The sequence below is a fragment of the Phyllobates terribilis genome, unplaced genomic scaffold (assembly GCF_046119375.1).
Source record: "Phyllobates terribilis strain yellow unplaced genomic scaffold, ASM4611937v1 Scaffold_4__5_contigs__length_816908805, whole genome shotgun sequence".
NCBI classification, from domain to species: domain Eukaryota; kingdom Metazoa; phylum Chordata; class Amphibia; order Anura; family Dendrobatidae; genus Phyllobates; species Phyllobates terribilis.
The window spans coordinates 677,772,672-677,844,025 of NW_027362764.1; the positions used below are offsets into that span (position 1 = coordinate 677,772,672).

A 71,354-nucleotide genomic window follows, 5' to 3' on the forward strand; every position below is an offset into this window, starting at 1 on the left:
CGCAGACGCGGTAGACAGAGCTGAGCAAAGCGAAAACCGCAGACGCGGCGGACAGAGCTGAGCAAAGCGAAAACCGCAGACGCGGCGGACAGAGCTGAGCAAACCGAAAACCGCAGACGCGGCGGACAGAGCTGAGAAAAGCGAAAACCGCAGACGCGGCGGACAGAGCTGAGCAAAGCGAAAACCACAGACGCGGCGGACAGAGCTGGGCAAAGCGAAAAGCGCAGACGCGGCGGACAGAGCTGAGCAAAGCGAAAACCGCAGACGCGGCGGACAGAGCTGAGCAAAGCGAAAACTGCAGACGCGGCAGACAGAGCTGAGCAAAGCGAAAACCGCAGACGCGGCGGACAGAGCTGAGCAATGCGAAAACCGCAGACGCGGGGCGGACAGAGCAGAGCAAAGCGAAAACCGCAGACGCGGCGGACAGAGCAGAGCAAAGCGAAAACCGCAGACGCGGCGGACAGAGCTGAGCAAAGCGAAAACCGCAGACGCGGCGGACAGAGCTGAGCAAAGCGAAAACCGCAGACGCGGTGGGAACAGGGCTCTGTTCACACGGAACAGACTAGAAGGGAAAGGCAGAACCAGATACCCACAGGGTACTTGCAGAGAAGTAGCGAGTGGACCACAAACTCACAAACGGAAGTACAGTGACAACGAGCAGGAGTTAGGTACGAGTTCAGACTCTGCAGAAAAAGGAATGGAACGGACATAGAGAAAAAACAGATAAAAGATAGGAGAGAGTTCAAACTGGAACTGAGTGTACGGAAGAGACCGACACTGCAGCGGGATACAGGAGCGGGTCTGGGAATACGGCCCCCAGAGAGGCAGGACGAACATGCAAGGAGCGTGTTCAGACTGGCCTGGAAATACAGCCTCCGGGAATGCGGAACGAACAGGCAAGGAACGAGTACAGACTGCAGGTTAAGGTACACAGATAGGACACAGTACAGACACGGGAACTGATACCACAAGGCAGGAGACATAGACAGGACTCAGTTCAGACACGGGAACTGATACCGCAAGGCAGGAGACAAAGACAGGACTCAGTTCAGACACGGGAACTGATACCGCAAGGCAGGAGACATAGACAGGACTCAGTTCAGACACGGGAACTGATACCGCAAGGCAGGAGACAAAGAACGGGACCTGGCACCTTCAGAGTGCAAGCACACACTGAATGAAACACTATGCTCAGGCAGGGGTTGATTGCCGCAGCTGGGTTATATACCAGTTGACAGACATCAATAGGCTGAGGACGCACAAGGGGTGTGACCCACAGCAGGTACAAAAAGCAGGAAGTGATCGGGCGCCGCCCTTAAGCAGCAGAAACAGACACAAACAGACAGCATGGAGGGAAGCCAGAGAGACATTCTGGACAGGAGATCAAGTGCGCGCTCTTGCACAGTGGGAGATGTACCACTATGCAAGGACGCCGCCAGGTATGTTACAGCCTCCCTCTTTCCATTTAATAAACATTTCTTTATTTCTTTTTAGCATGTGTTTAAGTTCTGTGTTCATCCATCCTGGTTTCCTTAAATGCTTCCCATTCTTCCTACTTTTCGGGATTGTTAACGATTGTGCTTTGAGAATCTCATTTTTAAAAATTTCCCATCCTTCCTGGACATTTTTGTCCTTAAGGACATCCAGCCATTGGATCCTTCCTATTATCTTTCTGAGTCTCTTAAAATCTGCCTTTCTAAAATCTAACCTTGAAGTTTGAGTCTTCACATGTCTTCCTCCTCTAGTTATCCAAAATTCTATAATAGCATGATCGCTGCCTCCTAGGGTCCCAGCCACCTTTACCTCCTCAACCATTTCCTCCCTGTTTATAAGGATTAGATCCAAAGTAGCAGATCCCCTTGTTTTCTCCCCTACCTTTTGGAAGATAAAGTTGTCAGCAAGAGAGGATAAGGATAACCTTCCTTGCACTGAGGTTAGCTCTTTGTCAGCCGTCTGGATTGGTTACACAAGCTTCTTTGCAGAGAAACATGTTACTTCTGCTGGCCCTCGCTAGGCGGCCGGCATCCAAAACCTTCCCTGGGCACCTGCTGAAAGCCTTGGCCCTTCACGGCCCCGGGTGCTTTTAACGCCATCATTTCCACACGGCGAGCTGCTTAGTCAATAAGCACTCCTAGCCGTGGCAAGGAGCTCGGTGTCAGGCCTGCGTGAAGGCGGCGGGGTAGCGTACTTAGCTGCCAACTGGCTCAGAGGCCTTGGGGCTTCCATCATCTAAGTTACTTAAGGTCGGTGTCCGGCAAGGCGCCGTTCCATGCTAGCCGAGCTGGGCAGTAGGGCAAAACATCATCAAAATGGTCTACAGCACCCGGTGTTCCCAGGAGGTCTCCCATCCAAGTACTGTCTGAGCCCAGCCCTGCTTTGCTTCCAAGATCAGACGAGATCGGGCGTATCCAAGGTGGTATGGCCAGTAGACGCTGCTCGATCCATCGCCCGGCCAGCCTTTCTCAGGATCGCTTGGTGGCGAGTGTAACGGGTCTGGGAGGCGGAACCTCTGAGCCACTATACAAGGGGGCAGTCCTTGTAAGGGAGCGGGTGGTGACCAGGGAAGACGGGCAGGAGGTCACAGCAGGTGACCGGGACAGTCTCTGAGTGAACGGGCTGGAGGTCACGCCAAGTGACCGGGGCAGTCTCTGGGTGAACGGGCAGATGGTCACGGTAAGTGACCGGGGCAGTCTCTGGGTGAACGGGCAGATGGTCACGGCAAGTGACCGGGGCAGTCTCTGGGTGAACGGGCAGATGGTCACGGCAAGTGACCGGGGCAGTCTCTGGGTAAAGGGTTGGTACGACCTGTGGCGGCTGATGGTAGACGTGAGCTCCCAGGTGAGCAGGCGAGAGTCTCTGGATAAACGGGTGGTCACAGCATGTGACGGCGGAGCTCCCAGGAAGACCAACAGACAGGCGGCAGATGAGCGCTCCCAGGTGAGCGGGCAGAAGTCTCTGGACAGGCGGGTGGTCACAGCACGTGACGGCAGAGCCTCCAGGTAGGCTAGCAGACTGGCAACAGATGAGCACTCCCAGGTGAGCGGGCAGGAGTCACTGGACAGGCAGGTGGTCACAGCACATGACGGCAGAGCTTCCATGTAGGCTAGCAGGCAGGTAGCAGATGTGCGCTCCCAGGTGAGCGGGCAAGCTGGTCCATAGACAGACTGAAGAGTTGGAAGGCAGACCGTCGGACCTCAAGCAAGCAGGCAGGTAGTTGATGTGCGCTCCCAGGTGAGCGGGCAAGCTGGTCCTTAGACAGACTGACAGGAGTAGTAAGGCAGACCGTCGGACCTCAGACTAGCAGGCAGGTAGCAGATAATGAGGCAGGAATCTGGCAGGTAACTGGCAGGTAACTGGCAGGTAACTGGCAACGGGACCTGAGGGCTGAAGCAGAGTAATAAACAGTGCAAAAACATTGCTCGGGCACCTCCATTTTGGAGGAGGTGCCTTATATATGGTGAAGTCCTCCGGCCATTGGCCGGGGACTCCTTAGGACGGCGCGCGCGGCCCCTTTAAGAGGGAGGGAGAGCGCGCGCGCGCGCCCTAAGCACAGTGGACGGGAAGGAGCGCGCGCTGCCAGCAGAGCGGGAGGAGGACGCCGGGCACGGAGCAGGGAGGTGAGGGAAACAGCGTCCCTGCCTAGCAGAGGGCAGGGACGCCGGCGCTACAGCGAGCAATCTGGCCGTGACGGGGCGGGCTCCGAAGGGTCCATGCAAAGGCTGTGCCGTCCCTACAGGTGTGGTTTGTTTAGCAATGATTCTCCCGCCACATCAGGTGTCTTCAAAAATGGCTCGGCGCAGGGTCTCCTGCAGGCTAAACCCTTCATCGCGGTAATGTGACAGAAAGAGCAAGCTGGACCCGTAACTTGGGGGCGGAGCGAGACGTCCAGGGGTGAATGAAGGAAGAGGGTGAGATGGTTGCCAGTGACTTTGAGCTGATCTTCAGGGTGGAGGGTCGTGTTGCTTGTAAAGGTCTTCTGCTTGGGGTTACCGGTGGTTGCCTCCAGCCACGCGGGAGACGCTGGTCCTTGTGAAAAGGAGCCTAGTATTAAAAGTAAAGAAGCAACAATGCTGGAGGCCCATGGTGATCAGAAGGATGCTGGTATTTTGCAGAGATGAAATAGCGCAAGAGAGAAAGCAAATGAAAAAAAGAAAAGAGAATGAATGTGTGCACTTGTGAAAGGGAATGGAAAAAAGGCATAGAAGAGAGTGCCCCCTGCTGGTGGAAGGAAGGAAAAAGCAAAAGCCTACAGCACCTGGTATTCCCAGGTGGTCTCCCATCCAAGTACTAACCAGGCCCAGTTCTGCTTAGCTTCTGAGATCAGATGAGATCGGGCACTTTCAGGGTGGTGTGGCCGTACCCTAAGACAGGCCTCTCACTTGCTGCTTTTCTACTTTGACGTCTGGCTGCTGGATGCCCTTTCCAGTGTTCAGCAAGACCAGATCCTTTTGTGCTTTCCCTTCTCTTCAATTTTTTTGCTGGCTTCCTTAAAAGGTCTTGTAGACAGAACGCCCCACTCAGAGTCGCTGAGCTCACTGATCGGCTGCAGCGCTGTCGACGGAACGTCAGCTTCACGGCCAATGCCACAGGCCGGAAGCAGAGGCGAGACTCACCGGTAGACCCGGGTAGGGTGAGTAGAGCGCGGTTAGTTGCTTTCTAATAGCCTGCAGCCGGGGATTAACTTTTAATGAAAGGGAACAATCCCTTTGACTGTCTGCAGCGCGCCACACCTAGGAAGCGCACTCTCACACACAAGCCAGCATGCACACGTGCTCGCACGTGACAACACCCCCTATCTGCCCCTACAACCTCTCCATCACCATGCGTCAGACTCTCCTGCCTGTTTTATGATTTCAGGGCCCTAGCAGGAATCACCCCCCCCTCCCCAATTCCTTCCGCACCTTCCTTTCCTTCCTTGCTCTGAGGTTAGCTCTTTGTCAGCCGTCTGGCTTGGTTACACAAGCTTCTTTGCAGAGAAACATGTTACTTCTGCTGGCCCTCGCTAGGCGGCCGGCATCCAAAACCTTCCCTGGGCACCTGCTGAAAGCCTGGCCCCTTCACGGCCCCGGGTGCTTTTAACGCCATCATTTCCACACGGCGAGCTGCGGAGTCAATAAGCACTCCTTGCCATGGCAAGGAGCTCGGTGTCAGGCCTGCGTGAAGGCGGCGGGGTAGCGTACTTAGCTGCTAACTGGCTCAGAGGCCTTTGGGCTTCAATCATCTAAGTTACTTAAGGTCGGTGTCCGGCAAGGCGCCGTTCCATGCTAGCCGAGCTGGGCAGTAGGGCAAAACATCATCAAAATGGTCTAAGGCACCCGGTGTTACCATGAGGTATCCCATCCAAGTACTGTCCGAGCCCAGCCCTGCTTTGCTACCGAGATCTGATGAGATCAGGCATATCCAAGGTGGTATGGCCAGAAGATGCTGCTCGATCCATCGACCGGCCAGCCTTTCTCAATATCGCTTGGTGGCGAGCAATCTGGCCGTGATGGGGCGGGCTCCGAAGGGTCCATGCAAAGGCTGTGCCGTCCCTACAGGTGTGGTTTGTTTAGCAGTGATTCACCCGCCGCATCAGGTGTCTTCAAAAATGGCTCGGCGCAGGGTCTCCTGCAGGCTAAACCCTTCATCGCGGTAATGTGACAGAAAGAGCAAGCTGGACCTGTAACTTGGGGGCGGAGAGAGAAGTCCAGGGGTGAATGAAGGAAGAGGGTGAGATGGTTGCCAGTGACATTGAGCTGCTCTTCAGGGGGGAGGGTCGTGTTGCCTGCAAAGGTCTTCTGCTTGGGGTTACCGGTGGTTGCCTCCAGCCACGCGGTAGACGCTGGTCCTGGTGTAAAGGAGCCTAGTATTAAAAGTAAAGAAACAACAATGCTGGAGGCCCACAGTGATCAGAAAGATGCTGGTATTTTGCAGAGATGAAATAGCGCAAGAGAGAAACCAAATGAAAAAAAGAAAAGAGAATGAATGTGTGCACTTGTGAAAGGGAATGGAAAAAAGGCATAGAAGAGAGTGCCCCCTGCTGGTGGAGGGAAGGAAGAAGCAAAAGCCTACAGCACCTGGTATTCCCAGGCAGTCTCCCATCAAAGCACTAACCAGGCCCAACCCTGCTTAGCTTCCAAGATCAGATGAGATCGGGCGTGTTCAGGGTGATGTGGCCATAGGCAGAGACAAGCTTCTCACTTGCTGCTTTTCTACTTTGACGTGTGGCTGCCGGCTGCCCTTTCCAGTGCTCAGCAAGATCAGGTCCATTTGTGCTTTCCCTTCTCTTCAATTTTTTTGCTGGCTTCCTTAAAAGGTCGTGTAGACACAACGCCCCACTCAGAACCGCTGCGCTCACTGATCGGCTGCAGCGCTGTCGACGGAACGTCAGCTTCACAGCCAATGCCACAGGCCAGGAGCAGAGGCGAAACTCACCGGTAGACCCGGGTAGGGTGAGTAGAGCGCAGTTAGTTGCTTTCTAATAGGCTGCAGCCGGGGATTAACTTTTAATGAAAGGGAACAATCCCTTTGACTGTCTGCAGCGCGCCACACCTAGGAAGCGCACTCTCACACACAAGCCAGCATGCACACGTGTTCGCACGTGACAACACCCCCTATCTGCCCCTACAACCTCTCCGTCACCATGCGTCAGACTCTCCTGCCTGTTTTATGATTTCAGGGCCCTAGCAGGAATCACCCCCCCCTCCCCAATTCCTTCCGCACCTTCCTTGCACTGAGGTTAGCTCTTTGTCAGCCGTCTGGCTTGGTTACACAAGCTTCTTTGCAGAGAAACATGTCACTTCTGCTGGCCCTCGCTAGATGGCCGGCATCCAAAACCTTCCCTGGGCACTAGAGATGAGCGTTGTTCTAATCGAACTGTTCGCCAATCTCAAATTCAAGCTGTTTTGGGCGGTGTTCGAGCCGTTCGGCGAACACGAACAATTTGAGAAAAATTCGGCTGTTCGAGGTTATGTTCGATAACTGTTCGTGCACAAAAATCATAACTGGATTTTTTCTCAGTAATGATGAAAATTAATGTTAATACACAGTTTGAGTGTACAGCGGGGTGGGGGGAGGGGCAGGGGATGGATCTCTGCAGGAACAATGAAGATCTCCATTTTTTTTTTCTCTTTCCCGCATTTACAGTGGGGAGTTGCAATCTGTCAGCCTATCAGCAGCGCACACACGGAGCGAAGTGCTTTTTTTCACACAAGCAAGGGCATGTGTCATTGGCAGTGTATGTCACATGTCCTTGCCCTATAAGACCAAGCCATTTTCCCCGTCGCCACCATTTTCTCACTGCTGCAGCTGCGTGTTAGACGGCACCGCTGTTGCTGTGTGCGCTATACCTTGTTAATTTCAAGCCAATTTTCGCACAAATCTACAGATAGCTTGGGAGTAGGGAATAGTTGTGATTGCAGTCCTTTTAAGGACTAGGTTACATCATTTCCTACGACTTTTATCAGGCAGGTCTGTGCTCTTAAATAGATAGATTGTGGGAGTAAAGACTAATTGTAATTGGAGTCCTTTTCAGGACTAGGTTACATCAGTTCCTATCAGTTTTTGCCAGGCAGGTCTGTGCCAGTGCTGTGCAAGTTTTTTTCACAGCATTTGGCTGAATCTAGCAAAGCTAATCCTTTTTGGCCTATTGCAGAGTGTGTTAGTCAGTGGAGTAGCCTATCTGTGTTGCAAGATATACCACCTGTGTATAGAATACCAATTTTTTTACTGCACCTAGTGAAGTAAAATCTTTTGGGCATAGCATCATTCTATTAGTCCATCTATACTGACCTCCATCAGGTTGCAAATTGAATATAATTTTTTCTGCATCTAGCTCTGAAAAAATATTGGGCTTCTAGCTGTGTGTGGGACTTGTTGTATTAGTCCATCTATACTGACCTCCATCAGGTTGCAAACTGCATATATTTTTTTCTTCATCTACCTCTGAAAAAATATTGGGCTTCTAGCTGTGTGTGGGACTTGTTCTATTAATCCATCTATACAGACCTCCATCAGGTTGCAAACTGAATATATTTTTTTCTCCATCTACCTCTGAAAAAATATTGGGCTTCTAGCTGTGTGTGGGACTTGTTGTATTAGTCCATCTATACTGACCTCCATCAGGTTGCAAACTGAATATATTTTTTTCTGCATCTACCTCTGAAAAAATATTGGGCTTCTAGCTGTGTGTGGGACTTGTTGTATTAGTCCATCTATACAGACCTCCATCAGGTTGCAAACTGAATATATTTTTTTCTGTATCTACCTCTGAAAAAATATTGGGCTTCTAGCTGTGTGTGGGACTTGTTGTATTAGTCCATCTATACTGACCTCCATCAGGTTGCAAACTGAATATATTTTTTTCTGCATCTACCCCTGAAAAAATATTGGGCTTCTAGCTGTGTGTGGGACTTGTTCTATTAATCCATCTATACAGAACTCCATCAGGTTGCAAACTGAATATATTTTTTTCTGCATCTACCTCTGAAAAAATATTGGGCTTCTAGCTGTGTGTGGGACTTGTTGTATTAGTCCATCTATACTGACCTCCATCAGGTTGCAAACTGAATATATTTTTTTCTGCATCTACCTCTGAAAAAATATTGGGCTTCTAGCTGTGTGTGGGACTTGTTCTTTTAATCCATCTATACAGACCTCCATCAGGTTGCAAACTGAATATATTTTTTTCTGCATCTACCTCTGAAAAAATATTGGGCTTCTTGCTGTGTGTGGGACTTGTTGTATTAGTCCATCTATACTGACCTCCATCAGGTTGCAAACTGAATATATTTTTTTCTGCATCTACCTCTGAAAAAATATTGGGCTTCTAGCTGTGTGTGGGACTTTCTCTATTAGTCCATCTATACTGACCTCCATCAGGTTGCAAATTAAAAATAATTTTCATCTGCATCTAGCTCTGAAAAAATATTTGGCCTTCTAGCAGTGTGTGGGACTTTCTCTATTACTCCATCTATACTGACCTCCATCAGGTTGCAAATTGAATATAATTTTTTTCTGCATCTAACCCAGCCAATAGTTTTGGCCTAATACCACAGTTTGGCCACTCAGCTCTGCTCGGTTCCCATCCATTGTTTTTTTGTGCAAACAACTCCAGAGTTGTTAATTAGTTAACCACCAAAATGAGTGGAAAAAGGCCTGCTGCTGGTGGAAAGGGGAATAGGCGTGTTGGAAAGGGGAAAAAAGGCTGTGTCCGTGGGGTAGGTGTTAAAGCAACAGTAACATCTGCAGAAGAAAGACCATCTTCCAGCCAAACTAAAATGTCTACTTCTTTTAGCGGACAATGTGATAAGATCCCTTTCTTACGGCCACGCCAATCGCTACAAATTCCAGATGAGGCACAAAAACAGCAGGTGCTTCAACGGATATCAAGTGCTCCTTTAAGTGGGCTCTCCTCCACATCAACTTCAACATCACAAATACTCCAGTCCTCAAAGGTGTCACCCCAAACGCACTTGCTTCCTCACAGCTCCCAAATCTCCAGCTGCCCGTCTGAGTATGAGGTAGAACAGATGGTTGAGTCTGCAGAGCTGTTTACTCATACTATAGCCTGGGAATCAGAGGTCGACTCCAGCGCTTCTGTGAATCCAGACGAGGAAATGATCTACACTGATGCCCAGAATCTTTATGAGTCGGATCCAGGACCAGACGCAGAAGGTTCTGACCATAATGTAGACCCTCATTCCCAAACTGTAACTCCTGTTGGTGGAGACAATGAGGAAGACGATGATAAGACTCAAATACCTGATTGGAGCGACAACTTTAGTTTTTTGTCAGGGCAGGAACAGGTTGGCTCTGAGGACGACGGGTGTGATAACGCACAGGGTGACGATGATGAGGTTGGAGATCCCACTTACTGTCAACCCACAGTCAGCCAAGAGATGAGGTCAGCAGAGGAGGTGGAGGAAGATGCTAGTGACGACGAGGTCAGGTTGCTCCTTCCTGGACAGAGATGTAGTACTGGAAGCACGTCAACAACTGCATCCTCAAACACAACTCTGCCTCTCACCACAAGTCGTGGTGGCTCTTCAGGTCGCATGGGTGCTAAGCCTTGCATAGCCTGGGCATTTTTTCAGATCGATAAAGATGACCCAACTCGTGTTATCTGTAACATTTGTCAGCAAAAGCTAAGTAGAGGCCAAAAAATACATAGTTTGAGTACTTCATGCATGAACCGGCACATGGACATGAAGCATAAGTTGCAGTGGGAAGCTCAGTGTGCTACAATGCGGCCTAGCCGGCCGGGCCAACCACCGTCTGCCATATCTTGTGCATTCGCGGCCTCTTCATCCTCTGTGACTGGGGGGACAGCAGTCACACCTGTTTTGGGGCGCAGACCTGCCACCTCTTTACCCGCAACAGCCAGCGTGATTGGCAGGTCATCATTTTCTTTGGAGGTGGTAACACCAGCTGGTGTTGAGCGCTGTCCGACATCGATAGCACCACCTTTGGATCAAGGCAACAACCTAACATGTCCGCCTGCATCTTCCTCACAGACCGGCAGTTTGCCGGGGACACCCTTATCAACCCCGTCTAAGCACAATAGCCAGCCCTCGGTCCCTCAGATGTGGACAAGTAAAAGACCATTTCCTCCTAGCCATGAGAAAGCTAAGAGGTTGAATTTCACCATCTGCAAGTTCTTGGCTACAGAAATGCTGCCTTTCCGCCTGGTGGACACAGAGGATTTTCGAGACCTTATGTCCGTCGCAGTGCCCCAGTACCAGATGCCCAGTCGGCACTACTTCTCAAAGAAAGGTGTGCCTGCGCTCCACCAGCATGTCGCACACAACATCACCGCTTCTTTGAGAAACTCTGTGTGTGACAGGGTGCATTTCACCACAGACACTTGGACGAGTAGGCATGGACAGGGGCGTTACATGTCGCTGACTGGGCACTGGGTAACTATGGTGACAGCAGGACAAGGGGCTGCTGTCCAAGTCTTGCCGTCCCCACGAGTTGTGCGTCAATCCTCTTTATGTCAAAGTTCCTCCACTGCTTCTGCCTCCTCAACCTCCTCTCTGTCTTCCACCTGCACCCAAAGCCTGTCTGGTCATGCCACAAGCTTTCTAACTGCGCAGAAGGGATCCTGCACACCTCCTTACTATGCTGGCAGTAGGGCTCAACGTCATCAGGCGGTTTTTACATTGAAATGTCTGGGAAATGTGAGTCACACAGCTGAGGAGTTGTGGTCAGCTCTGGAGAACCAATTTCATGAATGGTTGTCTCCACTGGACCTGAAACCAGGGAAGGTCGTGTGCGACAATGCTGCAAACCTGGGTGCGACCCTTCGCCGGGGCAATGTCACACACGTGCCTTGTATGGCTCACGTGTTGAACCTGGTTGTCCAGCAATTTTTAGCCCACTATCCCAGACTAGATGGCCTTCTGCAGAGGGCACGGTCGCTGTGTGCTCACTTTCGCCGTTCGCATCCCGCAGCTCAGCGACTTACATCTCTACAGAAGTCGTTGGGCCTGCCACTTCACCGGCTAAAATGCGATGTGCCTACCCGGTGGAATTCAACTCTGCACATGTTGCAGCGACTGTGGCAGCACCGACAAGCCCTGGTGCAATACGTTCTGACGTATAGCCTGGGCCAACGAGATCCAGAGGTGGGGCAAATCACGCTGGAGGAGTGGTCTCAGATCAGGGACCTATGCACCCTTCTGCACAGTTTTGAAATGGCAACGAAGATGTTTAGTGCTGACGATGCCATTATCAGCATGACTATTCCGGTGATTTACATGCTGGAGCACATGTTAAACAGAATTCGGAGTCAGGTGGTGGCACAAGAGGAGGTGGAGGAAGTAGAGGAGGAGGAGTTGTATGCGGAAGGGCTAACATCTGCAAGGTCCAGACGGTCGGCAGCACCAAGGCGGCAGGCATGTGAGGGTGGGGGAGATGGTTTTACCAGGGCGCATGGTAGCAGCCAAACTAGTGAGGAAGGTGCAGGAGCCCAGGAAGAAGTGGAGGACGAACTGATGGAAGACTCATCAGATGAGGGAGACCTTGATCACATTTCTGTTGTGCGAGGTTGGGGGGAGAGGACAGAGGAAGGAAGCATGATTGTTACCTCGCCACCAACACAACAGGGACTTGGTGCTCCTGGATGCGCAACACACATGAGTGCCTTCTTGCTGCACTACCTGCAACATGACCCTCGAATTGTGAGAATTAGAAATAATCCTGACTACTGGGTTGCCACACTGTTAGATCCCCGGTACAAAAGTAAATTTGCAGAAATTATTCCTGCCATAGAAAGGGATGCACGCATGCAGGAGTATCAGCAGAGACTGTTGCAGAATCTTACATGTGCTTTTCCACAAAATACCAGTGGTGCACGTAGTGAATCTCACAGTTCCAACTTGCCAACCGTGGGACCGTCAAGTGTTCAGCACTCAAACCGTAACAGAACCACAGTATCTGCTGGTAACATCAATTTTGCGGAATCATTTCACCACTTTTTTAGCCCATCCTTTGCAAGGCCACAGGAGACAAGAAGTCTGACACATAGTCAATGCCTAGAGACGATGGTACAGGAGTATCTCCAAGTAAACATTGAAGCCACGACTGTGTCACTGGACCCTTGCTCTTTTTGGGCTTCCAATCTGGATAAATGGCCGGCGCTAGCCACTTTCGCCTTGGAGATCTTGTCATGCCCCGCAGCCAGCGTTCTGTCTGAACGTGTGTTCAGCGCTGCTGGTGGTGTGCTGACAGATAAGCGCACGCGGCTCTCCACTGATAATGTAGACAGACTCACGTTCATAAAGATGAACAAATCATGGATCCGAAACGACTTTTCTACCCCTTTGTCATCCTGGGGAGAGTAAAAGCTTGATGATTGGTTAAAATCACCCTACCAACCGTTTTAAGCTTTCAAATTACTAATCATGTTTATCTGTATCTTGGGCTTTGTAGCAGTGTGCAGCACTGATTCTATTAGGCCATCTATAATAAGCTCCACCAGATTTAAAATTACTAATCATGTATATCTGTATCTTGACTGGAAAATAATTTGGGCTTTGTAGCAGTGTGCAGCACTGATCCTATTAGGCCATCTATACTAAAGCTTCACCAGATTTAAAATTAATAATAATTTTTAGCTGCATCTAGCCCGGAAAATAATTTTGGGGCTCCGAGATGCGCAAGACACATAAGTGCCTTCTTGCTGCACTACCTGCAGCATGACCCTCATATTGTCAGAATTCGAAGTAATCATGACTACTGGGTTGCCACACTCTTAGATCCCCCAAACTTTTCGATCAACCTTTTCATTTTAATAAAGACCAAAAAAATGGTCATTTTTGAAATTATAAGCATTAGCAGGTTGTTAGAAACTGAAATCAAACAGTTTTCAACTCAAAACTTTATTCTAGGTGATGTTACATTTTCACATAGGACCCCTTGTTCGAAAGGAGCTTCTGAACTCTCTCGTCCATTGAATTTGTCAGGTTTTGGATGTTTTCTGCTTCAATTGTTTTGCATGAGGACAGAATACCCTCCCAGAGCTGTTGCTTAGATGTGAACTGCCTCCCGCCATCATAGACACTCCTTTTAATGATGCTCCAAAGGTTCTGAATGGGGTAGAGGTCAGGGGAGCATGGGGGTCACACCATAAGTTTGTCCCCTTTTATGCCCATATCAGCCAGAGATGCAGATGTTTTATGTGCAGCATGAGATGGTGCATTATCATGCAGAAAAATGATCTTGCTGTGAAATACACGGTTCTTCTTCTTGAACCATGGCAGGAAGTGCTGTTTGAGAAAATCCACATACATTATGGAGTTCATCTTTAGCGCCTTCAGGGATCCTAAAGGGGCCGACAATCTCTCTCCCCATGATTCCAGCCCAAAACATTACTCCACCTCCTCCATGTTGGCGCTGTAGCCGTGTTTGCGTGGGGTGTCCATCAACCAGCCATCCTCCACTCCATCCATCTGGACCATTGAGCGCTGCACGGCACTCATCCGTAAACAAAACAGTTTTGAAATCAGTCTTCATGTAATGTTTGGCCCACTGGAGCCGTATCTGCTTGTGTGAAGTGGATAGAGGAGGTCGACAGGATGGCGTATGCACAGCTGCAAACCTCTGAAGGACCCTGCATCTTGTTGTTCGGGGGACGTTGGAGGCACAAGCAGCTTCAAAAACTTGTCTGCTGCTATGACAAGGCTTTTTTGCCGCTGCTCTTTCAACCTGACGTAATTGCCTGTAGGAAAGAGTCCTCAATTTGCCCTTATCAGCACGCACACGTGTGTACTGTGAATCAGCTACATACTTCTTGATTGCCAAGACACTTCATCCTGATCATCGCACAATGTTGATTGTAGTCATGCCTTGACCTAAACACTCCACAATTTGTTGCTTCTCAGCAGCCGACACATCCTTCTTCTTTCCCATTTTGGCAGAAAATGTAGGCTGCTTAATAATGTGAGACAGCCTTCTTAAGTAGTCTTGCCTTTCATTGGACACACCTGCCAAACTAATTAGCACAGGTGTCTGCAATTGCTTACAGTGATATAAAGAGCCCTGACACACATCACCATCAATGAGTTTAACTGACAAACAAACAAATTCTTCCCTTATCACTCCTAAACACTTTTTGCATAATAATTTGGAACACAGTGTACATGTGCTTTTCCACAAAACACCAGTGGTTCACGTAGTGAATCTTACAGTTCTAACTTGCCAACCGTGGTCTGTATGGAGTTGTTCAATAAAGGGCCCAAAATTAAGATAACATAGATGGGAGAGGTCTCTATGAATAGGAATTCCTAAGTATTTGATACCCTGTGAGGGCCAGGCAAAGGGAAAGTTGGACTGGATGGAATCCTATATGGATTTGGGGAGGGAGACATCGAGGGCCTCAGACTTCGCTGCATTGATTTTAAAATTTGACCATGTAACAAAGTGATCTATTTCAGCCATAACAGCATGGATGGATATATGTGATTGAGTGATATATACTAGGACATCATCAGCAAATAGAGAGCACTTGTACTCGGTGCCTCCCACCTCAATCCACCTAATATTGGGGTTATGGCGAATTGATGAGAGCAGGTGCTTCGTCACTAGGATGTATAAGAGAGGGGACAGAGAACATCCCTGCCTTGTCCCATTGGTGATTGTGAAAGGTGATGAAAATATTCTGACGCGCCCCCTGGGCCTTGGGACACCTGGAGCCGGACCCTTTTTGGTGGATGCTGGTGGTTGTAGTCTCCGTGGCGGCAACCCGGTTCCGTGGCTCAGGGCGGTCAAACCAGTGGCGGAACTATTTATGTGGTTTTGATGTTTAAATGTCCGACTACGCCACCCGTGGATTGCGGTCAGAGTGAACCGCCGCTCCAGGGCAGACCGCTGAGGCTGGTGTTGTGGGTGCAGCAGAGCGTAGCATAACTCCCCACGGGAGGAGTATAGCCTCAGGGCAGTGTATGCGGAGGATGGGGGTGATGGTGCAGGGCAGCAGCAGTAATGACACGGAGTCAGTGATGCAGTCCAGGGCCTTTACTCACAGTTCTTATTATCCAGACCACGTCTGCAGGTAACGGCTGCCCACGTCGTACTGTGCTCACCAGGTGAGGGGCTCAGACAACTCCCAGATAACTTTGGAGTGCTTCACAGGACCCCCTTTGTGTGTCCTTTGTCTGGCCTTTCTTACCAACCCTTCTGTCCGGCTGCCTCGGGCCTCCTCTTGGTAAACTTGGCGCCAGTTTCCCTGACCCTATGTGGTGCCTTCCTAGCGGGTGTAGCGAGGGGCTGCGCCACATAAAATGTCACAGCCTCCTGTTTCTAGCTGAGGGTCGTTTCCTGCCTCCACTAGTTTCGGGGACCGGTCTCCCCCTTTGGCCTGACCCCTCCACGCAGGAGGATTCGGGCGTGCGGTGACGACTCGCCCGTCCGCACCCCTGAGATCCCTTCATTCCTCGTTCATGGAGCCTTCTCCGCTCCTCTTCCTTCCTTCTCCCACTTCCAGGCCTGGGCCTCTGTTACTAGGCCCGCCTCCGGAGCAGAGCTCATGCAGAGCCCCTGCTCCCTGCCACTTCTGCTCAGACTTCTCTGCACTGAACTAAGATGGTGCCCACCTTTTATACTCCCTTCTCAATGCACCCAGGAACTGCTTCCTCCCTGCTCCTGCACTACAGGGTTCCCCTTCCTCAGTGTTCCCTCCCCCCACTCCAGCCAGGGACAGGGACTGTCGTGCCCATCTCAGGGGCATATTGGTCGCCCTGCCCCACGGCAATGTGGTGTAATGCATGCAGGTGTCGGGTCCTGATCCACACTACATCCTTACCTGAGAGTGAGATATCACACCTCTGGGTGAGGTGCAATACCTCTGTAGCAACCGAGCCCTCAGGGTGCTACAGTTCCATTTATCTTCAGCCTAGGTGACGTATTGCGATACAGGGCCGTGATTTTGGCTATAAAAGGGTCCCCTAGACCCCTACCCCAAGCTTTTTAAGAGAATCATATATGGTGTGCCAGGAGACTCTATGGAATGCTTTCTCAGCATCCAACGAGAGTATCTAATTACACATTTTTAACTGCATCTAGCCCAGGAAATACTTTGTGCCTAGTAGCAGGGTCTGCTAGTCAGCGGATTATCCCGGCTGTTAAGCAAGCTACACCACCTGTAGTTTGGACACTTCATTTTTTCAAAGGAAATGCTTCGGGACCACGGGATACTCAGTGAAGAGCATCAGGAGGCACCCCAAGGCATAGGGGCTCGGACTGGCAGTAGGATGCCTTGCGGTGGACAGCCGAGCTCGATCCTTATAAAAGCTTTTTAACTGCAGCAGCTTTAGTGGACGCTACTGGAGCTGGAATTACGCGGCTGCTGGCATGAGACTTGCCCTCCAATAGATCCTTGTAAATGGATTTAAAGTGTATTCATTCAAATTAGAGAGACAATTTAAATTAAAAAGCTTAGAGCTGCCTCCACCACAGGGGGGCTCGCTCGACCCACCAGCGGACAGGCACCAGTATTGGGAGAGGGGGGCTGGCCATCAGGGTTCACCGCGGCTCTGGCACAATCCCGGCGACATGGAGGTGGCACGGGCAGGAGCGGACTGAACGTGTCGGCTTCTCACTTTTTGGATTTTAGAAGGGCATGACATGCCTATATCTGTGTCTCCCCCTCCTTTTACTCCTCCACCTCTTTTCTTTTCGCATGACTATATGTACTTGTCACTTTTCCATGTGTTAGTTGTGTCTTCTGAGCAGTTTGTCAGATTTGGACACCTTTGAAGGTGTTTTCTATGTGTTTCTATGTGTTTTTGTTTGCCTGCCATTGGTTTTAACGGTGTTCGAAGGTGTTCGACGAACCGAACCGAACTCGAACACTACGGGGGTGGCTCAACAATACTGGGCACCTGCTGAAAGCCTGGCCCCTTCACGGCCCCGGGTGCTTTTAACGCCATCATTTCCACACGGCGAGCTGCGGAGTCAATAAGCACTCCTAGCCGTGGCAAGGAGCTCGGTGTCAGGCCTGCATGAAGGCGGCGGGGTAGCGTATTTAGCTGCCAACTGGCTCAGAGGCCTTGGGGCTTCCATCATCTAAGTTACTTAAGGTCGGTGTCCGGCAAGGCGCCGTTCCATGCTAGCCGAGCTGGGCAGTAGGGCAAAACGTCATCAAAATGGTCTACAGCACCCGGTGTTCCCAGGAGGTCTCCCATCCAAGTACTGTCCGAGCCCAGCTCTGCTTTGCTTCCGAGATCAGATGAGATCAGGCGTATCCAAGGTGGTATGGCCAGTAGACGCTGTTCGATCCATCGCCCGGCCAGACTTTCTCAGGATCGCTTGGTGGCGAGCAATCTGGCCGTGACGGGGCGGGCTCCGAAGGGTCCATGCAAAGGCTGTGCCGTCCCTACAGGTGTGGTTTGTTTAGCAGTGATTCACCCGCCGCATCAGTTGTCTTCAAATATGTCTCGGCGCAGGGTCTCCTGCAGGCTAAACCCTTCATCGCGGTAATGTGACAGAAAGAGCAAGCTGGACCCGTAACTTGGGGACGGAGCGAGACGTCCAGGGGTGAATGAAGGAAGAGGGTGAGATGGTTGCCAGTGACTTTGAGCTGCTCTTCAGGGGGGAGGGTCGTGTTGCCTGCAAAGGTCTTCTGCTTGGGGTTACCGGTGGTTGCCTCCAGCCACCCGTGAGACGCTGGTCCTGGTGAAAAGGAGCCTAGTATTAAAAGTAAATAAGCAACATTGCTGGAGGCCCACGGTGATCAGAAGGATGCTGGCATTTTGCAGAGATGAAATAGCGCAAGAGAGAAAGCAAATGAAAAAAAGAAAAGAGAATGAATGTGTGCACTTCTGAAAGGGAATGGAAAAAAGGCATAGAAGAGAGTGCCCCCTGCTGGTGGAAGGAAGGAAAAAGCAAAAGCCTACAGCACCTGGCATTCCCAGGTGGTCTCTGTTAAATGGTTAATTATGGAAATTCATTTGAAATGTTAATCGATAATGATTTTTCTGAGTTCTATGCCTCAGCGATCGTGTCTAGTTGACATGCGCTATTTGTGTGTGTATTTTTGGTTCAATACCATATGTAGAACAGGTGTCCATACGACTGGCTATAAAAGCCCATGGTACAGAAAGGGGGGGCTCTCTTGCTCTGCCCACTCCACAAGACACAGGATCTTCATGCTGAGAAGCAGATGACATGTAGGCCTGGACACATGCTGGACAAAGACATGATTTACCAGCCAGGATCCAAGGAAAGATGGGTGAATCTCAACAATTAAGCTAATTATGGACAAATGGACAATTACTTTATAACTAATTATTGTATATACCTGCTGCAATCTGATTCTTTTTAATGGACAATCCAAGAATAAATAGATACATTTTTTTATAAGAATATCGTGATATTGATACTTTGAGAAGTCCTCAGTAGAAAAAAATAATACAGGAAGAGTATTATTTTACAATGGTGAGCCAGCCAGTCCTGTTTTTTTGTTTTTTAAATTAAGTAAGTGAATTTCTTCCGTGAACAAGGGGGAAGTCCTGACGAGCTGAACAGCTGTTGTTCACGTGTCAGTAAATTCACTAGTTTGTCACGAGAAGCAGAAAGGACCTACAGACTGAGGAAAGACAGGAAGCAGAGGTACTAACAAGGAACAGAATCACACAGGAAAAGAATCAGACAAACTGAAGACAGGACGTGCTGATAAAGAGAAGCCAAGGAATCTTAAGGTAAGCAAAATATGGATATAATTTCTTCTTTTGCTAAACAAAGTAATATTAATTTCAAAGTTAATGTAGGAGATGACATAGAAGTTTTGTGGCTCAGTTTATACAAAGAATGTGAATTGCAGAATTTACAGTTAACTTCTAAATTGGTAAATAGAGACAAACAGAAATTGAGAAATATTCTACATTTGGTAGATTTTTTTCATAGTCTTGTGTTAGAGATTTCTAAGCAGGAAAATAATATAGAAGTGTCAGACGGTGATACTGATTCTGACTGTAATGTGGAAAATGAACAAGAAGTAAGACACGTGTCTGTAACTGAAGGTGACCTTGGGTCTGACCAAGAGATGGACATACAGAAACCTGACATGGGAGGAGACATGACTGACATACAAGAAACCGATATACTAGGTGATGTGGGAGGAGACGTGAGTGACGTAGGAGGAACGGACGTACAAGAGCCACTAAAAATATCAGAGAATTCTGGAATTACCCAGGCTCAACTCTAAATTAAAATGAGGAAAAATTTGCTGAAATTATACAAAATCATGCCAAAATATGATGTCAAAATCCATGCCTGTAGAAATTCAGAGACATTTGAGAGCTTCTCTGATAAGTTTGATTTATCCAATGAGGAGAGGAATCAATTATTTAAAATATGGATTCCTGTGACATTGTCCAGACGTTTACATTTAATGCCCTGTAAAAATGACTCTCCTAATGGATGGGAAAATGATTCGGACAGATTAAGATATTTGATTTATTGTGTCACAAAGGATTTTCCCAACATAGAAGATCTGCAGAAACTAAGGATTGGTAGGAAGGAATGTGCATATACATTCATGTCCATATTTGAACGGTTGTACAAAGCTCTCATCAAAAATGGAAAAGTACAAAATATGATAACAACTTTTGTACAAAAATTCAAATTCCTAAATTCAGTTTCCCAAGTTATGGCATCACAAAAAAATTCATTATTTGAATGTGCGCAGATGCTGGATTTTGTTAGAAAACATGAGAATCGTGAAAAGAAAATAAATCAAGCTAAATTTATAAAACCAGGAAAGGTAAAATCTTACCAAAAGCCAATATCAAACTCTCCTAGACTGAGTCATCCCCATAGTGAGCTCTATCAAATACGCAGAAGATTTCATATATGTTATAAGCCATATCAGCCAGTGCAAAGATCCATCTCTCCACAAAATGAGTTAATTCTCAGTCAGAACTGTGATTCTCTAAAAAGGAAAATGGCTGAAACTGATGGACAGAGACAGGTGAGACGACCAACTCACAGTGACGTCATGGAATATGGACAGAAGAACAGGCAGTTCTCTGAGGTTTTGAAGGATAGAAAAATGTCTTTCCTAAATAGGGCGTTCCTGGAGATATTTGAGAGAGACAGAAGATTTGGTTTAGGGAGTGGCTAAGGAAAAACTGTAATTACAATGTTGTATCAAAATGTAATACAATGTCTCAATATTTATTTATAATCTTATACAGTAAAATTGTAGTTACATAGTTTCTAATAGTTCATATATATATATATATATATATATATATATATATATATATATATATACACTTGTCTAAGTAGAGATTGCGTATAATTGTATTTATATATACGGTTATAAAATATATATATATTAATTAATAAATTAGAACTTCATATATATAAATTTAAGTAGCAATATTTTGAATTACATTAGAACCAACCAATATATGTATAAGATATTTAAATAATTCTGTTTCTGTATGAATTTGATATTTAATTTTATTTTCTTATATTTCCTTAGAGTTTTCATTCCAAAGCAGGATTTGATCAAAGAACTCTAAAATGGATTTATTTCTTTATTCACACAGGAAGTGAAAAAATTGCATGATTTTATGTGTATAACATTTTAAAATAATAACAATATATCTAGTTGAACTATAATATATATGTAATACTTATTAATTCTTTTGTGTTGCTAATATTTTCTGTGTATGAAGTGTTCGTGCAAATTAAAGTAGCTTTACAGCATGACGTGTGACAGCTGCGGCCTTTGAACTTTGAGCTAATAGTATAAGATCCCATTCATTCTATTTTCAACTGATGTAACTTAAGACCGGGCAGCCAGTGAAAAAAGAATCTAAGACAAGAGTTTTTTCAAGTGTCTGAAATTCCAGTGACTTACTCTCATATTATATAATATGTACTTGGGGAATATTCAAAGAAATATAAAGATATTCAATTGATATGGCAATTCGCATTAATAAATTGGGATACAACAATTTTGGGTTAAATATATATATATATATATCTAAAACTTCATATGTGGAATGTTTGAGTTGAACAGATCTGTGAATGTCAGAGTGAAGGTGACAGATGAGTAAATCAGCAGCTGCTAAGTGTGATTGATGTGACAGAGGCCTCTTATGTTTGTATGTTTGAAAAAATAAAAATGTTTCTTTATGTGAAGGTACAAAAATATATTTAATTCTGAGGAAATTATAATACATAATTAGGTATTATCTACATATATATATTTCTATATTTCTTTAATAATTATTATTTCTTGATTTAACTAATAGTGGATAAGGGCAACCACACATCAAAATGGTTTACAAAGCAAATTTATATTTAGAATAATTTTCCACATGATAATATTCTTGAATAACTATAATATTATTTTTAATGGTTACCTAAATAGGTACACACCTCTCTTTAGTCAAATCTATGCTACTCATCGATATGAAATTTATAATTTGGTTCAGATATATACATAAATTTTATAAAATAATATTTTTGGTATTAAGGGGGAAAATGTGTTTTTGATCCTGATTACGTAATCACTTTTGATCAATACTTATTTTCCACACATTTTAATAAAGAAGAAATAATAATAAGGTACTATGGTATAATTAAGAAGGATATTACATGCAAAGTTGCATAATTTAATATTTTTTGGTGGTACAAGGTTATGACAAATATGAAATCATCCAGATAATGGAGATATAAGGGTATTTTTTGTGGAGAATATAATTACTCTGCATTTGTCATTAAAATTTAAAGGCCTTATTTTTATTTTTATTCTTATTTTTACTCTTAATTTTATTTTTCATTTTTAAAATTTTATTCTTACCTTATACTTCTTATTTTTCTATTTTTTCATTTTTTAATTCTCATTTGATTTTATTTGAGTTCAATATCTCAATTGAGAAAACACATTAATATTTAATAAAGTAATGTCTAATACAAGAGTATTGCTTCATTAAATATATATTGCTAAGGAAAAAAATGTTTACATTTTCTGAGTAAACACAACAATTCATTCATTCATTTATTCATTCATTCATTCATTCATACATTCATATATTTATTCATTTTGGTTCAGGAGTATACATTCTTTGATATTATTGGTTTAATAAAGATATAAAAACTTGTTTTTTCAAAATACACTGACACCTATGGGTTGGAAAAGGTAATTACACCTATGACATAAAAATGTTCTATCATATGGAGAACTTGATTGATAATGAATTATTATCTATTATTGTTTATTATTCCAAACATAATTTATTTTAATATTTTGATAATAATTAGATGGATATTACTGATTGCTATGGTATGCTGTGATATTATAGGTTAGGAAAAACTGCCAGATTTGGTATCAGATTAGGGAATGAAGACTTCAATCAAGACATGGCAATTATGAATTCTATCTTACTAAAGACTTTTAATTTTTATAAATCAAAGAGATTCTCAAAAGTTACAAGAAGAAGCAACTGATATCCGGACGTCTCAGAAGGTAACAGGTGTGAATGCTGAGTGTTATAATAGACTGTGTCCATTACATACAATGCAATTCACACCACTGATCACCAGGACGGCAGAGGACGATGATCCTATATGTACTGTGTTGTGTTCAAGTTTCATCACGTTCCAGTGGTTTCTTATCACCTGCAATGCTTCAATGAAAGCTGGTGAACAGGTAATACCTGGCATATGTGTCCTGTATATAAAGGACTGAGTACTGGTTATGGTGCTATATAAAGCAGGAAAGTGTCAAGTTAACCCTTGCTTTACTGACCAAAGACGTCACATCTGTTCCAAAAGTGACACGAGACCAGTGCGGACACACGGAAGATTCTAAAGACGATCCAACGTAAGTCCAGGTGACACTGCACAGATATTAAAGCTACATTTCATCCATGGACTTTGTTTTCTTATCAACTGACACACATGATCTTTGTAATAAAGAGTACAGTTTATGGACTGAACAATAATGAACACAATTATGGACTGTACAATATCTACATGCTGTAATTTATTTCAAAGGAGTTTTCATCCAAAGACTGTGTTATAAAAGAACCAAGAAGAAGACGAGACGACGACCCGATGACATCAGATGATGACGATTGAACCCGCGATTGCTTCAATTTAGATATAGGGAAGTATAATTATACATATTAAATGAATATTAGTCACGGCTTACCATAACATGAATTCACATCATTATATAACAATAAACCGATATTGATACTATTATTACTATTATTATTATTATGGAAATTTAATGATATTGCCAAGGAAGAAGGAAAGAAAGAATGATTGATATATGTATCTTCTTTTGATATTTTTCAGTTAAAGTCCTTTTATTCTCAAAAAAGGGGGAAATGTTAAATGGTTAATTATGGAAATTCATTTGGAATGTTAATCGATAATCATTTTTCTGAGTTCTATGCCTCAGCCATCGTGTCTAGTTGACATGCGCTATTTGTGTGTGTATTTTTGGTTCACTACCATATGTAGAACAGGTGTCCATACGACTGGCTATAAAAGCCCATGGTACAGAAAGTGGGGGCTCTCTTGCTGTGCCCACCCCACAAGACACAGAATCTTCATGCTGAGAAGCAGATGACATGTAGGCCTGGACACATGCTGGACAAAGATATGATTTACCAGCCAGGATCCAAGAAAAGATGGGTGAATCTCAACAATTAAGCTAATTATGGACAAATGGACAATTACTTTATAACTAATTATTGTATGTACCTGCGGCAATCTGATTCTTTTTAATGGACAATCCAAGAATAAATAGATACATTTTTTTATAAGAATATCATGATATTGATACTTTGAGAAGTCCTCAGTAGAAAAAAATAATACAGGAAGAGTATTATTTTACAGCCTCCCATCCTAGTACTAACCATGCCAGACCCTGCTTAGCTTCCAAGATCAGATGAGATCGGGCGTGTTCAGGGTGGTGTGGCCGTAGGCAGAGACAAGCCTCTCACTTGCTGCTTTTCTACTTTGACGTCTGGCTGCCGGCTGCCCTTTCCAGTGCTCAGCAAGACCAGGTCCTTTTTTGCTTTCCCTTCTCTTCAATTTTTTTGCTGGCTTCCTTAAAAGGTCTTGTAGACACAACGCCCCACTCAGAGCCGCTGAGCTCACTGATCGGCTGCAGCGCTCTAGACGGAACGTCAGCTTCACGGCCAATGCCACAGGCTGGGAGCAGAGGCGAGACTCACCGGTAGACCCGGGTAGGGTGAGTAGAGCGCGGTTAGTTGCTTTCTAATAGGCTGCAGCCGGGGATTAACTTTTAATGAAAGGGAACAATCCCTTTGACTGTCTGCAGCGCGCCACACCTAGGAAGCGCACTCTCACACACAAGCCAGCATGCACACGTGCTCGCACGTGACAACACCCCCTATCTGCCTCTACAACCTCTCCGTCACCATGCATCAGACTCTCCTGCCTGTTTTATGATTTCAGGGCCCTAGCAGGAATCACCTTCAGGGCCCTAGCAGGAATCACCCCCCCCCTCCCCAATTCCTTCCGCACCTTCCTTGCCTTCCTTGCACTGAGGTTAGCTCTTTGTCAGCCGTCTGGCTTGGTTACACAAGCTTCTTTGCAGAGAAACATGTTACTTCTGCTGGCCCTCGCTAGGCAGCCGGCATCCAAAACCTTCCCTGGGCACCTGCTGAAAGCCTGGCCCCTTCACGGCCCCGGGTGCTTTTAATGCCATCATTTCCACACGGCGAGCTGCGGAGTCAATAAGCACTCCTAGCCGTGGCAAGGAGCTCGGTGTCAGGCCTGCGTGAAGGCGGCGGGGTAGCGTACTTAGCTGCCAACTGGCTCAGAGGCCTTGGGGCTTCCATCATCTAAGTTACTTAAGGTCGGTGTCCGGCAAGGCGCCGTTCCATGCTAGCCGAGCTGGGCAGTAGGGCAAAACGTCATCAAAATGGTCTACAGCACCCGGTGTTCCCAGGAGGTATCCCATCCAAGTACTGTCCAAGCCCATCCCTGCTTTGCTTCCGAGATCAGACGAGATCAGGCATATCCAAGGTGGTATGGCCAGTAGACGCTACTCGATTCATCGCCCGGCCAGACTTTCTCAGGATCGCTTGGTGGCGAGCAATCTGGACGTGACGGGGCGGGCTCCGAAGGGTCCATGCAAAGGCTGTGCCATCCCTACAGGTGTGGTTTGTTTAGCAGTGATTCACCCGCCGCATCAGGTGTCTTCAAAAATGTCTTGGCGCAGGGTCACCTGCAGGCTAAACCCTTCATCGCGGTAATGTGACAGAAAGAGCAAGCTGGACCCGTAACTTGGGGGCGGAGCGAGACATCCAGGGGTGAATGAACGAAGAGGGTGAGATGGTTGCCAGTGACTTTGAGCTGCTCTTCAGGGTTGAGGGTCATGTTGCCTGCAAAGGTCTTCTGCTTGGGGTTACCGGTGATTGCCTCCAGCCACGCGGGAGACGCTGGTCCTGGTGAAAAGGAGCCTAGTATTAAAAGTAAAGAAGCAACAATGCTGGAGGCCCACGGTGATCAGAAGGATGCTGGTATTTTGCAGAGATGAAATATCGCAAGAGAGAAAGCAAATGAAAAAAAGAAAAGAGAATGAATGTGTGCACTTGTGAAAGGGAATGGAAAAAAGGCATAGAAGAGATTGCCCCCTGCTGGTGGAAGGAAGGAAAAAGCAAAAGCCTACAGCACCTGGTATTCCCAGGCAGTCTCCCATCCAAGTATTAACCAGGCCCAACCCTGCTTAGCTTCCAAGATCAGGCAAGATCGGGCACGTTCAGGGTGCTGTGGCCTTAGGCACAGACATGCTTCTCACTTGCTGCTTTTCTACTTTGACGTCTGGCTGCCGGCTGCCCTTTCCAGTGCTCAGCAAGACCAGGTCCTTTTGTGCTTTCCCTTCTCTTCAATTTTTTTGCTGGCTTCCTTAAAAGGTCTTGTAGACCCAACGCCCCACTCAGAGCCGCTGAGTTCACTGATTGGCTGCAGCGCTGTCGACGGAACGTCAGCTTCACGGCCAATGCCTCATGCCGGGAGCAGAGGCTAGACTCACCGGTAGACCCGGGTAGGGTGAGTAGAGCGCGGTTAGTTGCTTTCTAATAGCCTGCAGCAGGGGATTAACTTTTAATGAAAGGGAACAATCCCTTTGACTGTCTGCAGCGCGCCACACCTAGGAAGCGCACTCTCACACACAAGCCAGCATGCACACGTGCTCGCACGTGACAACACCCCTAATCTGCCCCAACATCCTCTCCGTCACCATGCGTCAGACTCTCCTGCCTGTTTTATGATTTCAGGGCCCTAGCAGGAATCACCCCCCCCTCCCCAATTCCTTCCACACCTTCCTTGCCTTCTTTGCACTGAGGTTAGCTCTTTGTCAGCCGTCTGGCTTGGTTACACAAGCTTCTTTGCAGAGAAACATGTTACTTCTGCTGGCCCTCGCTAGGCGGCCGGCATCCAAAACCTTCCCTGGGCACCTGCTGAAAGCCTGGCCCCTTCACGGCCCCAGGTGCTTTTAACGCCATCATTTCCACACGTCGAGCTGCGGAGTCAATAAGCACTCCTAGCCGTGGCAAGGAGCTCGGTGTCAGGCCTGCGTGAAGGCGGCAGGGTAGCGTACTTAGCTGCCAACTGGCTCAGAGGCTTTGGGGCTTCCATCATCTAAGTTACTTAAGGTCGGTGTCCGGCAAGGCGCCGTTCCATGCTAGCAGAGCTGGGCAGTAGGGCAAAACGTCATCAAAATGGTCTACAGCACCCGGTGTTCCCAGGAGGTCTCCCATCCAAGTACTGTCCGAATCCTGCATTGCTTTGCTTTTGAGATCAGACGAGATCAGGCGTATCCAAGGTGGTATGGCCAGTAGACGCTGCTCGATCCATTGCCCGGCCAGCCTTTCTCAGGATCGCTTGGTGGTGAGCAATCTGGCTGTGACGGGGCGGGCTCCGAAGGGTCCATGCAAAGGCTGTGCCGTCCCTACAGGTGTGGTTTGTTTAGCAGTGATTGACGCGCCGCATCAGGTGTCTTCAAAAATGTATCGGCGCAGGGTCTCCTGCAGGCTAAACCCTTCATCGCGGTAATGTGACAGAAAGAGCATGCTGGACCCGTAACTTGGGGGCGGAGCGAGACGTTCAGGGGTGAATGAAGGAAGAGGGTGAGATGGTTGCCAGGGACTTTGAGCTGCTCTTCAGGGGGGAGGGTCGTGTTTCCTGCAAAGGTCTTCTGCTTGGGGTTACCGGTGGTTGCCTCTAGCCACACGGGAGACACTGGTCCTGGTGAAAAGGAGCCTAGTATTAAAAGTAAAGAAGCAACAATGCTGGAGGCCCACGGTGATCAGAAGGATGCTGGTATTTTGCAGAGATGAAATAGCGCAAGAGAGAAAGCAAATGAAAAAAAGAAAAGAGAATGAATGTGTGCACTTGTGAAAGGGAATGGAAAAAAGTCATAGAAGAGAGTGCCCCCTGCTGGTGGAAGGAAAGAAAAAGCAAAAGCCTACAGTACCTGGTATTCCCAGGCGGTCTCCCATCCAAGTACTAACCAATTTTTTTGCTGGCTTCCTTAAAAGGTCTTGTAGATAGAACGCCCCACTCAGAGCCGCTGAACTCACTGATCGGCTGCAGCGCTCTCGACGGAACGTCAGCTTCACGGCCAATGCCACAGGCCGGTAGCACAGGCGAGACTCACCGGTAGACCCGGGCAGGTTGAGTAGAGCGCGGTTAGTTGCTTTCTAATAGCCTGCAGCCGGGGATTAAATTTTAATGAAAGGGAACAATCCCTTTGACTGTCTGCAGCGCGCCACACCTAGGAAGCACACTCTCACACACAAGCCAGCATGCACACGTGCTCGCACGTGACAACACCCCCAATCTGCCCCTACAACCTCTCCGTCACCATGCGTCAGACTCTCCTGCCTGTTTTATGATTTCAGGGCCCTAGCAGGAATCACCCCCCCTCCCCAATTCCTTCCGCACCTTCCTTTCCTTCCTTGCACTGAGGTTAGCTCTTTGTCAGCCGTCTGACTTGGTTACACAAGCTTCTTTTCAGAGAAACATGTTACTTCTGCAGGCCCTCGCTAGGCGGCCGGCATCCAAAACCTTACCTTGGCACCTGCTGAAAGCCTGGCCCCTTCACAGCCCCGGGCGCTTTTAACGCCATCATTTCCACACTGCAAGCTGCGGAGTCAATAAGCACTCCTAGCCGTGGCAAAGAGCTCAGTGTCAGCCCTGCGTGAAGGCGGCAGGGTAGCGTACTTAGCTGTCAACTGGCTCAGAGGCCTTGGGGCTTCCATCATCTAAGTTACTTAAGGTCGGTGTCTGGCAAGGCGCCGTTCCATGCTAGCCAAGCTGGGCAGTAGGGCAAAACGTCATCAAAATGGTCTACAGCACCCGGTGTTCCCAGGAGGTCTCCCAATGAAGTACTGTACAAGCCCAGCCCTGCTTTGCTTCCAAGATCAGATGAGATCGGGCATATCCAAGGTGATATGGCCAGTAGACGCTGCTCGATCCATCGCCCGGCCAGCCTTTCTCAGGATCGCTTGGTGGCGAGCAATCTGGCCGTGATGGGGCGGGCTCCGAAGGGTCCATGCAAAGGCTGTGCCGTCCCTACAGGGTTGGTTTGTTTAGCAGTGATTCACCCGCCGCATCAGGTGTCTTGAAAAATGTCTCGGCGCAGGGTCTCCTGCAGGCTAAACCCTTCATCGCGGGAATGTGACAGAAAGAGCAAGCTGGACCCGTAACGTGGGGGTGGAGCGATACGTCCAGGGGTGAATGAAGGAAGAGGGTGAGATGGTTGCCAGTGACTTTGAGCTGCTCTTCAGGGTTGAGGGTCATGTTGCCTGCAAAGGTCTTCTGCTTGGGGTTACCGGTGATTGCCTCCAGCCACGCGGGAGACGCTGGTCCTGGTGAAAAGGAGCCTAGTATTAAAAGTAAAGAAGCAACAATGCTGGAGGCCCACGGTGATCAGAAGGATGCTGGTATTTTGCAGAGATGAAATAGCGCAAGAGAGAAAGCAAATGATAAAAAGAAAAGAGAATGAATGTGTGCACTTGTGAAAGGGAATAGAAAAAAGGCACAGAAAGAGTGCCGCCTGCTGGTGGAAGGAAAGGAAAAGCAAAAGCCTACAGCAACTGGTAGTCCCAGGTGGTCTTCCTTCCAAGTACTAACCAGTCTCCAACACTGCTTAGCTTCTGAGATCAGATGAGATCAGGCATGTTCAGGGTGGTGTGGCCGTAGGCAGAGACAAGCCTCTCACTTGCTGCTTTTCTACTTTGAAGTCTGGCTGCCGGCTGGCCTTTCCAGTGCTCAGCAAGACCAGGTCCTTTTGTGCTTTCTCTTCTCTTCAATTTTTTTGCTGGCTTAATTAAAAGGTCTTGTAGACACAACGCGCCACTCAGAGCCGCTGAGCTCACTGATCAGTTGCAGCGCTGTCGACGGAACTTCTGCTTCACGGCCAATGCCACAGGCCGAGAGCAGAGGCGAGACTCACCGGTAGACCCGGGTAGGGTGAGTAGAGTGCGGTTAGTTGCTTTCTAATAGCCTGCAGCCGGGGATTAACTTTTATTGAAAGGGAACAATTTCTTTGACTGTCTGCAGCGCGCCACACCTAGGAAGCGCACTCTCACACACAAGCCAGCATGCACACGTGCTCGCACATGACAACACCCCCTATCTGCCCCTACATCCTCTCCGTCACCATGCGTCAGACTCTCCTGCCTGTTTTATGATTTCAGGGCCCTAGCAGGAATCACCCCCCCCCTCCCCAATTCCTTCCGCACCTTCCTTGCCTTCCTTGCACTGACGTTAGCTCTTTGTCAGCCGTCTGGCTTGGTTACACAAGCTTCTTTGCAGAGAAACATGTTACTTCTGCTGGCCCTCGCTAGGCGGCCGGCATCCAAAACCTTCCCTGGGCACCTGCTGAAAGCCTGGCCCCTTCACGGCCCCGGGTGCTTTTAACGCCATCATTTCCACACGGCGAGCACCGGAGTCAATAAGCACTCCTAGCCGTGGCAAGGAGCTCGGTGTCAAGCCTGCGTGAAGGCGGCGCGGTAGCGTACTTAGCTGCCAACTGGCTCAGAGACCTTGGGGCTTCCATCATCTAAGTTACTTAAGGTTGGTGTCCGGCAAGGCGCCGTTCCATGCTAGCCGAGCTGGGCTGTAGGGCAAAACGTCATCAAAATGGTCTACAGCACCCGGTGTTCCCAGGAAGTCTCCAATCCAAGTACTGTCCAAGCCCAGCCCTGCTTTGCTTTCGAGATCAGATGAGATCGGGCGTATCCAAGGTGGTATGGCCAGTAGACGCTGCTCGATCCATCGCCCGGCCAGCCTTTCTCAGGATCGCTTGGTGGCGAGCAATCTGGCCGTGACGGGGCGGGCTCCGAAGGGTCCATGCAAAGGCTGTGCCGTCCCTACAGGTGTGGTTTGTTTAGCAGTGATTCACCCGCTGCATCAGGTGTCTTCAAAAATGTCTCGGCGCAGGGTCTCCTGCAGGCTAAACCCTTCATCATGGTAATGTGACAGAAAGAGCAAGCAGGACCCATAACTTGGGGGCGGAGCGAGACGTCCAGGGGTGAATGAAGGAAGAGGGTGAGATGGTTGCCAGTGACTTTGAGCTGCTCTTCAGGGGGGAGGGTCGTGTTGCCTGCAAAGGTCTTCTGCTTGGGGTTACCGGTGTTTGCCTCCAGCCACGCGGGAGACGCTGGTCCTGGTGAAAAGGATCCTAGTATTAAAAGTAAAGAAGCAACAATGCTGGAGGCCCACGGTGATCAGAAGGATGCTGGTATTTTGCAGAGATGAAATAGCGCAAGAGAGAAAGCAAATGAAAATAAGAAAAGAATGAATGTGTGCACTTGTGAAAGGGAGTGGAAAAAAGGCATAGAAGAGAGTGCCCCCTGCTGGTGGAAGAAAGGAAAAAGCAAAAGCCTACAGCACCTGGTATTCCCAGGTGGTCTCCCATCCAAGTACTAACCAGGCCCAACCCTGCTTAGCTTCCAAGATCAGATGACATCGGGCGTGTTCAGGGTGGTGTGGCCGTAGGCGGAGACAAGCTTCTCACTTGCTGCTTTTCTATTTTGACGTCTGGCTGCCGGCTGCCCTTTCCAGTGCTCAGCAAGACCAGGTCCTTTTGTGCTTTCCCTTTTCTTCAATTTTTTTGCTGGCTTCCTTAAAAGGTCTTGTAGATAGAACGCCCCACTCAGAGCCGCTGAGCTCACTGATCGGCTGCAGCGCTGTCGACGGAACGTCAGCTTCACGGCCAATGCCACAGGCCGGAAGCAGAGGCGAGACTCACCGGTAGACCCGGGTAGGGTGAGTAGAGCGTGGTTAGTTGCTTTCTAATAGCCTGCAGCCGGGGATTAACTTTTAATGAAAGTGAACAATCCCTTTGACTGTCTGCAGCGCGCCACACCTAGGAATCGCACTCTCACACACAAGCGAGCATGCACACGTGCTCGCACGTGACAACACCCTCTATCTGCCCCTACAACCTCTCCGTCTCCATGTGTCAGACTCTCCTGCCTGTTTTATGATATCAGGGCGCTAGCAGGAATCACCCCCCCCTCCCCAATTCCTTCCTTGCCTTCATAGAATCATAGAATCATAGAATGGTAGAGTTGGAAGGGACCTCCTTGGTCATCTGTTCCAACCCCCTGCTCAAAGCAGGATTCACTAGATCATCTCAGACAGATGTCTGTCCAGCCTCTGTTTGAAGACGTCCATTGAAGGGGAACTCACCACCTCTCGTGGCTGCCTGTTCCACTCATTAATCACCCTAACTGTCAAAAAGTTTTTTCTAATATCTAATCTGTGTCTCCTCCCATTTAGTTTCATCCCATTGCTTCTAGTCTTTCCTTGTGCAAATGAGAATAAAGATGATCCTTCTACAATGTGACAGCCCTTGACATATTTGTAGACAGCTTTTATGTCTCCTCTCAGTCTTCTTTTTTGCAAGCTAAACATTCCCAAATCCTGCAACTGTTCCTCATAGGACATGGTTTGCAGACCAGTCACCATTCTGGTCGCTCTTCTCTGAACTTGCTCCAGTTTGTCTATGTCTTTTTTAAAATGTGGTGCCCAAAACTGTACACAGTATTCCAGATGAGGTCTGACCAAAGAGGAGTAAAGACCGATAATGACTTCACGTGATCTAGACTGTATGCTTCTGTTAATACATCCCAGAATTGTATTTGCCTTTTTTGCTGCTGCATCACACTGTTGACTCATGTTCAGTCTATGATCTATTAGTATACCTAAGTCTTTTTCACATGTACTGTTGCTTAGCTCTATTCCTCCCATTCTGTATATGCTTTTTTCATTTTTATTGCCCAGATGTAGTACTTTGCATTTTTCCCTGTTAAAAACCATTCTGTTGGTTGCTGCCCACTGCTCCAGTTTATTTAGGTCTTTTTGAATCCTCTCTCTCTCTTCTCTAGTATTAGCTATCCCTCCTAGCTTTGTGTCATCAGCAAATTTAATCAGTTTACCCTCAATTCCTTCATCTAAATCATTGATAAAGATGTTGAACAATACAGGTCCCAGGACGGAGCCCTGTGGTACCCCACTTGAGACATTCATCCAGCTGGATGTGAAGCCATTTACAACCACCCTTTGAGTCCGATCACTAAGCCAGTTATGAATCCACCTAACAGTTGCCTGGTCCATTGCATACTTGGTCATTTTTTCAATAAGGATGGTGTGAGATACTTTGTCAAATGCTTTGCTGAAGTCAAGAAATACTATATCTACAGCATTTCCCTGATCCACCCAGTCAGTGATTCTGTCATAGAAGGAAATTAAGATAGTCTGACATGACTTGTTAGTTACAAACCCATGCTGACTCTGGTTAATCACTTCATTCTTATCCATGTACTTACATACATGTTGTTTAATAATTTGTTCAAAGATCTTTCCTGGTATAGAAGTCAGACTCACCGGCCTATAGTTCCCTGGGTCCACCTTCTTCCCCTTTTTGAAGATAGGAACAACATTTGCTCTTCTCCAGTCTTCTGGGACTTCTCCTGTTCTCCAAGAATTTTCAAAGATTATGGAGAGTGGTTCTAAAATTTCTTCTATGATCTCCTTCAGTACTCTGGGGTGTAATTCATCTGGACCTGGAGACTTGAACTCATTTATGTTAGCTAAATATTCCCTCACAATCTTTCTGTTTACAGATAACTTGGATTCCTCTATTCCTTTAAAAGGACAGTGAATATCAATTGATGTTACATTTTCTTTCTGAGAGAAAACAGATGCAAAATAGGAATGAAAAAGTTCGGCCTTCTCAACATCCTCTCTTCCCATTTCTCCATTTTCATCCTGTAAAAATCCTATAGCATCTTTGACTTTTCTTTTACTTTTGACATACCCCCAAAATCCTTTTTTATTGCTTTTGACATCTCTTGCAAGCCTTAATTCATTGTCAGCTTTAGCTAATCTGATACGTGCCCTACAGGATCTGCAGACTGCATTATAATCTTCTTTAGATATGCCTCCCTCTTTCCATTTAATAAACATTTCTTTCTTTCTTTTTAGCATGTGTTTAAGTTCTGTGTTCATCCATCCTGGTTTCCTTAAATGCTTCCCATTCTTCCTCCTTTTCGGGATTGTTAACGATTGTGCTTTGAGAATCTCATTTTTAAAAATTTCCCATCCTTCCTGGACATTTTTGTCCTTAAGGACATCCAGCCATTGGATCCTTCCTATTCTCTTTCTGAGTCTCTTAAAATCTGCCTTTCTAAAATATAACCTTGAAGTTTGAGTATTCACATGTCTTCCTCCTCTAGTTATCCAAAATTCTATAATAGCATGATCGCTGCCTCCTAGGGTCCCAGCCACCTTTACCTCCTCAACCATTTCCTCCCTGTTTATAAGGATTAGATCCAAAGTAGCAGATCCCCTTGTTTTCTCCCCTACCTTTTGGAAGATAAAGTTGTCAGCAAGAGAGGATAAGGATAACCTTCCTTGCACTGAGGTTAGCTCTTTGTCAGCCGTCTGGCTTGGTTACACAAGCTTCTTTGCAGAGAAACATGTTACTTCTGCTGGCCCTCGCTAGGCGGCCGGCATCCAAAACCTTCCCTGGGCACCTGCTGAAAGCCTGGCCCCTTCACGGCCCCGGGTGATTTTAACGCCATCATTTCCACACGGCGAGCTGCGGAGTAAAAAAGCACTCCTAACCGTGGCAAGGAGCTCGGTGTCAGGCCTGCGTGAAGGCGGCGGGGTAGCGTACTTAGCTGCCAACTGACTCAGAGGCCTTGGGGCTTCCATCATCTAAGTTACTTAAGGTCGGTGTCCGGCAAGGTGCCGTTCCATGCTAGCGGAGCTGGGCAGTAGGGCAAAAGGTCATCAAAATGGTCTAGAGCACGCAGTATTCCCAGGAGGTCTCCCATCCAAGTACTGTCCGAGCCCAGCCCTGCTTTGCTTCCAAGATCAGACGAGATCGATCATATCCAACGTGGTAAGGCCAGTAGACACTACTCAATCCATCGCCCGGCCAGCCTTTCTCAGGATCGCTTGGTGGCGAGCAATCTGGCCGTGACGGGGCGGGCTCCGAAGGGTCCATGCAAAGGCTGTGCCGTCCCTACAGGTGTGGTTTGTTTAGCAGTGATTCACCCGCCGCATCAGGTGTCTTCAAAAATGTCTCGGCGCAGGGTCTCCTGCAGGCTAAACCCTTCATCGCGGTAATGTGACAGAAAGAGCAAGCTGGACCCGTAACTTGGGGGCGGAGCGAGACGTCCAGGGGTGAATGAAGGAAGAGGGTGAGATGGTTGCCAGTGACTTTGAGCTGCTCTTCAGGGGGGATGGTCGTGTTGCCTGCAAAGGTCTTCTGCTTGGGGTTACCGGTGGTTGCCTCCAGCCACCCGGGAGACGCTGGTCCTGGTGAAAAGGAGCCTAGTAATAAAAGTAAATAAGCAACAATGCTGGAGGCCCACGGTGATCAGAAGGATGCTGGTATTTTGCAGAGATGAAATAGCGCAAGAGAGAAAGCAAATGAAAAAAAGAAAAGAGAATGAATGTGTGCACTTTTGAAAGGGAATGGAAAAAAGGCATAGAAGGGAGTGCCCCCTGCTGGTGGAAGGAAGGAAAAAGCAAAAGCCTACAGCACCTGGTATTTGCAGGTGGTCTCCCATCCAAGTACTAACCAGGCCCAACCCTGATTAGCTTCCAATATCAGACAAGATCGGGCGTGTTCAGGGTGGTTTGGCTGCAGGCACTGGCAAGCCTCTCAATTGCTGCTTTTCTACTTTGAAGGTACAGACAAGCCTCTCACTTGCTGCTTTTCTTCTTTGAAGTCTGGCTTCCGGATGCCCTTTCCAGTGTTCAGTAAGACCAGGTCCTTTTGTGCTTTCACTTCTCTTCAAATTTTTTGCTGGCTTCCTTAAAAGGTCTTGTAGACAGAACGCCCCACTCAGAGCCACTGAGCTCACTGATCGGCTGCAGCGCTGTCGACGGAACGTCAGCTTCACGGCCAATGCCACAGGCCGGGAGCAGAGGCGAGACTCAACGGTAGGGTGAGTAGAGAACGGTTAGTTGCTTTCTAATAGCCTGCAGCCGGGGATTAACTTTTAATGAAAGGGAACAATCCCTTTGACTGTCTGCAGCGCGCCACACCTAGGAAGCGCACTCTCACACACAAGCCAGCATGCACACGTGCTCGCACGTGACAACACCCCCTATCTGCCCATACAACCTCTCCGTCACCATGCGTCAGACTCTTCTGCCTGTTTTATGATTTCAGGGCCCTAGCAGGAATCCCCCCCCACCCCTCCCCAATTCCTTCCGCACCTTCCTTGCCTTCCTTGCACTGAGGTTAGCTCTTTGTCAGCCGTCTGGCTTGGTTACACAAGCTTCTTTGCAGAGAAACATGTTACTTCTGCTGGCCCTCGCTAGGCATCCGGCATCCAAAACCTTCCCTGGGCACCTGCTGAAAGCCTGGCCCCTTCACGGCCCCGGGTGCTTTTAACACCATCATTTCCACACGGCGAGCTGCGGAGTCAATAAGCACTCCTAGCCGTGGCAAGGAGCTCGGTGTCAGCCCTGCGTGAAGGCGGCGGGGTAGCGTACTTAGCTGCCAACTGGCTCAGAGGCCTTGGGGCTTCCATCATCTAAGTTACTTAAGGTCGGTGTCCGGCAAGGCGCCGTTCCATGCTAGCCGAGCTGGGCAGTAGGGCAAAACGTCATCAAAATGGTCTACAGCACCCGGTGTTCCCAGGAGGTATCCCATCCAATTACTGTCTGAGCCCAGCCCTGCTTTGCTTCCAAGATCAGACGAGATCAGGCGTATCCAAAGTGGTATGGCCAGTAGCCGCTGCTCGATCCATCACCCGGCCAGCCTTTCTCAGGATCGCTTGGTGGCGAGCAATCTGGCCGTGACGGGGCGGGCCTTGAAAGGTCCATGCAAAGGCTGTGCCGTCCCTACAGGTGTGGTTTATTTAGCAGTGATTCACCCGCCGCATCAGGTGTCTTCAAAAATGGCTCGGCGCAGGGTCTCCTGCAGGCTAAACCCTTCATCGCGATAATGTGACAGAAAGAGCAAGCTGGACACGTAACTCGGGGGCTGAGCGAGACGTCCAGGGGTGAATGAAGGAAGAGGGTGAGATGGTTGCCAGTGACTTTGAGCTGCTCTTCAGGGGGGAGGGTCGTGTTGCCTGCAAAGGTCTTCTGCTTGGGGTTACCGGTGGTTGCCTCCAGCCACCCGGGAGACGCTGGTCCTGGTGAAAAGGAGCCTAGTATTAAAAGTAAATAAGCAACAATGCTGGAGGCCCACGGTGATCAGAAGGATGCTGGTATTTTGCAGAGATGAAATAGCGCAAGAGAGAAAGCAAATGAAAAAAAAAAAAGAGAATGAATGTGTGCACTTGTGAAAGGGAATGGAAAAAAGGCATAGAAGAGAGTGCCCCCTGCTGGTGGAAGGAAGGAAAAAGCAAAAGCCAACAGCACCTGGTATTCCCAGGTGGTCTCCCATCCATGTAATAATCAGGCCCGACCCTGCTTAGCTTCCAATATCAGATGAGATCGGGCATGTTCAGTGTGGTGTGGCCATAGGCAGAGACAAGCCTCTCACTTGTTGCTTTTCTACTTTAAAGTCTGGCTGCCGGCTGCCCTTTCCAGTGCTCAGCAAGACCAGGTCCTTTTGTGCTTTCCCTTCTCTTCAATTTTTTTGCTGGCTTCCTTAAAAGGTCTTGTAGACAGAAGGCCCCACTCAGAGCCGCTGAGCTCACTGATCGGCTGCAGCTCTGTCGTCGGATCGTCAGCTTCACGGCCAATGCCACAGGCCGGGAGCAGAGGCGAGACTCACCGGTAGACCCGGGTAGGGTGAGTAGAGCGTGGTTAGTTGCTTTCTAATAGCCTGCAGCCGGGGATTAACTTTTAATGAAAGGGAACAATCCCTTTGACTGTCTGCAGCGCGCCACACCTAGGAAGCGCACTCTCACACACAAGCCAGCATGCACACGTGCTCGCACGTGACAACACCCCCTATCTGCCCCTACGACCTCTCCGTCACCATGCATCAGACTCTCCTGCCTGTTTTATGATTTTAGGGCCCTAGCAGGAATCACCCCCCCCTCCCCAATTCCTTCCGCACCTTCCTTGCACTGAGGTTAGCTCTTTGTCAGCCGTCTGGCTTGATTACACAAGCTTCTTTGCAGAGAAACATGTTACTTCTGCTGGCCCTCGCTAGGCGGCCGGCATCCAAAGCCTTCCCTGGGCACCTGCTGAAAGCCTGGCCCCTTCACGGCCCCGAGTGCTTTTAACGCCATCATTTCCACACGGCGAGCTGCGGAGTCAATAAGCACTCCTAGCCGTGGCAAGGAGCTTGGTGTCAGGCCTGCGTGAAGGCGGCGGGGTAGCGTACTTAGCTGCCAACTGGCTCAGAGGCCTTGGGACTTCCATCATCTAAGTCAGGGTTCCCCAACTCCAGTCCTCAAGGCCCACCAACAGGTCATGTTTTCAGGATTTCCTTAGTATTGCACAGGTGATGGAATTATTGCCTGTGCAGGTGATGCAATTATCACCTGTGTAATACTAAGGAAATCCTGAAAACATGACCTGTTGGTGGGCCTTGAGGACTGGAGTTGGGGAACCCTGATCTAAGTTACTTAAGGTCGGTGTCCGGCAAGGCGCCGTTCCATGCTAGCCAAGCTGGGCAGTAGGGCAAAAAGTCATCAAAATGATCTACAGCACCGGATGCTCCCAGGAGGTCTCCCATCCAAGTACTGTCCGAGCCCAACCCTGCTTTGCTTCCGAGATCAGACGAGATCGGGCGTATCCAAGGTGGCAAAGCCAGTAGACGCTGCTCAATCCATCGCCCGGCCAGCCTTTCTCAGGATCGCTTGGTGGCGAGCAATCTGGCCGTGACGGGGCGGGCTCCGAAGGGTCCATGCAAAGGCTGTACCGTCCCTACAGGTGTGGTTTGTTTAGCAGTGATTCACCCGCCGCATCAGGTGTCTTCAAAAATGTCTCGGCGCAGGGTCTCCTGCAGGCTAAACCCTTCATCGCGGTAATGTGACAGAAAGAGCAAGCTGGACCCGTAACTTGGGGGCTGAGCGAGACGTCCAGGGGTGAATGAAGGAAGAGGGTGAGATGGTTGCCAGTGACTTTGAGCTGCTCTTCAGGGGGGAGGGTCGTGTTGCCTGCAAAGGTCTTCTGCTTGGGGTTACCGGTGGTTGCCTCCAGCAACCCGGGAGACGCTGGTCCTGGTGAAAAGGAGCATAGTATTAAAAGTAAATAAGCAACAATGCTAGAGGCCCACGGTGATCAGAAGGATGCTGGTATTTTGCAGAGATGAAATAGCGCAAGAGAGAAAGCAAATGAAAAAAAGAAAAGTGAATGAATGTGTGCACTTGTGAAAGGGAATGGAAAAAAGGCATAGAAGAGATTGCCCCCTGCTGGTGGAAAGAAGGAAAAAGCAAAAGCCTACAGCACCTGGCATTCCCAGGCGGTCTCTGTTAAATGGTTAATTATGGAAATTCATTTGGAATGTTAATCGATAATCATTTTTCTGAGTTCTATGCCTCAGCCATCGTGTCTAGTTGACATGCGCTATTTGTGTGTGTATTTTTGGTTCACTACCATATGTAGAACAGGTGTCCATACGACTGGCTATAAAAGCCCATGGTACAGAAAGGGGGGGCTCTCTTGCTCTGCCCACCCCTCAAGACACAGAATCTTCATGCTGAGAAGCAGATGACATGTAGGCCTGGACACATGCTGGACAAAGACATGATTTACCAGCCAGGATCCAAGGAAAGATGGGTGAATCTCAACAATTAAGCAAATTATGGACAAATGGACAATTACTTTATAACTAATTATTGTATGTACCTGCTGCAATCTGATTCTTTTTAATGGACAATCCAAGAATAAATAGATATATTTTTTTATAAGAATATCGTGATATTGATACTTTGAGAAGTCCTCAGTAGAAAAAAATAATACAGGAAGAGTATTATTTTACAATGGTGAGCCAGCCAGTCCTGTTTTTTTGTTTTTTAAATTAAGTAAGTGAATTTCTTCCGTGAACAAGGGGGGAGTCCTGACGAGCTGAACAGCTATTGTTCACGTGTCAGTAAATTCACTAGTTTGTCACGAGAAGCAGAAAGGACCTACAGACTGAGGAAAGACAGGAAGCAGAGGTACTAACAAGGAACAGAATCACACAGGAAAAGAATCAGACGAACTGAAGACAGGACGTGCTGATAAAGAGAAGCCAAGAAATCTTAAGGTAAGCAAAATATGGATATAATTTCTTCTTTTGCTAAACAAAGTAATATTAATTTCAAAGTTAATGTAGGAGATGACATAGAAGTTTTGTGGCTCAGTTTATACAAAGAATGTGAATTGCAGAATTTACAGTTAACTTCTAAATTGGTAAAAAGAGACAAACAGAAATTGAGAAATATTCTACATTTGGTAGATTTTTTTCATAGTCTTGTGTTAGAGATTTCTAAGCAGGAAAAAAGTGTAGAAGTGTCAGACAGTGATACTGATTCTGACTGTAATGTGGAAAATGAACAAGAAGTAAGACACGTGTCTGTAACTGAAGGTGACCTTGGGTCTGACCAAGAGACGGACATACAGAAACCTGACATGGGAGGAGACATGACTGACATACGAGAAACCGACATACTAGGTGATGTGGGAGGAGACGTGAGTGACGTAGGAGGAACGGACGTACAAGAGCCACTAAAAATATCAGAGAATTCTGGAATTACCCAGGCTCAACTCCAAATTAAAATGAGGAAAAATTTGCTGAAATTATACAAAATCATGCCAAAATATGATGTCAAAATCCATGCCTGTAGAAATTCAGAGACATTTGAGAGCTTCTCTGATAAGTTTGATTTATCCAATGAGGAGAGGAATCAATTATTTAAAATATGGATTCCTGTGACATTGTCCAGACGTTTACATTTAATGCTCTGTGAAAATGACTCTCCTAATGGATGGGAAAATGATTCGGACAGATTAAGATATTTGATTTATTGTGTCACAAAGGATTTTCCCAACATAGAAGATCTGCAGAAACTAAGGATTGGTAGGAAGGAATGTACATATACATTCATGTCCATATTTGAACGGTTGTACAAAGCTCTCATCAAAAATGGAAAAGTACAACATATGATAACTTTTGTACAAAAATTCAAATTCCTAAATTCAGTTTCCCAAGTTATGGCATCACAAAAAAATTCATTATTTGAATGTCCGCAGATGCTGGATTTTGTTAGAAAACATGAGAATCGTGAAAAGAAAATAAATCAAGCTAAATTTATAAAACCAGGAAAGGTAAAATCTTACCAAAAGCCAATATCAAACTCTCCTAGACTGAGTCATCCCCATAGTGAACTCTATCAAATACGCAGAAGATTTCATATATGTTATAAGCCATATCAGCCAGTGCAAAGATCCATCTCTCCACAGAATGAGTTAATTCTCAGTCAGAACTGTGATTCTCTAAAAAGGAAAATGGCTGAAACTGATGGACAGAGACAGGTGAGACGACCAACTCACAGTGACGTCATGGAATGTGGACAGAAGAACAGGCAGTTCTCTGAGGTTTTGAAGGATAGAAAAATGTCTTTCCTAAATAGGGCGTTCCTGGAGATATTTGAGAGAGACAGAAGATTTGGTTTAGGGAGTGGCTAAGGAAAAACTGTAATTATAATGTTGTATCAAAATGTAATACAATGTCTCAATATTTATTTATAATCTTATATAGTAAAATTGTAGTTACATAGTTTCTAATAGTTCATATATATATATATATATATATATATATATATATATATATATACACTTGTCTAAGTAGAGATTGCGTATAATTGTATTTATATATACGTTTATAAAATATATATATATATTAATTAATAAATTAGAACTTCATATATATAAATTTAAGTAGCAATATTTTGAATTACATTAGAACCAACCAATATATGTATAAGATATTTAAATAATTCTGTTTCTGTATGAATTTGATATTTAATTTTATTTTCTTATATTTCCTTAGAGTTTTCATTCCAAAGCAGGATTTGATCAAAGAACTCTAAAATTGGATTTATTTCTTTATTCACACAGGAAGTGAAAAAATTGCATGATTTTATGTGTATAACGTTTTAAAATAATAACAATATATCTAGTTGAACTATAATATATATGTAATACTTATTAATTCTTTTGTGTTGCTAATATTTTCTGTGCATGAAGTGTTCGTGCAAATTAAAGTAGCTTTACAGCATGACGTGTGACAGCTGCGGCCTTTGAACTTTGAGCTAATAGTATAGGATCCCATTCATTCTATTTTCAACTGATGTAACTTAAGACCGGGCATCCAGTGAAAAAAGAATCTAAGACAAGAGTTTTTTCAAGTGTCTGAAATTCCAGTGACTTACTCTCATATTATATAATATGTACTTGGGGAATATTCAAAGAAATATAAAGATATTTAATTGATATGGCAATGCGCATTAATAAATTGGGATACAACAATTTTGGGTTAAATATATATATATATATATATATATCTAAAACTTCATATGTGGAATGTTTGAGTTGAACAGATCTGTGAATGTGTAGCATCGGCGTCTCTGCCCCGTTCTAGGCAGAGACGCCGTCCGTCTCACCTCACCGCTCCTGGCGCGGCGTCCTCCAGCGCTTCTCTCCCGCTGCTTCCGGCACGCGCTCCTTCCCCGGCAGTGTGCTTAGGGCGCGCGCGCGCGCGCTCCCCCTCTCTTAAAGGGACCGCGCGCGCCGTCCTAAGGCGTCCCCGGCCAATTGCCGGAGGACCTCCCATATAAAAGGCACCTCCTCCAAAATGGAGGTGCCCGAGCAATGTTGTAGCACTGTTCACTACTCTGCTTCAGCCCTCAGGTCTCGTTGCCAGTTACCTGCCAGATACCTGCCAGATTCCTGCCAGTCTGCTGTCTAATTCCTGCCTGATATCCTGCTACCTGCCTGCTAGCCTGAGGTCCGACGGTCTGCCCTCCAACTTCTGTCAGTCTGTCTAAGGACCAGCTTGCCCGCTCACCTGGCAGCGCACATCTTCTACCTGCCTGCTTGCCTGAGGTCCGACGGTCTGCCTTCCAACTCTTGTCAGTCTGTCTAAGTACCAGCTTGCCCGCTCACCTGGGAGCGCTCATCTGCTGCCTGTCTGCTAGCCTACCAGGAGGCTCTGCCGTCACGTGCTGTGACCACCCGCTTGTCCAGAGACTCCTGCCCGCTCACCTGGGAGCGCTCATCTGCTACCTGTCTGTTGGTCTTCCTGGAGGCTCCGCCGTCACATGCTGTGACCACCCATTTATCCAGAGACTCTCGCCTGCTCACCTGGGAGCTCACGTCTATCATCTGCCGCCACAGGTCGTACCAATCCTTTACCCAGAGACTGCCCCGGTCACTTGCCGTGACCTCCTGCCCGTTCATCCAGAGACTGCCCTGGTCACTTGCCGTGACCTCCTGCCCGTTCATCCAGAGACTGCCCCGGTCACTTGCCGTGACCTCCTGTCCGTTCATTCAGAGACTGTCCCAGTCACCTGCTGTGACTGCCTGCCCGTCTACCCTGGTCGCCACCCGCTCCCTTACAAGGACCGCCCCCTTGTATAGTAGCTCAGAGGTTCCGCCTCCCAGACCCGTTACAGTTTGCTCGGGCCATGGAACCCGGTGGCACCCAAGCTCCCTCGCTATCGGACCTGTGTCATGAACTGTCCCGTCAGAGGTCCCAACAGGAGTCCATCCTGGGTCACCTGCGGAATGTCAATTCTCGCCTGGACACTCTGACTGCTCTGCCTGCAACCACCGCCAGTGTCATGACTCGCAATCCGGCAGCTCCACTGCCCACTAATAACATGGTATCCTACCCCGGACCACGGCTTTCTGCACCTCCTCGTTTCGGAGGCGACTCCGCCCAGGCTCGGGGCTTCATAAATCAGTGCACCCTGCACTTTGAACTCCTGTCTCACCAGTTTAACTCCGACCGAGCCAAAATTGCCTTCATCATGTCCCATCTCACCGGGGAGGCCTTGGCCTGGCTAAATCCTCTATGGGAGAGAGGAGACCCCCTGGTGTCCGACTTGCCTGCCTTTCTCACGGCTTTCCGGAAAGTCTTCGACGAACCCGGACGGAAGACCTCATCCGCATCATCTCTGCTACGCCTCCGTCAGGGAAGTCTCACCGAGGGCCAATATGCCATACGGTTCCGTACCCTTGCCTCGGAGCTGGCCTGGGATAATGACGCTCTGGTTTCCGTCTTCTGGGAGGGTCTGTCCGGCCGTATTAAAGATGAACTTGCCGGTCGGGACATTCCTACCACTCTCGATGACCTTATAACTCTTGCCACCCGGATTGACCTGCGGTTCCAGGAGCGTGCCAAAGAGGTCACCCGTGAGAGGAGGGTTCCACGTCTAGCTCCTACTTTCCAGAAACCCATCACTCCCTCCGTCTCTCCTCAGCTACACTCTCCTGAGCCTATGCAGGTCGACCAGACCAAGATGGTCGGTTCTCGCCAAGAATCTCGCCGAGCCGAGGGAAGCTGTTTCTATTGTGGCAGTATGAAGCACTTCATCCGTTCCTGCCCGGAAAAACCGGGAAACGCCAGTGTCTAGGACCACTCGGAGAGGTCGTCCTAGACAAAAGTAAGCCCTCTCAATCTCTGACCTTACCGGTCTCTATTGCTTGGGGAGAGAACCGTCTCTTTGAACTCGCCCATCTGGATTCTGGAGCTGCTGGAAACCTCATCTCCCAGTCTCTGGTAGAGAGATACCATATTCCCACCAAGTCCTTGGCTGAACCATTGTCAGTCGCCTCCGTGGATGGAAGACTTCTCTCGGAGACCATCCTGCTCGTCACCGAACCCATAACCCTGCAGGTGGGAATGCTGCACTCTGAGGAGATCTCATTCCATGTGCTGTCCGGACTTTCTCACTCCCTGTTGCTAGGTCTACCTTGGCTCCAGACACATGAACCCGTATTGAACTGGCGGTCCGGTGAAGTACTCCAATGGGGTCCTGACTGCCATAGGACCTGCCTGGTCCCGGTCCGTCCACTTCGCCCTCAGCCTACTCCAGCTAACTTACCTGGTCTCCCGGCTCCCTACTGGCCCTATGCAGACGTCATCGGTAAGAAGGAAGCTGAGACGTTGCCACCCCATAGGCCATACGATTGCCCGATTGACCTGGTACCTGGCACCACTCCTCCCCGTGGGCGTATCTACCCGTTGTCTGCAGCCGAGACCCGAGCCATGTCTGAGTACATTGAAGAGAATCTGGCTAGGGGATTTATCCGAAAATCTACCTCCCCGGCTGGAGCCGGATTTTTCTTTGTCAAAAAGAAAGATGACTCGCTACGTCCCTGTATTGACTACAGAGGACTCAATCTCATCACGGTAAAAAACTAATATCCCCTGCCACTCATCTCCGAATTGTTTGACCGTCTCAAGGGCGCCAGGATCTTCTCCAAGCTGGATCTACGAGGAGCGTATAATCTGGTCCGTATCCGTCAAGGAGACGAGTGGAAGACGGCATTCAATACCCGGGACGGTCACTACGAGTACCTTGTGATGCCCTTCGGTCTCTGTAATGCTCCCGCGGTCTTTCAGGAACTAGTCAACGACATCTTCCATGACCTCCTGTACTCCTGCGTAGTGGTATACCTGGACGATATCTTGGTCTTCTCTCCGGATCTCCCCACACACCGGAGGGATGTTCGTCAGGTCCTGCTTAGGCTTCGGCAGAACCACCTTTACGCCAAATACGAGAAGTGCCTCTTCGATCAGACCTCCCTTCCGTTCTTGGGCTATGTCATCTCCCAAACAGGTCTGCAAATGGATCCCGAGAAGCTCTCTTCCGTTCTAAAATGGCCTCGTCCTGAAGGTTTGAAGGCGATACAGCGATTCCTGGGCTTCGCTAATTATTATCGTCTTTTCATCCCACACTTCTCGTCTCGGACTGCTCCCATATCTGCACTTACCCGTAAGGGGGCTAACCCCAGGACATGGTCGCCTGAAGCCGAGGAGGCCTTCCTTTCCCTAAAGAAAGCCTTCGCCTCTGCTCCCGTCCTGCACCGTCCGGACTGTAATAAACAATTCTACCTGGAGGTTGATGCCTCCTCCTCCAGAGCCGGAGCGGTGCTCACCCAGAAGTCTTCTACCGGGAGAATGGTAACGTGCGGCTTCTTCTCCAAAATCTTCTCCTCGTCGGAGCGCAACTACTCCATTGGAGACCGGGAATTGCTAGCCATCAAATTGGCACTGGGAGAGTGGCGCTATCTGCTTGAAGGGGCTCTCTACCCGGTAATTATCTACACGGATCACAAAAACCTGGCATATCTCCAAAATGCCCAGAGACTCAATCCTCGCCAGGCCCGGTGGTCGTTGTTTTTTGCCCGCTTCGACTTCATTCTTCATTTCCGTCCGGCGGACAAGAACGTCAAAGCTGATGCCTTGTCCCGGTCCTTCTTGTCCTCCGATCAAGAGGAGGAACCTACGCACATCATCGACTCCTCCAAGGTGATGAATGTGGCCCCCTTGGATCTGACTCGTCTTCCACCCGGTAAGACGTTCGTAGCTGTGCCAGATCGGGAGAGGGTTCTTCGCTGGGAAATTCTTCTAAACTAGCTGGCCATGCTGGCCAAAAGAAGACCTTCCAACTTATTACCCGGCATTACTGGTGGCCTACCCTGCGTAAGGACGTGGTAGACTTCATCGCGGCCTGTTCATCCTGTGCCCGTAACAAAGTTCCCCGACATCTACCTGCCGGCCATCTCCTGCCCCTTCCCGTACCTACTGCTCCTTGGCAACACATCGCTATGGACTTTATCACCGACCTTCCAGTTTCTGCCGGTTGTACAGTCATTTGGGTTGTCGCTGACCGTTTTTCTCAGATGGCCCACTTCATTCCCCTGCCTGGTCTTCCGTCTGCACCCGAGCTGGCTAAAGACTTTATCCGCCACATCTTCCGTCTCCATGGTCTGCCCCTCCACATCGTGTCGGATCGTGGGGTTCAGTTCACCTCTCGCTTCTGGAGAGCCACATGTAAGCTGCTGGACATTACCCTGGATTTCTCCTCCGCTTACCACCCTCAGTCCAATGGTCAAGTGGAGCGGATCAATCAGATCTTGTCCAGCTACCTCCGGCACTTCGTTGATGCTCACCACTCGGACTAGGTGGATCTCTTACCATGGGCCGAGTTCTCTTATAACAACCATGAGAGCGAGTCCTCTTCCAAATCCCCGTTCTTTATAGTCGGTGGCCAACATCCCCGGATTCCACTTCCTGTCTCCGTTTCTGTGGACAACCCTGCTGCGGAGTCTCTTGTCAGCGAATTTTCTACTATTTGGGAGAGCACCAGGTCCGCTCTTCTTCTCTCCTCTGAGCGGATGAAGAGATATGCTGATAAGAGACGTCTGGATCCGCCCCAATTCCGTCCGGGAGACAAGGTTTGGCTCTCATCCAAACATGTGCGGCTCAAAGTACCCTCCTACAAGTTGGGTCCTCGATTCATCGGCCCCTTCGAAGTCCTCAGGCAAATTAACCCTGTGGCCTACAAATTAAAACTCCCGGCCACCCTACGGATCCCCAACTCCTTCCACGTATCTCTCCTCAAACCCGTTGTCTTTAACTTTTTTTCCAAAAATCCAGGTGCCCCTCCTGCTCCGGTTTCCGCTGATGACATCTTTGAGGTAGAGAGTATTCTGGCCTCCAAGAGGGTAAGATGAAAAACCTTTTTTCTGGTAGATTGGAAGGGGTTTGGTCCTGAGGAGAGAACTTGGGAACCCAGGGAGAACATCAACGCCCCGCTTCTCCTTGAGAAATTTCTTTCTGGCCAAAAAAAGAGGGGGCCTAAAGGGGGGGGTACTGTAGCATCGGCGTCTCTGCCCCGTTCTAGGCAGAGACGCCGTCCCTCTCACCTCCCCGCTCCTGGCGCGGCGTCCTCCAGCGCTTCTCTCCCCGCTGCTTCCGGCACGCGCTCCTTCCCCGGCAGTGTGCTTAGGGCGCGCGCGCGCTCCCCCTCTCTTAAAGGGACCGCGCGCGCCGTCCTAAGGAGTCCCCGGCCAATTGCCAGAGGACCTCCCATATAAAAGGCACCTCCTCCAAAATGGAGGTGCCCGAGCAATGTTGTAGCACTGTTCACTACTCTGCTTCAGCCCTCAGGTCTCATTGCCAGTTACCTGCCAGATACCTGCCAGATTCCTGCCAGTCTGCTGTCTAATTCCTGCCTGATATCCTGCTACCTGCCTGCTAGCCTGAGGTCCGACGGTCTGCCCTCCAACTTCTGTCAGTCTGTCTAAGGACCAGCTTGCCCGCTCACCTGGGAGCGCACATCTTCTACCTGCCTGCTTGCCTGAGGTCCGACGGTCTGCCTTCCAACTCCTGTCAGTCTGTCTAAGGACCAGCTTGCCCGCTCACCTGGGAGCGCTCATCTGCTGCCTGTCTGCTAGCCTACCAGGAGGCTCTGCCGTCACGTGCTGTGACCACCCGCCTGTCCAGAGACTCCTGCCCGCTCACCTGGGAGCGCTCATCTGCTACCTGTCTGTTGGTCTTCCTGGAGGCTCCGCCGTCACATGCTGTGACCACCCGTTTATCCAGAGACTCCCGCCTGCTCACCTGGGAGCTCACGTCTATCATCTGCCGCCACAGGTCATACCAATCCTTTACCCAGAGACTGCCCAGGTCACTTGCCGTGACCTCCTGCCCGTTCATCCAGAGACTGCCCCTGTCACTTGCCGTGACCTCCTGCCCGTTCATCCAGAGACTGGCCCGGTCACTTGCCGTGACCTCCTGCCCGTTCATCCAGAGACTGCCCCGGTCACTTGCTGTGACCTCCTGTCCGTTCATTCAGAGACTGTCCCAGTCACCTGCTGTGACTGCCTGCCCGTCTACCCTGGTCGCCACCCGCTCCCTTACAAGGAACGCCCCCTTGTATAGTAGCTCAGAGGTTCCGCCTCCCAGACCCGTTACAGAATGTCAGAGTGAAGGTGACAGATGAGTAAATCAACAGCTGCTAAGTGTGATTGATGTGACAGAGGCCTCGTATGTTTGTATGTTTGAAAAAAAAAATGTTTCTTTATGTGAAGGTACAAAAATATATTTAATTCTGAGGAAATTATAATACATAATTAGGTATTACAGTATCTACATATATATATTTCTATATTTCTTTAATAATTATTATTTCTTGATTTAACTAATAGTGGATAAGGGCAACCACACATCAAAATGGTTTACAAAGCAAATTTATATTTAGAATAATTTTCCACATGATAATATTCTTGAATAACTATAATATTATTTTTAATGGTTACCTAAATAGGTACACACCTCTCTTTAGTCAAATCCATGCTACTCATCGATATGAAATTTATGCACAATATTTCTAGAAGAATAATTATTTTTAATTTGGTTCTGATATATACATAAATTTTATAAAATAATATTTTTGGTATTAAGGGGGAAAATGTGTTTTTGATCCTGATTACATAATCAATTTTGATCAATACTTATTTTCCACACATTTTAATAAAGAAGAAATAATAATAAGGTACTATGGTATAATTAAGAAGGGTATTACATGCAAAGTTGCATAATTTAATATTTTTTGGTGGTACAAGGTTAGGACAAATATGAAATCATCCAGATAATGGAGATATAAGGGTATTTTTTATGGAGAATATAATTACTCTGCATTTGTCATTAAAATTTAAAGGCCTTATTTTTATTTTTATTCTTATTTTTACTCTTAATTTTATTTTTCATTTTTAAAATTTTATTCTTACTTTATACTTCTTATTTTTCTATTTTTTCATTTTTTAATTCTCATTTGATTTTATTTGAGTTCAATATCTCAATTGAGAAAACACATTAATATTTAATAAAGTAATGTCTAATACAAGAGTATTGCTTCATTAAATATATATTGCTAAGGAAAAAAATGTTTACATGTTCTGAGTAAACACAACAATTCATTCATTCATTTATTCATTCATTCATTCATTCATACATTCATATATTTATTCATTTTGGTTCAGGAGTATACATTCTTTGATATTATTGGTTTAATAAAGATATAAAAACTTGTTTTTTAAAAATACACTGAAACCTATGGGTTGGAAAATGTAATTACACCTATGACATAAAAATGTTCTATCATATGGAGAACTTGATTGATAATGAATTATTATCTATTATTGTTTATTATTCCAAACATAATTTATTTTAATATTTTGATAATAATTAGATGGATATTACTGATTGCTATGGTACGCTGTGATATTATAGGTTAGGAAAAACTGCCAGATTTGGTATCAGATTAGGGAATGAAGACTTCAATCAAGACATCGCAATTATGAATTCTATCTTAATAAAGACTTTTAATTTTTATAAATCAAAGAGATTCTCAAAAGTTACAAGAAAAAGAAACTGATATCCGGACGTCTCAGAAGGTAACAGGTGTGAATGCTGAGTGTTATAATAGACTGTGTCCATTACATACAATACAATTCACACCACTGATCACCAGGACGGCAGAGGACGATGATCCTATATGTACTGTGTTGTGTTTAAGTTTCATCACGTTCCAGTGGTTTCTTATCACCTGCAACGCTTCAATGAAAGCTGGTGAACAGGTAATACCTGGCACATGTGTCCTGTATATAAAGGACTGAGTACTGGTTATGGTGCTATATAAAGCAGGAAAGTGTCAAGTTAACCCTTGCTTTACTGACCAAAGGCGTCAGATCTGTTCCAAAAGTGACACGAGACCAGTGCGGACACACGGAAGATTCCAAAGACGATCCAACGTAAGTCCAGGTGACACTGCACACATATTAAAGCTACATTTGATCCATGGACTTTGTTTTCTTATCAACTGACACACATGATCTTTCTAATAAAGAGTACAGTTTATGGACTGAACAATAATGAACACAATTATGGACTGTACAATATCTACATGCTGTAATTTATTTCAAAGGAGTTTTCATCTAAAGACTGTGTTATAAAAGAACCAAGAAGAAGACGAGACGACGACCCGATGACATCAGATGATGACAATTGAACCCGCGATTGCTTCAATTTAGATATAGGGAAGTATAATTATACATATTAAATGAATATTAGTCACGGCTTACCATAACATGAATTCACATCATTATATAACAATAATCCAATATTGATACTATTATTACTATTATTATTATTATTATGGAAATTTAATGATATTGCCAAGGAAGAAGGAAAGAAAAAATGATTGATGAATGTATCTTCTTTTGAGATTTTTCAGTTAAAGTCCTTTTATTCTCAAAAAAGGGGGAAATGTTAAATGGTTAATTATGGAAATTCATTTGGAATGTTAATCGATAATCATTTTTCTGAGTTCTATGCCTCAGCCATCGTGTCTAGTTGACATGCGCTATTTGTGTGTGTATTTTTGGTTCACTACCATATGTAGTACAGGTGTCCATACGACTGGCTATAAAAGCCCATGGTACAGAAAGGGGGGGCTCTCTTGCTCTGCCCACCCCACAAGACACAGAATCTTCATGCTGAGAAGCAGATGACATGTAGGCCTGGACACATGCTGGACAAAGACATGATTTACCAGCCAGGATCCAAGGAAAGATGGGTGAATCTCAACAATTAAGCTAATTATGGACAAATGGACAATTACTTTATAACTAATTATTGTATGTACCTGCTGCAATCTGATTCTTTTTAATGGACAATCCAAGAATAAATAGATACATTTTTTATAAGAATATCGTGATATTGATACTTTGAGAAGTCCTCAGTAGAAAAAAATAATACAGGAAGAGTATTATTTTACAATGGTGAGCCAGCCAGTCCTGTTTTTTTGTTTTTTAAATTAAGTAAGTGAATTTCTTCCGTTAACAAGGGGGGAGTCCTAACGAGCTGAACAGCTGTTGTTCACGTGTCAGTAAATTCACTAGTTTGTCACGAGAAGCAGAAAGGACCTACAGACTGAGGAAAGACAGGAAGCAGAGGTACTAACAAGGAACAGAATCACACAGGAAAAGAATCAGACGAACTGAAGACAGGACGTGCTGATAAAGAGAAGCCAAGGAATCTTAAGGTAAGCAAAATATGGATATAATTTCTTCTTTTGCTAAACAAAGCAATATTAATTTCAAAGTTAATGTAGGAGATGACATAGAAGTTTTGTGGCTCAGTTTATACAAAGAATGTGAATTGCAGAATTTACAGTTAACTTCTAAATTGGTAAATAGAGACAAACAGAAATTGAGAAATATTCTACATTTGGTAGATTTTTTTCATAGTCTTGTGTTAGAGATTTCTAAGCAGGAAAATAGTGTAGAAGTGTCAGACGGTGATACTGATTCTGACTGTAATGTGGAAAATGAACAAGAAGTAAGACACGTGTCTGTAACTGAAGGTGACCTTGGGTCTGACCAAGAGACGGACATACAGAAACCTGACATGGGAGGAGACATGACTGACATACGAGAAACCGACATACTAGGTGATGTGGGAGGAGACGTGAGTGACGTAGGAGGAACGGACGTACAAGAGCCACTAAAAATATCAGAGAATTCTGGAATTACCCAGGCTCAACTCCAAATTAAAATGAGGAAAAATTTGCTGAAATTATACAAAATCATGCCAAAATATGATGTCAAAATCCATGCCTGTAGAAATTCAGAGACATTTGAGAGCTTCTCTGATAAGTTTGATTTATCAAATGAGGAGAGGAATCAATTATTTAAAATATGGATTCCTGTGACATTGTCCAGACGTTTACATCTAATGCCCTGTGAAAATGACTCTCCTAATGGATGGGAAAATGATTCGGACAGATTAAGATATTTGATTCATTGTGTCACAAAGGATTTTCCCAACATAGAAGATCTGCAGAAACTAAGGATTGGTAGGAAGGAATGTACATATACATTCATGTCCATATTTGAGCGGTTGTACAAAGCTCTCATCAAAAATGGAAAAGTACAACATATGATAAAAACTTTTGTACAAAAATTCAAATTCCTAAATTCAGTTTCCCAAGTTATGGCATCACAAAAAAATTCATTATTTGAATGTGCGCAGATGCTGGATTTTGTTAGAAAACATGAGAATCGTGAAAAGAAAATAAATCAAGCTAAATTTATAAAACCAGGAAAGGTAAAATCTTACCAAAAGCCAATATCAAACTCTCCTAGACTGAGTCATCCCCATAGTGAACTGTATCAAATACGCAGAAGATTTCATATATGTTATAAGCCATATCAGCCAGTGCAAAGATCCATCTCTCCACAGAATGAGTTAATTCTCAGTCAAAACTGTGATTCTCTAAAAAGGAAAATGGCTGAAACTGATGGACAGAGACAGGTGAGACGACCAACTCACAGTGACGTCATGGAATGTGGACAGAAGAACAGGCAGTTCTCTGAGGTTTTGAAGGATAGAAAAATGTCTTTCCTAAATAGGGCGTTCCTGGAGATATTTGAGAGAGACAGAAGATTTGGTTTAGGGAGTGGCTAAGGAAAAACTGTAATTATAATGTTGTATCAAAATGTAATACATTGTCTCAATATTTATTTATAATCTTATACAGTAAAATTGTAGTTACATAGTTTCTAATAGTTCATATATATATATATATATATATATATATATATATATATACACACTTGTCTAAGTAGAGATTGCGTATAATTGTATTTATATATACGTTTATAAAATATATATATATTAATTAATAAATTAGAACTTCATATATATAAATTTAAGTAGCAATATTTTGAATTACATTCGAACCAACCAATATATGTTTTCATTCCAAAGCAGGATTTGATCAAAGAACTCTAAAATGGATTTATTTCTTTATTCACACAGGAAGTGAAAAAATTGCATGATTTTATGTGTATAACATTTTAAAATAATAACAATATATCTAGTTGAACTATAATATATATGTAATACTTATTAATTCTTTTGTGTTGCTAATATTTTCTGTGCATGAAGTGTTCGTGCAAATTAAAGTAGCTTTACAGCATGACGTGTGACAGCTGCGGCCTTTGAACTTTGAGCTAATAGTATAGGATCCCATTCATTCTATTTTCAACTGATGTAACTTAAGACCGGGCAGCCAGTGAAAAAAGAATCTAAGACAAGAGTTTTTTCAAGTGTCTGAAATTCCAGTGACTTACTCTCATATTATATAATATGTACTTGGGGAATATTCAAAGAAATATAAAGATATTCAATTGATATGGCAATGCGCATTAATAAATTGGGATACAACAATTTTGGGTTAAATATATATATATATATATCTAAAACTTCATATGTGGAATGTTTGAGTTGAACAGATCTGTGAATGTCAGAGTGAAGGTGACAGATGAGTAAATCAGCAGCTGCTAAGTGTGATTGATGTGACAGAGGCCTCGTATGTTTGTATGTTTGAAAAAAAAATGTTTCTTTATGTGAAGGTACAAAACTATATTTAATTCTGAGGAAATTATAATACATAATTAGGTATTACTGTATCTACATATATATATTTCTATATTTCTTTAATAATTATTATTTCTTGATTTAACTAATAGTGGATAAGGGCAACCACACATCAAAATGGTTTACAAAGCAAATTTATATTTAGAATAATTTTCCACATGATAATATTCTTGAATAACTATAATATTATTTTTAATGGTTACCTAAATAGGTACACACCTCTCTTTAGTCAAATCCATGCTACTCATCGATATGAAATTTATGCACAATATTTCTAGAAGAATAATTATTTTTAATTTGGTTCTGATATATACATAAATTTTATAAAATAATATTTTTGGTATTAAGATGGAAAATGTGTTTTTGATCCTGATTACATAATCACTTTTGATCAATACTTATTTTCCACACATTTTAATAAAGAAGAAATAATAATAAGGTACTATGGTATAATTAAGAAGGGTATTACATGCAAAGTTGCATAATTTAATATTTTTTGGTGGTACAAGGTTATGACAAATATGAAATCATCCAGATAATGGAGATAAAAGGGTATTTTTTATGGAGAATATAATTACTCTGCATTTGTCATTCAAATTTAAAGGCCTTATTTTTATTTTTATTCTTATTTTTACTCTTAATTTTATTTTTCATTTTTAAAATTTTATTCTTACTTTATACTTCTTATTTTTCTATTTTTTCATTTTTTAATTCTCATTTGATTTTATTTGAGTTCAATATCTCAATTGAGAAAACACATTAATATTTAATAAAGTAATGTCTAAAACAAGAGTATTGCTTCATTAAATATATATTGCTAAGGAAAAAAATGTTTACATTTTCTGAGTAAACACAACAATTCATTCATTCATTTATTCAATCATTCATTCATACATTCATATATTTATTCATTTTGGTTCAGGAGTATACATTCTTTGATATTATTGGTTTAATAAAGATATAAAAACTTGTTTTTTCAAAATACACTGACACCTATGGGTTGGAAAAGGTAATTACACCTATGACATAAAAATGTTCTATCATATGGAGAACTTGATTGATAATGAATTATTATCTATTATTGTTTATTATTCCAAACATAATTTATTTTAATATTTTGATAATAATTAGATGGATATTACTGATTGCTATGGTACGCTGTGATATTATAGGTTAGGAAAAACTGCCAGATTTGGTATCAGATTAGGGAAGGAAGACTTCAATCAAGACATCGCAATTATGAATTCTATCTTAATAAAGACTTTTAATTTTTATAAATCAAAGAGATTCTCAAAAGTTACAAGAAGAAGCAACTGATATCCGGACGTCTCAGAAGGTAACAGGTGTGAATGCTGAGTGTTATAATAGACTGTGTCCATTACATACAATACAATTCACACCACTGATCACCAGGACGGCAGAGGACGATGATCCTATATGTACTGTGTTGTGTTCAAGTTTCATCACGTTCCAGTGGTTTCTTATCACCTGCAACGCTTCAATGAAAGCTGGTGAACAGGTAATACCTGGCATATGTGTCCTGTATATAAAGGACTGAGTACTGTTTATGGTGCTATATAAAGCAGGAAAGTGTCAAGTTAACCCTTGCTTTACTGACCAAAGACGTCACATCTGTTCCAAAACTGACACGACACCAGTGCGGACACACGGAAGATTCCAAAGACGATCCAACGTAAGTCCAGGTGACACTGCACAGATATTAAAGCTACATTTCATCCATGGACTTTGTTTTCTTATCAACTGACACACATGATCTTTCCAATAAAGAGTACAGTTTATGGACTGAACAATAATGAGCACAATTATGGACTGTACAATATCTACATGCTGTAATTTATTTCAAAGGAGTTTTTGTAACGGGTCTGGGAGGCGGAACCTCTGAGCTACTATACAAGGGGGCGGTCCTTGTAAGGGAGCGGGTGGCGACCAGGCAGGCAGTCACAGCAGTTGACCGGGACAGTCTCTGGGTGTACGGGCAGGAGGTCACGGCAAGTGACCGGGACAGTCTCTGGGTGAACGGGCTGGAGGTCACGGCAAGTGACCGGGGCAGTCTCTGGGTGAACGGGCTGGAGGTCACGGTAAGTGACCGGGGCAGTCTCTAGGTAAAGGGTAGGTACGACCTGTGATGACTGAAGGTAGGCTCCAGGTAGGCTAGCAAGGCAGATGGAGGATGTGTGCTCCCAGGTGAGCAAGCGAGAGTCTCTGGAATAGCAGGTGGTCACAGCACGTGACGGCGAAGCCTCCAGGTAGGCAAGCAGGCAGGTAGCGGAGAAGCGCTCCCAGGTGAGCGGGCAAGAGTCTCTGGAATAGCTGGTGGTCACAGCACGTGACGGCGGAGCCTCCGGGCTGGCAAGCAGGCAGGTAGCGGAGAAGCGCTCCCAGGTGAGCGGGCAAGAGTCTCTGGAATAGCTGGTGGTCACAGCACGTGATGGCGGAGCCTCCGGGCTGGCAAGCAGGCAGGTAGCGGAGAAGCGCTCCCAGGTGAGCGGGCAAGAGTCTCTGGAATAGCTGGTGGTCACAGCACGTGACGGCGGAGCCTCCGGGCAGGCAAGCAGGCAGGTAGCGGAGGAGCGCTCCCAGGTGAGCGGGCAAGCTGGTCCATAGACAGACTGACAGGAGTAGAAAGTCAGACCGTCGGACCTCAGGCTAGCAAGCAGGTAGCAGGAATAACTGGCAGGAAACAGACAGCAAACTGGCAGGACTCTGGCAGGAATCAGGCAGGTAACTGGCAGGTAACTGGCAACGGGACCTGAGGGCTGAAGCAGAGTAGAACAGTGCAACAACATTGCTCGGGCACCTCCATTTTGGAGGAGGTGCCTTATATATGGTGAAGTCCTCCGGCCATTGGCCGGGGACTCCTTAGGACGGCGCGCGCGGCCCCTTTAAGAGGGAGGGAGAGCGCGCGCGCCCTAAGCACAGTGGCCGGGAAGGAGCGCGCGCTGCCAGCAGAGCGGGAGGAGGACGCCGGGCACGGAGCAGGGAGGTGAGGGGAACAGCGTCCCTGCCTAGCAGAGGGCAGGGACGCCGGTGCTACAGTACCCCCCCCTTTAGGCCCCCCCTTTTTTAGGCCAGACAGAAATTTAGCAAGGATAAGAGGGGCATGGATGTTCTCCCGGGGCTCCCACGTTCTCTCCTCAGGACCAAACCCCTTCCAATCTACTAGAAAAAAGGTCTTTCCTCTTACCCTTTTGGTGGCAAAAATGTTCTCTACCTCAAACTCGTCCTCAGCAGAAACCGGAGCAGGAGGCGTACCTGTAGACTTGGAAAAAGAGTTAAGTACCACAGGTTTGAGGAGAGATACATGGAAGGAGTTAGGGATCCGTAAGTTGGCCGGGAGTTTCAATTTATAGGCCACCGGGTTGATCTGACTGATGACCTCCAGGGGGCCGATGAACAGAGGCCCTAACTTGTAAGAAGGTATCTTGAGTCGGACATATTTAGATGAGAGCCAGACTTTATCTCCGGGACGAAATTGTGGAGGATCCAGGCGTTTTTTGTCAGCGTGTCTTCTCATCCGTTCGGACGACTGAAGGAGTGCGGATCGGGTACTCTCCCAAATGGAGGAAAATTTGCCAACGAGAGATTCCGCAGCCGGGTTGTCCACAGAGGTGGAGACAGGAAAAGGAATCCCAGGATGCTGACCGAAGACTACAAAAAACGGGGATTTGGAGGAGGATTCGCTCTCGTGATTGTTATAAGAGAACTCGGCCCATGGTAGGAGATCCACCCAGTCTGAATGATGGGCATTAACGAAGTGCCGGAGGTAACTGGTCAGGTTCTGATTGATCCGCTCCACTTGACCATTGGACTGTGGGTGGTAAGTGGAAGAGAAGTCCAGGGTGACGTCTAGCAGTTTACAAGTGGCTCTCCAGAAGCGTGAGGTGAACTGTACCCCACGATCCGACACGATGTGGAGGGGCAGGCCATGAAGACGGAAGATGTGACGAATAAAGTCTTTAGCTAGCTCGGGTGCAGACGGGAGGCCTGGCAGGGGAACGAAATGAGCCATCTTGGAGAAGCGGTCAGCGACCACCCAAATGACCGTACAACCGGCAGAGACTGGGAGGTCTGTTATAAAGTCCATTGCTATATGCTGCCAGGGGGCAGCAGGTACTGGGAGCGGAAGGAGGCGACCGGCTGGCAGATGTCTCGGAACCTTGTTGCGGGCGCAGGACACACAGGCAGAAACAAAGTCTATTACGTCCTTGTGCAGGGTAGGCCACCAGTAGTGCCGGGTAATAAGCTGGAGGGTCTTTTTTTGACCAGCATGGCCAGCCAGTTTAGACGAGTGACCCCAGTGAAGGATCTTCTCCCGATCAGGTACTGATACGAACGTCTTTCCGGGAGGGAGACGATTTAGACTCACGGGAGCCACCTGCATTACTCTGGCGGGATCGATGATGTGTTTCGGATCTTCCTCGAGATCAGACACCAGAAAGGATCGAGACAATGCGTCCGCCTTGACGTTTTTGTCAGCCGGGCGAAAATGAAGAACAAAATCAAAGCGGGCAAAAAACAAGGACCACCGGGCTTGGCGCGGGTTAAGTCTCTGGGCATGCTGGAGGTAAGCCAAGTTCTTGTTGTCCGTGTAAATTATTACCGGGTGAAGAGCCCCCTCGAGCAGGTAACGCCACTCCTCCAATGCCAGTTTGATGGCCAATAACTCTCGGTCTCCTATGGAATAATTGCGCTCTGAGGAGGAGAAGAGTTTAGAGAAGAAGCCGCAAGTTACCATCCTCCCGGAAGATGATTTTTGAGTAAGTACCGCTCCGGCTCCAGAGGAGGAGGCGTCAACTTCCAGGAAGAACTGCTTGTTGCCGTCCGGGCGATGCAGCACCGGGGCGGAAGAGAAGGCCTGTTTTAAGGAAAGAAAGGCCTCCTCTGCTTCGGGCGGCCACTCTTTGGGAATAGTACCCTTACGGGTGAGCGCGGAAATTGGGGCAGTCCGGGAAGAGAAGTGTGGTATGAAGAGGCGGTAGTAGTTGGCGAAGCCCAGGAACCGCTGAATGGCCTTCAACCCCTCCGGTCGAGGCCATTTCTCGATGGCAGACAGTTTCTCTGGATCCATTCGTAGGCCGGTCTGAGAAATAATGTAGCCCAAAAACGGAAGCGAGGTCTGCTCAAAGAGGCACTTCTCGTATTTAGCGAAGAGGTGATTCTGCCTGAGCCTGAGCAGGACCTGACGAACGTCCCTCCGGTGAGTCTGGAGATCCGGAGAGAAGACCAAGATGTCGTCCAGGTACACTACTACGCAGGAGTAGAGAAGGTCCCGGAAGATGTCATTGACCAACTCTTGAAAGACGGCAGGAGCGTTACAGAGACCAAAGGGCATTACCAGATATTCATAGTGGCCGTCCCGGGTGTTGAATGCCGTCTTCCATTCATCCCCCTGACGGATACGAACCAGGTTGTACGCCCCACGAAGGTCCAGTTTGGTGAAGATTCTAGCCCCTCTCAGATGATCAAATAGCTCCGGAATGAGCGGATGGGGGTACTTATTCTTCACCGTGATTTGGTTAAGGCCTCTATAGTCTATACAGGGACGGAGAGAGCCATCCTTCTTTTTTACGAAGAAGAAGCCTGCTCACGCCGGGGAGGTAGATTTCCGGATGAATCCCCTGGCCAGATTCTCCTCAATATATTCGGACATCGACTGGGTCTCAGCAGCGGATAATGGATAAATACGCCCACGGGGAGGAGTAGTACCGGGTAACAGGTCGATAGGGCAGTCGTATGGTCTATGAGGGGGTAGTGTCTCTGCTTCCTTTTTATTAAAGACATCAGCATAAGACCAATAAGGAATCGGAAGTCCAGGTAGATTAGCTGGGGTAGGAGAAGGACGGACGGGATGGACGGGAACCAGACAGGTCTTATGGCAGTCCTGTCCCCAGCGAAGGACTTTTCCGGTCTGCCAGTCAAGCACGGGTGCATGTCTCTGGAGCCAAGGTAGACCTAGCAAGAGGGCGTGAGAGAGTCCAGGCAGAACATGAAAGGAGATACTCTCAGAATGCAGCATTCCCACCTGCAGAGTAATGGATTCGGTGATGAGTTGGATGGGGCGTGGTAAGAGACCCCCATCCACGGCAGCAACAGACAAGGGTACAGCCAGAGGTTTGGTGGGGATGCGGTATTTCTCTACCAGGGACTGTGAAATAAGATTCCCGGCTGCTCCAGAGTCCAGTTGGGCTACTTCGAAATAACGGTTCTCCCCGCAGACGATTGAAACTGACAGCAGCAGAGATGGAGAGGATTTATTCTTGTCTAGGTCGACCTCTCTGAGCGAACCTAGACACAGGCGTTTCCCGACCTCTCTGGGCAGGCACGGATCCGGTGCTCCTCACTGCCACAGTAGAAGCAGCTCCCCTCGGCACGGCGTAAGTCCTGACGGGTTTTGACCATCTTGGTCTGGTCGACCTGCATAGACTAGAGAGTGTACCTGGGGAGAGATGGAGGGAGTGACGGGTCTCTGAAAGGTAGGAGCTAGACGTGGAAACCTCCTCTCACGGGTGACCTCTTTGGCACGCTCCTGGAACCGTAGGTCAATCCGGGTGGCAAGAGTTATTAGGTCATCGAGAGTGGTAGGAATGTCCCGACCGGCAAGTTCATCTTTAATACGGCCGGACAGACCCTCCCAGAAGACGGATACCAGAGCGTCGTTATCCCAGGCCAGCTCCGAGGCAAGGGTACGGAACCGTATGGCATATTGGCCCATGGTGAGACTTCCCTGACGGAGGCGTAGCAGAGATGATGCGGATGAGGTCTTCCGTACGGGTTCGTCGAAGACTTTCCGGAAAGCCGTGAGGAAGGCAGGCAAGTCGGACACCAGGGGGTCTCCTCTCTCCCATAGAGGATTTAGCCAGGCCAGGGCCTCCCCGGTGAGATGGGACATGATGAAGGCAATTTTGGCCCGGTCGGAGTTAAACTGGTGGGACAATAGTTCAAAGTGCAGGGTGCACTGATTTATGAAGCCCCGAGCCTGGGCGGAGTCGCCTCCGAAGCGAGGAGGTGCAGAAAGCCGGGGTCCGGGGTAGGATACCATGGTATTGGTGGGCAGCGGAGCTGCCGGGTTGTGAGTCATGGCACTGGCGATGGTTGCTGGTGGAGCAGTCAGAGTATCCAGGCGAGAATTGACATTCCGCAGGTGACCCAGGATGGACTCCTGTTGCGACCTCTGACGGGACAGTTCATGACAGATGTCCGAGAGCGAGGGAGCTTGGGTGCCACCGGGTTCCATGGCCTGAGCAAACTGTAACGGGTCTGGGAGGCGGAACCTCTGAGCTACTATACAAGGGGGCGGTCCTTGTAAGGGAGCGGGTGGCGACCAGGCAGGCAGTCACAGCAGGTGACCGGGACAGTCTCTGGGTGTACGGGCAGGAGGTCACGGCAAGTGACCGGGACAGTCTCTGGAAGAACGGGCTGGAGGTCACGGCAAGTGACCGGGGCAGTCTCTGGGTGAACGGGCTGGAGGTCACGGCAAGTAACCGGGGCAGTCTCTGGGTGAACGGGCTGGAGATCACGGCAAGTGACCGGGACAGTCTCTGGGTGAACGGGCTGGAGGTCACGGCAAGTGACCGGGGCAGTCTCTAGGTAAAGTGTAGGTACGACCTGTGATGGCTGAACCTCCAGGTAGGCTAGCAAGGCAGATGGAGGATGTGTGCTCCCAGGTGAGCAAGCGAGAGTCTCTGGAATAGCAGGTGGTCACAGCACGTGACGGCGAAGCCTCCAGGTAGGCAAGCAGGCAGGTAGCGGAGAAGCGCTCCCAGGTGAGCGGGCAAGAGTCTCTGGAATAGCTGGTGGTCACAGCACGTGACGGCGGAGCCTCCGGGCTGGCAAGCAGGCAGGTAGCGGAGAAGCGCTCCCAGGTGAGCGGGCAAGAGTCTCTGGAATAGCTGGTGGTCACAGCACGTGACGGCGGAGCCTCCGGGCAGGCAAGCAGGCAGGTAGCGGAGGAGCGCTCCCAGGTGAGCGGGCAAGCTGGTCCATAGACAGACTGACAGGAGTAGAAAGGCAGACCGTCGGACCTCAGGCTAGCAAGCAGGTAGCAGGAATAACTGGCAGGAAACAGACAGCAAACTGGCAGGACTCTGGCAGGAATCAGGCAGGTAACTGGCAGGTAACTGGCAACGGGACCTGAGGGCTGAAGCAGAGTAGAACAGTGCAACAACATTGCTCGGGCACATCCATTTTGGAGGAGGTGCCTTATATATGGTGAAGTCCTCCGGCCATTGGCCGGGGACCCCTTAGGACGGCGCGCGCGGCCCCTTTAAGAGGGAGGGAGAGCGCGCGCGCCCTAAGCACAGTGGCCGGGAAGGAGCGCGCGCTGCCAGCAGAGCGGGAGGAGGACGCCGGGCACGGAGCAGGGAGGTGAGGGGAACAGCGTCCCTGCCTAGCAGAGGGCAGGGACGCCAGCGCTACAGTTTTCATCTAAAGACTGTGTTATAAAAGAACCAAGAAGAAGACGAGACGACGACCCGATGACATCAGATGATGACGATTGAACCCGCGATTGCTTCAATTTAGATATAGGGAAATATAATTATACATATTAAATGAATATTAGTCACGGCTTACCATAACATGAATTCACATCATTATATAACAATAATCCGATATTGATACTATTATTACTATTATTATTATTATGGAAATTTAATGATATTGCCAAGGAAGAAGGAAAGAAAAAATGATTGATGAATGTATCTTCTTTTAAGAAATTTCAGTTAAAGTCCTTTTATTCTCAAAAAGGGGGAAATGTTAAATGGTTACTTATGGAAATTCATTTGGAATGTTAATCGATAATCATTTTTCTGAGTTCTATGCCTCAGCCATCGTGTCTAGTTGACATGCGCTATTTGTGTGTGTATTTTTGGTTCAGTACCATATGTAGAACAGGTGTCCATACGACTGGCTATAAAAGCCCATGGTACAGAAAGGGAGGGCTCTCTTGCTCTGCCCACCCCACAAGACACAGAATCTTCATGCTAAGAAGCAGATGACATGTAGGCCTGGACACATGCTGGACAAAGACATGATTTACCAGCCAGGATCCAAGGAAAGATGGGTGAATCTCAGCAATTAAACAATTAAGCTAATTATGGACAAATGGACAATTACTTTATAACTAATTATTGTATGTACCTGCTGCAATCTGATTCTTTTTAATGGACAATCCAAGAATAAATAGATACATTTTTTATAAGAATATTGTGATATTGATACTTAGAGAAGTCCTCAGTAGAAACAAATAACACAGGAAGAGTATTATTTTACAGTCTCCCATCCAAGTACTAACCAGGCCTGACACTGCTTAGCTTCCAAGATCAGATGAGATCGGGCGTGTTCAGGGTGGTGTGGCCGTAGGCGTAGACATGTCTCGCACTTGCTGCTTTTCTACTTTGACGTCTGGCTGCCGGCTGCCCTTTCCAGTGCTCAGCAAGACCAGGTCCTTTTGTGCTTTCCCTTCTCTTCAATTTTTTTGCTGGCTTCCTTAAAAGGTCTTGTAGACACAACGCCCCACTCAGAGCCGCTGAGCTCACTGATCGGCTGCAGCGCTGTCGACGGAACGTCAGCTTCACGGCCAATGCCACAGGCCGGGAGCAGAGGCGAGACTCACCGGTAGACCCGGGTAGGGTGAGTAGAGTGCGGTTAGTTGCTTTCTAATAGCCTGCAGCCGGGGATTAACTTTTAATGAAAGGGAACAATCCCTTTGACTGTCTGCAGTGCGCCACACCTAGGAAGCGCACTCTCACACACAAGCCAGCATGCACACGTGCTCGCACATGACAACACCCCCTATCTGCCCCTACAACCTCTCCGTCACCATGCGTCAGACTCTCCTGCCTGTTTTATGATTTCAGGGCCCTAGCAGGAATCACCCCCTCCCCCCTCCCCAATTCCTTCCTTGCCTTCCTTTCACTGAGGTTAGCTCTTTGTCAGCCGTCTGGCTTGGCTACACAAGCTTCTTTGCAGAGAAACATGTAACTTCTGCTGGCCCTCGCTAGGCGGCCGGCATCCAAAACCTTCCCTGGGCACCTGCTGAAAGCCTGGCCCCTTCACGGCCCCGGGTGCTTTTAACGCCATCATTTCCACACGGCAAGCTGCAGAGTCAATAAGCACTCCTAGCCGTGGCAAGGAGCTCGTTGTCAGGCCTGCGTGAAGGGCGGCGGGGTAGCGTACTTAGCTGCCAACTGTCTCAGAGACCTTGGGGCTTCCATCATCTAAGTTACTTAAGGTCGGTGTCCGGCAAGGCGCCGTTCCATGCTAGCCGAGCTGGGCAGTAGGGCAAAACGTCATCAAAATAGTCTACAGCACCCGGTGTTCCCAGGAGGTCTCCCATCCAAGAGATGTCCGAGCCCAGCCCTGCTTCCGAGATCAGACGAGATCGGGCGTATCCAAGGTGGTATGGCCAGTAGACGCTGTCCGATCCATCGCCCGGCCAGCCTTTCTCAGGATCGCTTGGTGGCGAGCAATCTGGCCGTGACGGGGCGGGCTCCGAAGGGTCCATGCAAAGGCTGTGCCGTCAATACAGGTGTGGTTTGTTCAGCAGTGATTCACCCGCCGCATCAGGTGTCTTCAAAAATGTCTCGGCGCAGGGTCTCCTGCAGGCTAAACCCTTCATCGCGGTAATGTGACAGAAAGAGCAATCTGGACGCATAACTTGGGGACGGAGCGAGACGTCCAGGGGTGAATGAAGGAAGAGGGTGAGATGGTTGCCAGTGACTTTGAGCTGCTCTTCAGGGGAGAGGGTCGTGTTGCCTGCAAAGGTCTTCTGCTTGGGGTTACCGGTGGTTGCCTCCAGCCACCCGGGAGACGCTGGTCCTGGTGAAAAGGAGCCTAGTATTAAAAGTAAATAAGCAACAATGCTGGAGGCCCACGGTGATCAGAAGGATGCTGGTATTTTGCAGAGATGAAATAGCGCAAGAGAGAAAGCAAATGAAAAAAAGAAAAGAGAATGAATGTGTGCACTTGTGAAAGGGAATGGAAAAAAGGCATAGAAGAGAGTGCCCCCTGCTGGTGGAAGGAAGGAAAAAGCAGAAGCCTACAGCACCTGGCATTCCCAGGCGGTCTCTGTTAAATGGTTAATTATGGAAATTCATTTGGAATGTTAATCGATAATCATTTTTCTGAGTTCTATGCCTCAGCCATCGTGTCTAGTTGACATGCGCTATTTGTGTGTGTATTTTTGGTTCACTACCATATGTAGAACAGGTGTCCATACGACTGGCTATAAAAGTCCATGGTACAGAAAGGGGGGGCTCTCTTGCTCTGCCCACCCCACAAGACACAGAATCTTCATGCTGAGAAGCAGATGACATGTAGGCCTGGACACATGCTGGACAAAGACATGATTTACCAGCCAGGATCCAAGGAAAGATGGGTGAATCTCAACAATTAAGCTAATTATGGACAAATGGACAATTACTTTATAACTAATTATTGTATGTACCTGCTGCAATCTGATTCTTTTTAATGGACAATCCAAGAATAAATAGATACATTTTTTATAAGAATATCGTGATATTGATACTTTGAGAAGTCCTCAGTAGAAAAAAGTAATACAGGAAGAGTATTATTTTACAATGGTGAGCCAGCCAGTCCTGTTTTTTTGTTTTTTAAATTAAGTAAGTGAATTTCTTCCGTGAACAAGGGGGGAGTCCTGACGAGCTGAACAGCTGTTGTTCACGTGTCAGTAAATTCACTAGTTTGTCACGAGAAGCAGAAAGGACCTACAGACTGAGGAAAGACAGGAAGCAGAGGTACTAACAAGGAACAGAATCACACAGGAAAAGAATCAGACGAACTGAAGACAGGACGTGCTGATAAAGAGAAGCCAAGGAATCTTAAGGTAAGCAAAATATGGATATAATTTCTTCTTTTGCTAAACAAAGTAATATTAATTTCAAAGTTAATGTAGGAGATGACATAGAAGTTTTGTGGCTTAGTTTATACAAAGAATGTGAATTGCAGAATTTACAGTTAACTTCTAAATTGGTAAATAGAGACAAACAGAAATTGAGAAATATTCTACATTTGGTAGATTTTTTTCATAGTCTTGTGTTAGAGATTTCTAAGCAGGAAAATAGTGTAGAAGTGTCAGACGGTGATACTGATTCAGACTGTAATGTGGAAAATGAACAAGAAGTAAGACACGTGTCTGTAACTGAAGGTGACCTTGGGTCTGACCAAGAGACGGACATACAGAAACCTGACATGGGAGGAGACATGACTGACATACGAGAAACCGACATACTAGGTGATGTGGGAGGAGACGTGAGTGACGTAGGAGGAACGGACGTACAAGAGCCACTAAAAATATCAGAGAATTCTGGAATTACCCAGGCTCAACTCCAAATTAAAATGAGGAAAAATTTGCTGAAATTATACAAAATCATGCCAAAATATGATGTCAAAATCCATGCCTGTAGAAATTCAGAGACATTTGAGAGCTTCTCTGATAAGTTTGATTTATCCAATGAGGAGAGGAATCAATTATTTAAAATATGGATTCCTGTGACATTGTCCAGACGTTTACATTTAATGCCCTGTGAAAATGACTCTCCTAATGGATGGGAAAATGATTCGGACAGATTAAGATATTTGTTTTATTGTGTCACATAGGATTTTCCCAACATAGAAGATCTGCAGAAACTAAGGATTGGTAGGAAGGAATGTACATATACATTCATGTCCATATTTGAACGGTTGTACAAAGCTCTCATCAAAAATGGAAAAGTACAACATATGATAACTAGTGTTGAGCCACCCCCGTAGTGTTCGAGTTCGGTTCGGTTCGTCGAACACCCGTGTGTTCGCCGAACTGTTCGTCGAACTGTTCGTCGAACACCTTCGAACACCGTTAAAACCAATGGGAGGCAAACAAAAACACATAGAAACACATAGAAAACACCTTCAAAGGTGTCCAAAAGCTGACAAACTGCTCAGAAGACACAACTAACACATGGAAAAGTGACAAGTACATATAGTCATGCGAAAAGAAAAGAGGTGGAGGAGTAAAAGGAGGGGGACACACAGATATAGGCATGTCATGCCCTTCTAAAATCCAAAAAGTGAGAAGCCGAGACGGCCAGTCCGCTCCTGCCCGTGCCACCTCCGTGTCGCCGGGTTTGTGCCAGAGCCGCGGTGAACCCTGACGGCCAGCCCCCCTCTCCCAATACTGGTGCCTGTCCGCTGGTGGGTCGAGAGAGCCCCCCTGTGGTGGAGGCAGCTCTAAGCTTTTTAATTTAAATTGTCCCTCTAATTTGAATGAATACACTTTAAATCCATTTACAAGGATCTATTGGAGGGCAAGTCTCATGCCAGCAGCCGCGTAATTCCAGCTCCAGTAGCGTCCACTAAAGCTGCTGCAGTTAAAAAGCTTTTATAAGGATCGAGCTCGGCTGTCCACCGCAAGGCATCCTAGTGCCAGTCCCAGTCCCTATGCCTTGGGGTGCCTCCTGATGCTCTTCACTAAGTATCCCGTGGTCCCGAAGCATTTCCTTTGAAAAAATTAAGTGTCCAAACTACAGGTGGTGTAGCTTGCTTAACAGCCGGGATAATCCGCTGACTAGCAGACACTGCTACTAGGCACAAAGTATTTCCTGGGCTAGATGCAGTTAAAAATTTGTAAGTAGATACTCTCGTTGGATGCTGAGAAAGCATTCCATAGAGTCTCCTGGCACGCCATATATGATTCTCTTAAAAAGCTTGGGGTAGGGGTCTAGGGGACAAATCACGGCCCTGTATCACAATACGTCACCTAGGCTGAAGATAAATGGAACTGTAGCACCGAGGGCTCGGTTGCTACAGACGTATTGCACCTCACCCAGAGGTGTGATATCTCACTCTCAGATAAGGATGGAGTGTGGGTCAGGACCCGACACCTGCATGCATTACACCACATTGCCGTGGGGCAGGGCGACCAATATGCCCCTGAGATGGGCACGACAGTCCCTGTCCCTGGCTGGAGTGGGGGGAGGGAACACTGAGGAAGGGGAACCCTGTAGTGCAGGAGCAGGGAGGAAGCAGTTCCTGGGTGCATTGAGAAGGGAGTATAAAAGGTGGGCACCATCTTAGTTCAGTGCAGAGAAGTCTGAGCAGAAGTGGCAGGGAGCAGGGGCTCTGCATGAGCTCTGCTCCGGAGGCGGGCCTAGTAACAGAGGCCCAGGCCTGCAAGAGGGAGAAGGAAGGAAGAGGAGCGGAGAAGGCTCCAGGAACGAGGAATGAAGGGATCCCAGGGGTGCGGACGGGCGAGTCGCCACCGCACGCCCGAATCCACCTGCGTGGAGGGGTCAGGCCAAAGGGGGAGACCGGTCCCCGAACTAGTGGAGGCAGGAAACGACCCTCAGCTAGAAACCGGAGGCTCTGACATTTTATGTGGCGCAGCCCCTTGCTCCACCCGCTAGGAAGGCACCACATAGGGTCAGGGAAACTGGCGCCAAGTTTACCAAGAGGAGGCCCGAGGCAGCCGGACAGAAGTGTTGGTAAGAAAGGCCAGACAAAGGACACACAAAGGGGGTCCTGTGAAGCGCTCCAAAGTTATCTGGGAGTTGTCTGAGCCCCTCACCTGGTGAGCACAGTACGACGTGGGCAGCCGTTACCTGCAGACGTGGTCTGGATAATAAGAACTGTGAGTAAAGGCCCTGAACTGCATCACTGACTCCGTGTCGTTACTGCTGCTGCCCTGCACCATCACCCCCATCCTCCGCATACACTGCCCTGAGGCTATACTCCTCCCATGGGGAGTTATGCTACGCTCTGCTGCACCCACAACACCAGCCTTAGCGGTCTGCCCTGTAGCGGCGGTTCACTGTGACCGCAATCCACGGGTGGCGTAGTCGGACATTTAAACATCAAAACCACATAAATAGATCCGCCACTGGTTTGACCGCCCTGAGCCACGGAATCGGATCGCCGCCACGAAGACTACAACCACCAGCATCCACCAAAAAGGGTCCGGCTCCGGGTGTCCCAAGGCCCAGGGGGTGCGTCAGAACATTTTCATCACCTTTCACAATCACCAATGGGACAAGGCAGGGATGTCCTCTGTCCCCTCTCTTATACATCCTAGTGACGGAGCACCTGCTCTCATCAATTCGCCATAACCCCAATATTAGGTGGATTGAGGTGGGAGGCACCGAGTACAAGTGCTCTCTATTTGCTGATGATGTCCTAGTATATATCACTCAATCACACATATCCATCCCTGCTGTTATGGCTGAAATAGATCACTTTGTTACATGGTAAAATTTTAAAATCAATGCAGCGAAGTCTGAGGCCCTCGATGTCTCCCTCCCTAAATCCATATAGGATTCCATCCAGTCCAACTTTCCCTTTGCCTGGCCCTCACAGGGTATCAAATACTTAGGAATTCCTATTCATAGAGACCTCTCCCATCTATGTTATCTTAATTTTGGGCCCTTTATTGAACAATTCCATACAGACCACGGTTGGCAAGTTAGAACTGTAAGATTCACTACGTGAACCACTGGTGTTTTGTGGAAAAGCACATGTAAGATTCTGCAACAGTCTCTGCTGATACTCCTGCATGCGTGCATCCCTTTCTATGGCAGGAATAATTTCTGCAAATTTACTTTTGTACCGGGGATCTAACAGTGTGGCAACCCAGTAGTCAGGATTATTTCTAATTCTCACAATTCGAGGGTCATGTTGCAGGTAGTGCAGCAAGAAGGCACTCATGTGTGTTGCGCATCCAGGAGCACCAAGTCCCTGTTGTGTTGGTGGCGAGGTAACAATCATGCTTCCTTCCTCTGTCCTCTCCCCCCAACCTCGCACAACAGAAATGTGATCAAGGTCTCCCTCATCTGATGAGTCTTCCATCAGTTCGTCCTCCACTTCTTCCTGGGCTCCTGCACCTTCCTCACTAGTTTGGCTGCTACCATGCGCCCTGGTAAAATCATCTCCCCCACCTTCACATGCCTGCCGCCCTGGTGCTGCCGACCGTCTGGACCTTGCTGATGTTAGCCCTTCCGCATACAACTCCTCCTCCTCTACTTCCTCCACCTCCTCTTGTGCCACCACCTGACTCCGAATTCTGTTTAACATGTGCTCCAGCATGTAAATCACCGGAATAGTCATGCTGATAATGGCATCGTCAGCACTAAACATCTTCGTCGCCATTTCAAAACTGTGCAGAAGGGTGCATAGGTCCCTGATCTGAGACCACTCCTCCAGCGTGATTTGCCCCACCTCTGAATCTCGTTGGCCCAGGCTATACGACAGGGCTTGTCGGTGCTGCCACAGTCGCTGCAACATGTGCAGAGTTGAATTCCACCGGGTAGGCACATCGCATTTTAGCCGGTGAAGTGGCAGGCCCAACGACTTCTGTAGAGATGTAAGTCACTGAGCTGCGGGATGCGAATGGCGGAAGTGAGCACACAGCGACCGTGCCCTCTGCAGAAGGCCATCTAGTCTGGGATAGTGGGCTAAAAATTGCTGGACAACCAGGTTCAACACGTGAGCCATACAAGGCACGTGTGTGACATTGCCCCGGCGAAGGGCCGCACCCAGGTTTGCAGCATTGTCGCACACGGCCTTCCCTGGTTTCAGGTCCAGTGGAGACAACCATTCATGAAATTGGTTCTCCAGAGCTGACCACAACTCCTCAGCTGTGTGACTCACATTTCCCTGACATTTCAATGTAAAAACCGCCTGATGACGTTGAGCCCTACTGCCAGCATAGTAAGGAGGTGTGCAGGATCCCTTCTGCGCAGTTAGAAAGCTTGTGGCATGACCAGACAGGCTTTGGGTGCAGGTGGAAGACCGAGAGGAGGTTGAGGAGGCAGAAGCAGTGGAGGAAAAATGACATAAAGAGGATTGACGCACAACTCGTGGGGACGGCAAGACTTGGACAGCAGCCCCTTGTCCTGCTGTCACCATAGTTACCCAGTGCCCA

The 71,354-nt window shown here is 47.2% G+C and overlaps 2 non-coding genes and 14 pseudogenes across 2 annotated transcripts; all 16 read right to left on the reverse strand.

Moving 5' to 3' along the window:
- Positions 1-2,311: 2,311 nt before the first annotated feature.
- Positions 2,312-2,431, reverse strand: LOC141267857 (5S ribosomal RNA; annotated as a pseudogene).
- Positions 2,432-4,243: 1,812 nt separating this feature from the next.
- Positions 4,244-4,362, reverse strand: LOC141267501 (5S ribosomal RNA; annotated as a pseudogene).
- Positions 4,363-5,303: 941 nt separating this feature from the next.
- LOC141270200 (5S ribosomal RNA) lies at positions 5,304-5,420 on the reverse strand (annotated as a pseudogene).
- A 624-nt stretch (positions 5,421-6,044) lies between these two features.
- Positions 6,045-6,163, reverse strand: LOC141266889 (5S ribosomal RNA). The gene has a single exon (XR_012320909.1). It is a non-coding gene; the product is annotated as a 5S ribosomal RNA (ribosomal RNA).
- Positions 6,164-17,626: 11,463 nt separating this feature from the next.
- LOC141267495 (5S ribosomal RNA) lies at positions 17,627-17,746 on the reverse strand (annotated as a pseudogene).
- A 7,655-nt stretch (positions 17,747-25,401) lies between these two features.
- Positions 25,402-25,521, reverse strand: LOC141267784 (5S ribosomal RNA; annotated as a pseudogene).
- Positions 25,522-26,142: 621 nt separating this feature from the next.
- On the reverse strand, positions 26,143-26,261 carry LOC141269412 (5S ribosomal RNA; annotated as a pseudogene).
- A 941-nt stretch (positions 26,262-27,202) lies between these two features.
- Positions 27,203-27,322, reverse strand: LOC141268712 (5S ribosomal RNA; annotated as a pseudogene).
- A 1,505-nt stretch (positions 27,323-28,827) lies between these two features.
- LOC141268884 (5S ribosomal RNA) lies at positions 28,828-28,947 on the reverse strand (annotated as a pseudogene).
- Positions 28,948-29,567: 620 nt separating this feature from the next.
- Positions 29,568-29,687, reverse strand: LOC141268563 (5S ribosomal RNA; annotated as a pseudogene).
- A 942-nt stretch (positions 29,688-30,629) lies between these two features.
- Positions 30,630-30,749, reverse strand: LOC141267719 (5S ribosomal RNA; annotated as a pseudogene).
- Positions 30,750-31,368: 619 nt separating this feature from the next.
- LOC141266214 (5S ribosomal RNA) lies at positions 31,369-31,487 on the reverse strand. Its single transcript, XR_012320267.1, has one exon. It is a non-coding gene; the product is annotated as a 5S ribosomal RNA (ribosomal RNA).
- A 4,049-nt stretch (positions 31,488-35,536) lies between these two features.
- On the reverse strand, positions 35,537-35,655 carry LOC141268095 (5S ribosomal RNA; annotated as a pseudogene).
- A 975-nt stretch (positions 35,656-36,630) lies between these two features.
- Positions 36,631-36,750, reverse strand: LOC141270124 (5S ribosomal RNA; annotated as a pseudogene).
- Positions 36,751-37,371: 621 nt separating this feature from the next.
- Positions 37,372-37,490, reverse strand: LOC141268804 (5S ribosomal RNA; annotated as a pseudogene).
- Positions 37,491-38,616: 1,126 nt separating this feature from the next.
- Positions 38,617-38,736, reverse strand: LOC141268569 (5S ribosomal RNA; annotated as a pseudogene).
- Between the last annotated feature and the right edge of the window lie 32,618 nt (positions 38,737-71,354).